Below are 68,839 nucleotides of genomic sequence, written 5' to 3' on the forward strand. Positions count from 1 at the left end.
GTTCCCTTTGAGTACAACATTGATACAAAAATAAAATACAAAAAATAAAATAACAGGAGATTTGTCTATTGTTTCTTTTGCTGTTGTTTATCTCTAGACGTTCGAATGTTTATGAACCACAATGGAAACAAGTCTCTGGCTCTTCTGTCATTATCTATTCGGCCTTTTAAGAACAGCATGCACAGTGGCTCACTGGGTACAGAGCCTGCCTGGGAATCAGAAGGCTGCAGGTTCAAGTCCTGCCTCTGACATAGTGTCCCAAAATCATGAAAATATGACAAACCATGGACTATAGTATGTTGTTTTTTCATGATTTTCATCTTTTTTTCAAATCCTCCAAAATCATGAAAAAAGACATGCTATAGTATGCCGTCCGAAACCATGGACTATAGTATGTCGTTTTTTCATGATTTTCATCTTTTTTTCAAATCCTCCAAAATCATGAAAAACGACATGCTATAGTATGCCGTCCGAAAGAAATTATAACTTTGGCATGCTACTAGTCCTACATACTTACACCTAGAATCCCCATTCAAACCTATTTAGGTTCATCTTACGGTGGACATGTTTGCCTGAAAAGGAATCTTTGAAATGTTTCATAGTTTTAGAAATATAGTGCTTTAAATGTGAGAAATGTATAATGGCAGATACTGGCACGTCAAAATCACTTTCACCTAGAAACTCCATTCACACGTTTTATAATTCAGCTTACTGTGGAGACACATGCTGGAACTTTTTACTTTGAAAAGTTTTGTAGTTTCTGAGTTATTTAAGTTAAACGCCCAATGCATTCCCAATAGCAATAGCCCAATTTTTGGCATGCTACTAGTCCTACATACTTACACCTAGAAACCCCATTCAAACCTATTTAGGTTCATCTTACGGTGGACATGTTTGCCTGAAAAGGAATCTTTGAAATGTTTCATCATTTTAGAAATATAGTGCTTTCAAATTTGAGACATTTACAATGGGGCTCAATGGCAGATATTGGCACGTCAAAAAAGCACTTTCACCTAGAAACTCCATTCACACTTTTTATAATTCAGCTTTCTGTGGAGACACATGCTGGAACTTTTTACTTTGAAATGTTTTGGAGTTTCTGAGTTATTTAAGTTAAACGCCCAATGCATTCCCAATGGCAATAGCACAAACGTTGGCATGCTACTAGTCCTACATACTTATACCTAGAAACCCCATTCAAACCTATTTAGGTTCATCTTACGGTGGACATGTTTGCCTGAAAAGGAATCTTTGAAATGTTTCATCGTTTTAGAAATATAGTGCTTTCAAATTTGAGACATTTACAATGGGGCTCAATGGCAGATATTGGCACGTCAAAAAAGCACTTTCACCTAGAAACTCCATTCACACTTTTTATAATTCAGCTTTCTGTGGAGACACATGCTGGAACTTTTTACTTTGAAATGTTTTGTAGTTTCTGAGTTATTTAAGTTAAACGCCCAATGCATTCCCAATGACAATAGCACAAACTTTGGCATGCTACTAGTCCTACATACTTACACCTAGAAACCCCATTCAAACTTATTTAGGTTCATCTTACGGTGGACATGTTTGCCTGAAAAGGAATCTTTGAAATGTTTCATCGTTTTAGAAATATAGTGCTTTCAAATTTGTGCTTTCAAATTTGAGACATTTACAATGGGGCTCAATGGCAGATATTGGCACGTCAAAAAAGCACTTTCACCTAGAAACTCCATTCACACTTTTTATAATTCAGCTTTCTGTGGAGACACATGCTGGAACATTTTACTTTGAAATGTTTTGTAGTTTCTGAGTTATTTAAGTTAAACGCCCAATGCATTCCCAATGGCAATAGCACAAACGTTGGCATGCTACTAGTCCTACATACTTACACCTAGAAACCCCATTCAAACCTATTTAGGTTCATCTTACGGTGGACATGTTTGCCTGAAAAGGAATCTTTGAAATGTTTCATCGTTTTAGAAATATAGTGCTTTAAATGTGAGAAATGTATAATGGCAGATACTGGCATGTCAAAATCACTTTCACCTAGAAACTCCATTCACACGTTTTATAATTCAGCTTACTGTGGAGACACATGCTGGAACTTTTTACTTTGAAAAGTTTTGTAGTTTCTGAGTTATTTAAGTTAAACGCCCAATGCATTCCCAATAGCAATAGCCCTATTTTTGGCATGCTACTAGTCCTACATACTTACACCTAGAAACCCCATTCAAACCTATTTAGGTTCATCTTACGGTGGACATGTTTGCCTGAAAATGAATCTTTGAAATGTTTCATCATTTTAGAAATATAGTGCTTTCAAATTTGAGACATTTACAATGGGGCTCAATGGCAGATATTGGCACGTCAAAAAAGCACTTTCACCTAGAAACTCCATTCACACTTTTTATAATTCAGCTTTCTGTGGAGACACATGCTGGAACTTTTTACTTTGAAATGTTTTGGAGTTTCTGAGTTATTTAAGTTAAACGCCCAATGCATTCCCAATGGCAATAGCACAAACGTTGGCATGCTACTAGTCCTACATACTTATACCTAGAAACCCCATTCAAACCTATTTAGGTTCATCTTACGGTGGACATGTTTGCCTGAAAAGGAATCTTTGAAATGTTTCATCGTTTTAGAAATATAGTGCTTTCAAATTTGAGACATTTACAATGGGGCTCAATGGCAGATATTGGCACGTCAAAAAAGCACTTTCACCTAGAAACTCCATTCACACTTTTTATAATTCAGCTTTCTGTGGAGACACATGCTGGAACTTTTTACTTTGAAATGTTTTGTAGTTTCTGAGTTATTTAAGTTAAACGCCCAATGCATTCCCAATGACAATAGCACAAACTTTGGCATGCTACTAGTCCTACATACTTACACCTAGAAACCCCATTCAAACCTATTTAGGTTCATCTTACGGTGGACATGTTTGCCTGAAAAGGAATCTTTGAAATGTTTCATCGTTTTAGAAATATAGTGCTTTCAAATTTGAGACATTTACAATGGGGCTCAATGGCAGATATTGGCACGTCAAAAAAGCACTTTCACCTAGAAACTCAATTCACACTTTTTATAATTCAGCTTTCTGTGGAGACACATGCTGGAACATTTTACTTTGAAATGTTTTGTAGTTTCTGAGTTATTTAAGTTAAACGCCCAATGCATTCCCAATGGCAATAGCACAAACTTTGGCATGCTACTAGTCCTACATACTTACGCCTAGAATCCCCATTCAAACCTATTTAGGTTCATCTTACGGTGGACATGTTTGCCTGAAAAGGAATCTTTGAAATGTTTCATCGTTTTAGAAATATAGTGCTTTCAAATTTGAGACATTTACAATGGGGCTCAATGGCAGATATTGGCACGTCAAAAAAGCACTTTCACCTAGAAACTCCATTCACACTTTTTATAATTCAGCTTTCTGTGGAGACACATGCTGGAACTTTTTACTTTGAAATGTTTTGTAGTTTCTGAGTTATTTAAGTTAAACGCCCAATGCATTCCCAATGGCAATAGCACAAACTTTGGCATGCTAATAGTCCTACATACTTACGCCTAGAAACCCCATTCAAACCTATTTAGGTTCATCTTACGGTGGACATGTTTGCCTGAAAAGGAATCTTTGAAATGTTTCATCGTTTTAAAAATATAGTGCTTTCAAATTTGAGAAATTCAGAATGGGGGTCAATGGCAGATTTTGGCAAGTAAAGATTTGAGTGGGGTTTGAACACACAATCTCCAGGTCATGCAGCCAGTGTGCTAAGTCACTGCTCTACTTGCTACCTGTCACAACACAGTCTGCTGTTCCCTTTGAGTACAACATTGATACAAAAATAAAATACAAAAAATAAAATAACAGGAGATTTGTCTATTGTTTCTTTTGCTGTTGTTTATCTCTAGACGTTCGAATGTTTATGAACCACAATGGAAACAAGTCTCTGGCTCTTCTGTCATTATCTATTCGGCCTTTTAAGAACAGCATGCACAGTGGCTCACTGGGTACAGAGCCTGCCTGGGAATCAGAAGGCTGCAGGTTCAAGTCCTGCCTCTGACATAGTGTCCCAAAATCATGAAAATATGACAAACCATGGACTATAGTATGTTGTTTTTTCATGATTTTCATCTTTTTTTCAAATCCTCCAAAATCATGAAAAAAGACATGCTATAGTATGCCGTCCGAAACCATGGACTATAGTATGTCGTTTTTTCATGATTTTCATCTTTTTTTCAAATCCTCCAAAATCATGAAAAACGACATGCTATAGTATGCCGTCCGAAAGAAATTATAACTTTGGCATGCTACTAGTCCTACATACTTACACCTAGAATCCCCATTCAAACCTATTTAGGTTCATCTTACGGTGGACATGTTTGCCTGAAAAGGAATCTTTGAAATGTTTCATAGTTTTAGAAATATAGTGCTTTAAATGTGAGAAATGTATAATGGCAGATACTGGCACGTCAAAATCACTTTCACCTAGAAACTCCATTCACACGTTTTATTATTCAGCTTACTGTGGAGACACATGCTGGAACTTTTTACTTTGTAAAGTTTTGTAGTTTCTGAGTTATTTAAGTTAAACGCCCAATGCATTCCCAATAGCAATAGCCCAATTTTTGGCATGCTACTAGTCCTACATACTTACACCTAGAAACCCCATTCAAACCTATTTAGGTTCATCTTACGGTGGACATGTTTGCCTGAAAAGGAATCTTTGAAATGTTTCATCATTTTAGAAATATAGTGCTTTCAAATTTGAGACATTTACAATGGGGCTCAATGGCAGATATTGGCACGTCAAAAAAGCACTTTCACCTAGAAACTCCATTCACACTTTTTATAATTCAGCTTTCTGTGGAGACACATGCTGGAACTTTTTACTTTGAAATGTTTTGGAGTTTCTGAGTTATTTAAGTTAAACGCCCAATGCATTCCCAATGGCAATAGCACAAACGTTGGCATGCTACTAGTCCTACATACTTATACCTAGAAACCCCATTCAAACCTATTTAGGTTCATCTTACGGTGGACATGTTTGCCTGAAAAGGAATCTTTGAAATGTTTCATCGTTTTAGAAATATAGTGCTTTCAAATTTGAGACATTTACAATGGGGCTCAATGGCAGATATTGGCACGTCAAAAAAGCACTTTCACCTAGAAACTCCATTCACACTTTTTATAATTCAGCTTTCTGTGGAGACACATGCTGGAACATTTTACTTTGAAATGTTTTGTAGTTTCTGAGTTATTTAAGTTAAACGCCCAATGCATTCCCAATGGCAATAGCACAAACTTTGGCATGCTACTAGTCCTACATACTTACGCCTAGAAACCCCATTCAAACCTATTTAGGTTCATCTTACGGTGGACATGTTTGCCTGAAAAGGAATCTTTGAAATGTTTCATCATTTTAGAAATATAGTGCTTTCAAATTTGAGACATTTACAATGGGGCTCAATGGCAGATATTGGCACGTCAAAAAAGCACTTTCACCTAGAAACTCCATTCACACTTTTTATAATTCAGCTTTCTGTGGAGACACATGCTGGAACTTTTTACTTTGAAATGTTTTGGAGTTTCTGAGTTATTTAAGTTAAACGCCCAATGCATTCCCAATGGCAATAGCACAAACGTTGGCATGCTACTAGTCCTACATACTTACACCTAGAAACCCCATTCAAACCTATTTAGGTTCATCTTACGGTGGACATGTTTGCCTGAAAAGGAATCTTTGAAATGTTTCATCGTTTTAGAAATATAGTGCTTTCAAATTTGAGACATTTACAATGGGGCTCAATGGCAGATATTGGCACGTCAAAAAAGCACTTTCACCTAGAAACTCCATTCACACTTTTTATAATTCAGCTTTCTGTGGAGACACATGCTGGAACTTTTTACTTTGAAATGTTTTGTAGTTTCTGAGTTATTTAAGTTAAACGCCCAATGCATTCCCAATGACAATAGCACAAACTTTGGCATGCTACTAGTCCTACATACTTACACCTAGAAACCCCATTCAAACCTATTTAGGTTCATCTTACGGTGGACATGTTTGCCTGAAAAGGAATCTTTGAAATGTTTCATCGTTTTAGAAATATAGTGCTTTCAAATTTGAGACATTTACAATGGGGATCAATGGCAGATATTGGCACGTCAAAAAAGCACTTTCACCTAGAAACTCCATTCACACTTTTTATAATTCAGCTTTCTGTGGAGACACATGCTGGAACATTTTACTTTGAAATGTTTTGTAGTTTCTGAGTTATTTAAGTTAAACGCCCAATGCATTCCCAATGGCAATAGCACAAACTTTGGCATGCTAATAGTCCTACATACTTACGCCTAGAAACCCCATTCAAACCTATTTAGGTTCATCTTACGGTGGACATGTTTGCCTGAAAAGGAATCTTTGAAATGTTTCATCGTTTTAGAAATATAGTGCTTTCAAATTTGAGAAATTCAGAATGGGGGTCAATGGCAGATTTTGCCAAGTAAAGATTTGAGTGGGGTTTGAACACACAATCTCCAGGTCATGCAGCCAGTGTGCTAAGTCACTGATCTACTTGCTACCTGTCACAACACAGTCTGCTGTTCCCTTTGAGTACAACATTGATACAAAAATAAAATACAAAAAATAAAATAACAGGAGATTTGTCTATTGTTTCTTTTGCTGTTGTTTATCTCTAGACGTTCGAATGTTTATGAACCACAATGGAAACAAGTCTTTGGCTCTTCTGTCATTATCTATTCGGCCTTTTAAGAACAGCATGCACAGTGGCTCACTGGGTACAGAGCCTGCCTGGGAATCAGGAGGCTGCAGGTTCAAGTCCTGCCTCTGACATAGTGTCCCAAAATCATGAAAATATGACAAACCATGGACTATAGTATGTCGTTTTTTCATGATTTTCATCTTTTTTTCAAATAGTCCAAAATCACGAAAAACGACATGCTATATAGTATGCCGTCCGAAAAAAAATTATAACTTTGGCATGCTACTAGTCCTACATACTTACACCTAGAATCCCCATTCAAACCTATTTAGGTTCATCTTACGGTGGACATGTTTGCCTGAAAAGGAATCTTTGAAATGTTTCATCGTTTTAGAAATATAGTGCTTTCAAATTTGAGACATTTACAATGGGGCTCAATGGCAGATATTGGCACGTCAAAAAAGCACTTTCACCTAGAAACTCCATTCACACTTTTTATAATTCAGCTTTCTGTGGAGACACATGCTGGAACTTTTTACTTTGAAATGTTTTGTAGTTTCTGAGTTATTTAAGTTAAACGCCCAATGCATTCCCAATGACAATAGCACAAACTTTGGCATGCTACTAGTCCTACATACTTACACCTAGAAACCCCATTCAAACCTATTTAGGTTCATCTTACGGTGGACATGTTTGCCTGAAAAGGAATCTTTGAAATGTTTCATCGTTTTAGAAATATAGTGCTTTCAAATTTGAGACATTTACAATGGGGCTCAATGGCAGATATTGGCACGTCAAAAAAGCACTTTCACCTAGAAACTCCATTCACACTTTTTATAATTCAGCTTTCTGTGGAGACACATGCTGGAACATTTTACTTTGAAATGTTTTGTAGTTTCTGAGTTATTTAAGTTAAACGCCCAATGCATTCCCAATGGCAATAGCACAAACTTTGGCATGCTAATAGTCCTACATACTTACGCCTAGAAACCCCATTCAAACCTATTTAGGTTCATCTTACGGTGGACATGTTTTCCTGAATAGGAATCTTTGAAATGTTTCATCGTTTTAAAAATATAGTGCTTTCAAATTTGAGAAATTCAGAATGGGGGTCAATGGCAGATTTTGGCAAGTAAAGATTTGAGTGGGGTTTGAACACACAATCTCCAGGTCATGCAGCCAGTGTGCTAAGTCACTGATCTACTTGCTACCTGTCACAACACAGTCTGCTGTTCCCTTTGAGTACAACATTGATACAAAAATAAAATACAAAAAATAAAATAACAGGAGATTTGTCTATTGTTTCTTTTGCTGTTGTTTATCTCTAGACGTTCGAATGTTTATGAACCACAATGGAAACAAGTCTCTGGCTCTTCTGTCATTATCTATTCGGCCTTTTAAGAACAGCATGCACAGTGGTTCACTGGGTACAGAGCCTGCCTGGGAATCAGGAGGCTGCAGGTTCAAGTCCTGCCTCTGACATAGTGTCCCAAAATCATGAAAATATGACAAACCATGGACTATAGTATGTCGTTTTTTCATGATTTTCATCTTTTTTTCAAATAGTCCAAAATCACGAAAAACGACATGCTATATAGTATGCCGTCCGAAAAAAATTATAACTTTGGCATGCTACTAGTCCTACATACTTACACCTAGAATCCCCATTCAAACCTATTTAGGTTCATCTTACGGTGGACATGTTTGCCTGAAAAGGAATCTTTGAAATGTTTAATCGTTTTAGAAATATAGTGCTTTCAAATTTGAGACATTTACAATGGGGCTCAATGGCAGATATTGGCACGTCAAAAAAGCACTTTCACCTAGAAACTCCATTCACACTTTTTATAATTCAGCTTTCTGTGGAGACACATGCTGGAACTTTTTACTTTGAAATGTTTTGTAGTTTCTGAGTTATTTAAGTTAAACGCCCAATGCATTCCCAATGACAATAGCACAAACTTTGGCATGCTACTAGTCCTACATACTTACACCTAGAAACCCCATTCAAACCTATTTAGGTTCATCTTACGGTGGACATGTTTGCCTGAAAAGGAATCTTTGAAATGTTTCATCGTTTTAGAAATATAGTGCTTTCAAATTTAAGACATTTACAATGGGGCTCAATGGCAGATATTGGCACGTCAAAAAAGCACTTTCACCTAGAAACTCCATTCACACTTTTTATAATTCAGCTTTCTGTGGAGACACATGCTGGAACATTTTACTTTGAAATGTTTTGTAGTTTCTGAGTTATTTAAGTTAAACGCCCAATGCATTCCCAATGGCAATAGCACAAACTTTGGCATGCTAATAGTCCTACATACTTACGCCTAGAAACCCCATTCAAACCTATTTAGGTTCATCTTACGGTGGACATGTTTGCCTGAAAAGGAATCTTTGAAATGTTTCATCGTTTTAGAAATATAGTGCTTTCAAATTTGAGAAATTCAGAATGGGGGTCAATGGCAGATTTTGGCAAGTAAAGATTTGAGTGGGGTTTGAACACACAATCTCCAGGTCATGCAGCCAGTGTGCTAAGTCACTGATCTACTTGCTACCTGCCACAACACAGTTTGCTGTTCCCTTTGAGTACAACATTGATACAAAAATAAAATACAAAAAATAAAATAACAGGAGATTTGTCTATTGTTTCTTTTGCTGTTGTTTATCTCTAGACGTTTGAATGTTTATGAACCACAATGGAAACAAGTCTCTGGCTCTTCTGTCATTATCTATTCGGCCTTTTAAGAACAGCATGCACAGTGGCTCACTGGGTACAGAGCCTGCCTGGGAATCAGGAGGCTGCAGGTTCAAGTCCTGCCTCTGACATAGTGTCCCAAAATCATGAAAATATGACAAACCATGGACTATAGTATGTCGTTTTTTCATGATTTTCATCTTTTTTTCAAATCCTCCAAAATCATGAAAAACGACATGCTATAGTATGCCGTCCGAAACCATGAACTATAGTATGTCGTTTTTTCATGATTTTCATCCTTTTTTTCAAATAGTCCAAAATCACAAAAAACGACATGCTATATAGTATGCCGTCCGAAAAAAAGTATAACTTTGGCATGCTACTAGTCCTACATACTTACACCTAGAATCCCCATTCAAACCTATTTAGGTTCATCTTACGGTGGACATGTTTGCCTGAAAAGGAATCTTTGAAATGTTTCATCGTTTTAGAAATATAGTGCTTTCAAATTTGAGACATTTACAATGGGGCTCAATGGCAGATATTGGCACGTCAAAAAAGCACTTTCACCTAGAAACTCCATTCACACTTTTTATAATTCAGCTTTCTGTGGAGACACATGCTGGAACTTTTTACTTTGAAATGTTTTGTAGTTTCTGAGTTATTTAAGTTAAACGCCCAATGCATTCCCAATGACAATAGCACAAACTTTGGCATGCTACTAGTCCTACATACTTACACCTAGAAACCCCATTCAAACCTATTTAGGTTCATCTTACGGTGGACATGTTTGCCTGAAAAGGAATCTTTGAAATGTTTCATCGTTTTAGAAATATAGTGCTTTCAAATTTGAGACATTTACAATGGGGCTCAATGGCAGATATTGGCACGTCAAAAAAGCACTTTCACCTAGAAACTCCATTCACACTTTTTATAATTCAGCTTTCTGTGGAGACACATGCTGGAACATTTTACTTTGAAATGTTTTGTAGTTTCTGAGTTATTTAAGTTAAACGCCCAATGCATTCCCAATGGCAATAGCACAAACTTTGGCATGCTAATAGTCCTACATACTTACGCCTAGAAACCCCATTCAAACCTATTTAGGTTCATCTTACGGTGGACATGTTTGCCTGAAAAGGAATCTTTGAAATGTTTCATCGTTTTAAAAATATAGTGCTTTCAAATTTGAGAAATTCAGAATGGGGGTCAATGGCAGATTTTGGCAAGTAAAGATTTGAGTGGGGTTTGAACACACAATCTCCAGGTCATGCAGCCAGTGTGCTAAGTCACTGATCTACTTGCTACCTGTCACAACACAGTCTGCTGTTCCCTTTGAGTACAACATTGATACAAAAATAAAATACAAAAAATAAAATAACAGGAGATTTGTCTATTGTTTCTTTTGCTGTTGTTTATCTCTAGACGTTTGAATGTTTATGAACCACAATGGAAACAAGTCTCTGGCTCTTCTGTCATTATCTATTCGGCCTTTTAAGAACAGCATGCACAGTGGCTCACTGGGTACAGAGCCTGCCTGGGAATCAGGAGGCTGCAGGTTCAAGTCCTGCCTCTGACATAGTGTCCCAAAATCATGAAAATATGACAAACTAGAAAAAGTGCCCTTCTGGGCACAGGTCTCCACCAGGAGGATAGGACTGTGTGAGATGTTTGGCAAAATGTTTAGGAGTAATATAAACATGTTTTTTTGTTTGTTAGTTTTTTGCAACAATTTTCTTCATTTTGTTGAGGAAATGCAGAGTGCCTGGTGGCACTATAATAGGCCAATGTGAAAAGGGTGCCATTTCTTCATACGCCTTTAATGGCAATTGGATGATTTGAGGCATTTTGTTCCAAAAATGTGTTTTGCAAAAATCTACCTGTTGGTGGCGCTATAACAGGCCAATGTGAAAAGGGTTCCTCAGCCTAGTAAGAAAATGTGTGAAAGATTTCACGTAAATTGCATGCTGCGTTCATGATTTGAGGCTTTTGTTCAAAACGGGGCAATCTTGCAAACTGTGAAAGCCAATTATAGCCAATTAGGATGGAATATGAAATATCGGACAGATCCGACTTGAGCACATGACCATAGAGATACTGTGTAACGATTTGTGAGATTTTTGGACAGAATCTGGAGGAGTAATATAAAAAAATGTGTTTTACAAAAGTCGGCCTCCTGGTGGCGCTATAAAAGGCAGATGCGGAAAATGCAGGTCAAAGATTTGTCATTGGCCTCTAGGGAGTGTGCATGCAACGTTTCACGCAGATCGGTGCAGTTTTAGGTAAAACATGTGAAAAGCTGCCTCATGGTGGCGCTATAACAGGCCAATCTGGAAAATGTGGGGCAGAGGTTCATCGTTGGCATCCAGGGAGTGTGTGTGCAAAGTTTGGCATCGACCGGGTTAACGGTGCCGGAGATTAGCTGGTAACAGACGGACGGACACACACACACAAGGACGGACACACGGACGGAGTGCAAAACATACTCTCTCCCCATGCCTTCGGCCTGGTGGAGACAACCATGGACTATAGTATGTCGTTTTTTCATGATTTTCATCTTTTTTTCAAATAGTCCAAAATCACGAAAAACGACATGCTATATAATATGCCGTCCGAAAAAAATTATAACTTTGGCATGCTACTAGTCCTACATACTTACACCTAGAATCCCCATTCAAACCTATTTAGGTTCATCTTACGGTGGACATGTTTGCCTGAAAAGGAATCTTTGAAATGTTTCATCGTTTTAGAAATATAGTGCTTTCAAATTTGAGACATTTACAATGGGGCTCAATGGCAGATATTGGCACGTCAAAAAAGCACTTTCACCTAGAAATTCCATTCACACTTTTTATAATTCAGCTTTCTGTGGAGACACATGCTGGAACTTTTTACTTTGAAATGTTTTGTAGTTTCTGAGTTATTTAAGTTAAACGCCCAATGCATTCCCAATGACAATAGCACAAACTTTGGCATGCTACTAGTCCTACATACTTACACCTAGAAACCCCATTCAAACCTATTTAGGTTCATCATACGGTGGACATGTTTGCCTGAAAAAAATCTTTGAAATGTTTCATCGTTTTAGAAATATAGTGCTTTCAAATTTAAGACATTTACAATGGGGCTCAATGGCAGATATTGGCACGTCAAAAAAGCACTTTCACCTAGAAACTCCATTCACACTTTTTATAATTCAGCTTTCTGTGGAGACACATGCTGGAACATTTTACTTTGAAATGTTTTGTAGTTTCTGAGTTATTTAAGTTAAACGCCCAATGCATTCCCAATGGCAATAGCACAAACTTTGGCATGCTAATAGTCCTACATACTTACGCCTAGAAACCCCATTCAAACCTATTTGGGTTCATCTTACGGTGGACATGTTTGCCTGAAAAGGAATCTTTGAAATGTTTCATCGTTTTAGAAATATAGTGCTTTCAAATTTGAGAAATTCAGAATGGGGGTCAATGGCAGATTTTGGCAAGTAAAGATTTGAGTGGGGTTTGAACACACAATCTCCAGGTCATGCAGCCAGTGTGCTAAGTCACTGATCTACTTGCTACCTGCCACAACACAGTCTGCTGTTCCCTTTGAGTACAACATTGATACAAAAATAAAATACAAAAAATAAAATAACAGGAGATTTGTCTATTGTTTCTTTTGCTGTTGTTTATCTCTAGACGTTTGAATGTTTATGAACCACAATGGAAACAAGTCTCTGGCTCTTCTGTCATTATCTATTCGGCCTTTTAAGAACAGCATGCACAGTGGCTCACTGGGTACAGAGCCTGCCTGGGAATCAGGAGGCTGCAGGTTCAAGTCCTGCCTCTGACATAGTGTCCCAAAATCATGAAAATATGACAAACCATGGACTATAGTATGTCTTTTTTTCAAATCCTCCAAAATCATGAAAAACGACATGCTATAGTATGCCGTCCGAAACCATGAACTATAGTATGTCGTTTTTTCATGATTTTCATCTTTTTTTCAAATAGTCCAAAATCACAAAAAACGACATGCTATATAGTATGCCGTCCGAAAAAAATTATAACTTTGGCATGCTACTAGTCCTACATACTTACACCTAGAATCCCCATTCAAACCTATTTAGGTTCATCTTACGGTGGACATGTTTGCCTGAAAAGGAATCTTTGAAATGTTTCATCGTTTTAGAAATATAGTGCTTTCAAATTTGAGACATTTACAATGGGGCTCAATGGCAGATATTGGCACGTCAAAAAAGCACTTTCACCTAGAAACTCCATTCACACTTTTTATAATTCAGCTTTCTGTGGAGACACATGCTGGAACTTTTTACTTTGAAATGTTTTGTAGTTTCTGAGTTATTTAAGTTAAACGCCCAATGCATTCCCAATGACAATAGCACAAACTTTGGCATGCTACTAGTCCTACATACTTACACCTAGAAACCCCATTCAAACCTATTTAGGTTCATCTTACGGTGGACATGTTTGCCTGAAAAGGAATCTTTGAAATGTTTCATCGTTTTAGAAATATAGTGCTTTCAAATTTAAGACATTTACAATGGGGCTCAATGGCAGATATTGGCACGTCAAAAAAGCACTTTCACCTAGAAACTCCATTCACACTTTTTATAATTCAGCTTTGTTTGTGACATGTTTGTGACATGTTTGCCTGAAAAGGAATCTTTGAAATGTTTCATAGTTTTAGAAATATAGTGCTTTTAAATTTGAGAAATTCAGAATGGGGGTCAATGGCAGATTTTGGCAAGTAAAGATTTGAGTGGGGTTTGAACACACAATCTCCAGGTCATGCAGCCAGTGTGCTAAGTCACTGATCTACTTGCTACCTGCCACAACACAGTCTGCTGTTCCCTTTGAGTACAACATTGATACAAAAATAAAATACAAAAAATAAAATAACAGGAGATTTGTCTATTGTTTCTTTTGCTGTTGTTTATCTCTAGACGTTCGAATGTTTATGAACCACAATGGAAACAAGTCTCTGGCTCTTCTGTCATTATCTATTCGGCCTTTTAAGAACAGCATGCACAGTGGCTCACTGGGTACAGAGCCTGCCTGGGAATCAGGAGGCTGAAGGTTCAAGTCCTGCCTCTGACATAGTGTCCCAAAATCATGAAAATATGACAAACCATGAACTATAGTATGTTGTTTTTTCATGATTTCATCTTTTTTTCAAATAGTCCAAAATCACGAAAAACGACATGCTATAGTATGCCATCCGAAAAAAAATTATAACTTTGGCATGCTACTAGTCCTACATACTTACACCTAGAATCCCCATTCAAACCTATTTAGGTTCATCTTACGGTGGACATGTTTGCCTGAAAAGGAATCTTTGAAATGTTTCATAGTTTTAGAATTATAGGCCCTCATTTATCAACCGTGCGTACGCCAAAATATGGGTGTACGCCGAAATTACCGCAATTTTCGGCATTTACCATTTGCGCCAACGTTTTGAACTTGAGCCAAGACAAAAACCACGTCTGGTCGGGAGCTGTCGTACGCTTTGTCCTCACCTGTTTTTCTGTCGTAGAACAGCGGAGCAGCATTGTTTGACCAGCTGAGAGGCTGTCACAGGCATCGAAACATATGTATTCACTCCTAAAATGTTTATATAAAACTATGTATATGGGCTAAATGTAAAAAATAAAAAAAAAGTAAAGGAATACATCAACGATGTGTCTTTGTGTCATATGAAATTAGTAGGAGATTTCCAACTTTACAAGCAAGCAATTAAAATCGCGCATTTAAAAACAATGTTGCAAGTTAGATGCGTAAGCCATTTAAACAGTGTTTTGCATGATGAGCGCATACATGCGAGGATTTGGGCTGTCTGTGCTGAAATATTTCCATGGAGAGTATAGTGCAGCGCTGAAGCTGCGGAGAGTCCCAACTTGGGTAGCCTACTGTAGCCGAATCTACAGCAGGCCGATGTCTTTCTGGAGTTACAGTATGTGCAATCTCCTCCTCGTTTAATAAACCTGACGCGTCGCTCGAATGCCAAATGTGCCGTGCCAGCGCAAGTGGGAACGCATCGGAGATAGTATAGCCTAAGCCAGCCTGCAGCCCACCACACCAACACCACTGTCCAGTGCCACATGAGGCTATACGGTTTTGGCTGCAATATTCATATAATTGACAGTTGACAGCGAGGCAATTTAAATAGACTGTCGGACGTGCATGGTCAATTGGTCACGGTGTCACGGACGGACCACAGTGATAGAGAGAGACAGACAGGACAGATGCACCTTGCAAAACAGCAGCGCGTGCGCGCCTATTTGTTATATAATTCATGGTTCACAGGTTCAGGTTTTCGTTCACTAATATATCTTGTTGTATATTAAATGAATAAAGACTTTAATAATGTAATATACAACTAACAACACAGTGACAGTTGCTTGCAAATTGCGATATGTGCGTGCGTGCGTGCGTGCGTGCGGGGGGTGAGGCGTGCAGCAAGGGAAGCGAAGCGAGAGGAGAAACAGACAGGGTAGTCCTACAGCTTTATTTAATTCATGCAGGTTTATTTATTTAAGATACAACAAGTTGCGTGTGCGTGCGTGCGTCTGTGTGTGTGTGTGTGTGTGTGTGTGTGTGTATGGGAGGGGGCAGCAGAAACTTTTTTTCCCCTGTAACCATGGTTTCCAGGTCGTATTGCAGTTGTTCATGTCGCAAAACCGAGGGCGCGGCTAGATTTTATAGGGCGTGCCAGATTGATTTCAGCCGTCACATTTATCACTGCTAGGAATGAAATTAGGAAGGAACAGCTGTCTGCGATCACTTTGTAAATGCCGACCCGACGTGGGTGTACTACGAATCCTACACTCGAATTTGGGGCAGAATTTCCACTCGATTGATAAATGAGGGCCATAGTGCTTTAAATGTGAGAAATTTATAATGGCAGATAGTGGCACGTCAAAATCACTTTCACCTAGAAACTCACATGTTTTATAATTCAGCTTACTGTGGAGACACATGCTGGAACTTTTTACTTTGAAATGTTTTGTAGTTTCTGAGTTATTTAAGTTAAGTACATTACTTAAGTAAAAGTACTTAGTTACTTTCCACCACTGCATACATCCATGTAGCTGACCTCCCCATTGGTGGATGTGATCCTGGCAGCCAGCCCAGGTGTGTTCTGGTCCTGTTGATTGAGCTGAGCAGGACAAGAAACCTGGCTCCTGCTCAGCTCAATCAACAGGACCAGAACACACACTCGTCCTTCCAGTTTATTATACTCGTCGTCACGCTACTAGTCCTACATACTTACACCTAGAAACCCCATTCAAACCTACTTAGGTTCATCTTACGGTGGACATGTTTGCCTGCAAAGAAATCTTTGAAATGTTTCATAGTTTTAGAAATAAAGACAACCTTGAACCTTGAACCTTGAAATAGTGCTTTCAAATTTGAGAAATTCATAATGGGGCTCAATGGCAGCTATTGGCACGTCAAAAAATCACTTTCACCTAGAAACTCCATTCACACTTTTTATAATTCAGCTTACTGTGGAGACACATGCTGGAACCTTTTACTTTGAAATGTTTTGTAGTTTCTGAGTGATTTTCGTATTTTTTTCAAATCCTCAAAATTTATGAAAAATGGCATGCTATAGTATTATGCCGTCCGAGGCCATGGGCTATAGCCCATGGTCTCGGAGTGATTTTCGTCTTTTTTTAAATCCTTTTCAAAAACGGCATGCTATAGTATGGCCTCAACTTGAACCCACGATCTGTGGCTCACATATAGACAGCAACTTATCACAGAGAGACACCATGCTCTCTAAGAAGCTCCTCAGCTTTCCATTGTTTTTCTGGGTGTTATTCTCCAAAATGTGGTCCACAGTGAAGAGTAGAAGGAACTCAGCTAGACTTGAACTGCCACCATGCTCTCTGAGAATCACCTCAGCTTTCCATCTCTTTCCAGTGTTCTTCTGGATGTTATTCTCCAAAACATTCTGCAGAGGGAAAGTAGGAGGAACTCACCTGGATTTGAACTCACAACCTCTGGCTCACATGGATGTCGTCTTAACAAGGGTTCCACTGCCTGGGCCCTCTGTGATTTTAAGTTTGAAGTTGTTCTTCTTGGTGTCACTTTTCAAATGGGGCCTTGGGATCATGTACAAAGCATTTTAATGGTGTTTGCTGTGCATCCAAGGTTTCTTTTAGTGCTTTTAAGTGTTATCATGGATTATAATCACATAATACAGAGGAGAAACCATGACAGAACACAGACAGCCTGGTAGCTCAATGTGTTAAGTGGCTGTCCACATTATCCAGATGTTGTGGGTTCAAATCCCACTCTGGTCTTTACTCCGAAACATTACTTTGAAGAAAGAAGAAGATAAAAGCGCATGGAGATCTCAGTCAGGCTAAGGTAGTGATGGTGCAGTTGGTATAAAGAAAAGGACATTGTAGTCAAAAAATCACTTTCTCCTAGAAACTCCATTCACATGTTTTATAATTCAGCTTACTGTGGAGACACATGCTGGAACTTTTTACTTTGAAATGTTTTGTAGTTTCTGAGTTATTTAACTTAAAGGGGCATTCCACTCATTTTCAACATTTTACTATGTCATTAATGTACCTTAGAGCTGTTGTGTGGAAATAATAAAAAAGTCCCCCCATTCTGCGTTTCCTAGAACTGGAGATCTGAAAAAAATCATTAACATGGTGAAACACATCTTGATGATGTCATCAAGATGCGTTTCACCATGTTAATGATTTTTTTCATACTTACAGTTCTAGGAAACAGAGAATGGGGGGACTCTTTTATTATTTCCACACAACAGCTCTAAGGTATATTAATGACATAGTAAAATGTTGAAAATGAGTGGAATGCCCCTTTAAACGCACAATGCATTCTCAATGGCATTGGCAATAGCACAAACTTTGGCATGCTACTAGTCCTACATACTTACACCTATGGAGGCAAATCTTTCCGGTGATAAAATGGCCACCAACGTAATAAAAAAAAGTCAGCCAAAGAACAAGATTCCTATACAGGATCTCCTCACTCAACAAATCAATAAAAAGTGTTTTACGCACGGCTGCAATTCGAAACTGAATCCTCCACCCACCCCTTTTTCCCCTAACTATATGTTCCCCTCACTATATGCAGGAGAATGGACTCAGGGCTGAGAAGAAGCGGAGTAAGAAATAAAGAAAGAAACGTCCCAGTGGGACGTCCCAGAAACGTCCCAGTGGGACGTGCCTCGAGGATCTCCCTAGGGAGACACCCGAGAGGCATCCTAACCAGATGCCCGAACCACCTAAGCTGGCTCCTTTCCAGGCGAAGAAGCAGCGACTATACTCCGAGTCTCTCTTGCGTGACTGAACTTCTTACCCTATCTCTAAGGGAGATGCCAGCTACCCGTCGAAGAAAACTTATTTTGTCCGTTTTGTGACCTTATTCTTTCGGTCATGATCCACACTGCATGACCATAGGTGAGAGAAGTAAAAAGAAGAATCCAAGATATTTACGTTCTAAGAAGCAGTGTCCCCATAGAAAGCATAAGCCAGCGGATTTTCCATTTCCGGTTTGTTCCGGTTGTTTTCACCGGACCGAAACAGGAGTCTTATGACCGTGTAAAGGACACAGCCGTGGTCAATGTGCCTGGCGTTTTGTTGTGATTGTGGGGGTTTTCTTGGATCGAGTACTTCAGTCTTATATGCTGGCGTCACATGATCGGTCGGGAGGAGGAGGAAGGAAATGGCGGCGATGCTGGGTGCTAGTGGCGATGTTCGGTTATTTGGCGATGTTATGCCTGGGCTCCGACCAGCCCTGAGAGCAAGCAGATTAAAGAGACTAATACGCACAGTTGTGAACTAAATGTTCCAATAATAGCTTATATTTGATGAACTCAAACGTGCATTTTATAGGGTTTTTATTAATTCATATTAATCAAACACATACAACAATCATACACACGTTCTGTTCACTCTCCCCCGTTACAATATGTAAGTAATACAACACTGCATGGCTTTGCACTTTGCTATTTGCTGTTTCCTACTTTGTTCGGCAGAGTTTAGCTATCATTTAACACTCTAAGCTGACCAGAATCGGCCCTGTCTCAGGACCACTCAGATCTTGGTACAACTTAGCTTCCTTGATGGTTTTCAGACTTAGTTCAGTGATATGTTTATCACTAAGTGTGTGTCACTAAGTGACACTATGTGTGTGCTTTTAAATCTACATTATCATTAATTAAATGGTAATTAATCAATCGATCGGGAGACAAGAAACACAGATAACACTTGGTTACAATCTAAACATCATATTACAATCAATTATGAATAATGCACAATTATATATAGCATTTATACGCACCGCTGCCATCTGCCTGCTTCATGTGTCACGTTGGATGGTATCGTGAATCTGGTCTAATACCAATCCATACGGAATACTTAATGCAAGCCCTCTGACTGAAGTCACACCTCCATGCTAACACTTACAGCCAATCAGACCCAGACCATGCTTCCTGCCTCTCTCTCTCTGAGGGAGAGGTTACCAGTGCAGCCATCTTCCTGTGCTGCACTGCTGACCTTAGGCTAGATTAAACTGTTAGATTATTTCAGGTATTATTATTTTAGGCTTCTTACCAACCCAATATATAATAGGTTAATAACCTATTATATATTGGGTTGGTAAGAAGCCTAAAATAATAACACATTTAAACAATTGAAGAGGAATTAAAGATTGGTTACTTCATCCTAACATTTGCATGTCCTAGCTGAGTTGAGTCTCTCCTCTGAGAAGGTGTCATAAATCCTCCCTTACAACAAGAAGAGGTCGTAAAACCCCCATCTCAAAGGTCTGTATGTAGAATGGAATGTGGGGACCTGTAGCTCTCCCTCTCTAGAGAGCTACATTTTGACCAATCAATCTGACCCAATGTATATATTTCTCCCATTATGAGTACAAATCTCGCACACCCATAAATAACACGACAGGCGATGTTAAAGTAATTAAATGGTTTCAAGCACGGTGAAGATGGTGAAAGGGAGTCTAATTTGGTGGCAGTGCGAAGTGGAGTGGTGTTGAGGCCCGGCGCGTCCCGGCGTGAGGAGATATGCCGTGCAACAACGCGTAGGGTAAGTCCGTGACGTCACTGACGTGTGAGGGGCTGAGTGCAGTGGGTAGAACTGTGGATTAGGCATGACGTATGTGCCCTCAAACTTTCTGATTGTATTAATAGGGATACACAAAAGTAAAACACAAAGTAAATGCAAAGAAACATAAGGGCTTATGTGGGGGGCAAATAAAGGCTTATGTGGGGGGCCAAAAAAGGCTTATGTGGGGGGGGGGGGGGCAACTAAGGGCTTATGTGGGGGGGCAAATAAGTGCTTATGTGGGGGGCCAAAAAAGGCTTATGTGTGGGGGCAACTATAAGGGCTTATGTGGGGGGCCAATAAGGGCTTGTGTGGGGGGCCAATAAGGGCTTGTGTGGGGGGCAAATAAGGGCTTGTGTGTGGGAAAATAGGGGCTTATGTGGGGGCCAATAAGGGCTATTGGCCCTTCAAGATGAACATTTGACAAGTAATGATAGTTCCACTATCGTAATGAATTATCTTTTAATGCTCTGGCTGCCATCAGTCAGTTTTAGTTTCAGACTAATGAGAACATATTGCTTATTTTACTGTCCAATGACATGAAACGGCACAAGGGACGGACTCCACAAAAAGACCACCCCCAAAAATCGGCGCGGCCCTGCTTATGACATCACTTTACCTCTGCCTCCCTCTAGTGGCTACACATGGGGGAAATATTGTGGAGGTTGGCTACTTCTTTGACCTACTGAGTGTGTGTATAACAACTTGGTACTGATCGGTCCAGCACTCTGTGAGTTTAGCTCCAGACACAGACCAGTCCTGTAGCGCCTTAATTACCATAATATAAAGATTATGAAAAGAAAACAATGAAAAGTATCTTGTTTATCGGATACCACAACTTTATTTATTTACAAAGGCTACAATATTACTCTGTCTAATCTGTATGGTAGAGTAGGTTAAACAATAAAACTGTATATGGAATATGTTGGTAAGGGCAGATTTACCTCCCCCAGCACCCACACATTTTTTAAGTGCTATAGCACCTGGCAACTATCCGTGTGGCCGATGCCAACAGTGTAACTTCACACGCAAAGCAAAGTCATTCAATCACCCACACACAGGGAAGAAATATCACATCAAAAGGTATCATCACATTCTCTACAGCCAATCTGATATATATGCTTAAGTGTCCGTGTGGCCTTGCCTATATCGGCAAGACATCAAGACCTTTAAAAACATGCATATCAGAACACCGGAGCACTATCCGCAACAACGTTATCACTAGCCCTGTAGCTGTACATTTCTGTAAAGCAGGCCATAATGTCTCCACACTCAGATATACAGGGATTGAATTGATCCAACCCCCACGTAGAGGGAGCGACATTAACAACATCCTGTTAAAACGTGAGCTGTTTTGGATACACACTTTGCACACTCTTGCTCCTAAAAGTCTTAATGAAGATTATGATATCAGACCATTTCTGTAGCGGTCATCCTGTGTCTGAGGGTATATTCATTCATCTATTTATATATTTATATATCTATATATTTATATATTTATATATCTATATATTTGCATTTGAGTCTGTGTTTTTACAAGCCCATGGATGAACATGGACGTGTTCTCATGTCCATGGACATCCAAGGTCATGTGATCTACACTATATCTTCTCTTCGATAGGTCTCATCCTGGTTGTTTTCTGGTACATATTTGTAATTGACTCTCCTGTTTTGAAATAAGGTATTGTGTTGTCCCTATTTTTACTTGCATTTAGAGTAGACAAGAGGCGCCTCTTAGGTAGCAGTATGATGGCCTGATCAGCCTGAGTTCTCTGTGTATGGTTACAATGTCTGTAAATGTTTTGGGACAATTATGAATATATTGTATATTGTATATGGATTTTGTATATCTTGTGCAATGAATATATTTTGAGACTTGTACATATCACATGTCAATGTCACCTGATCGGTGACGGTGATTGGGACTGTTGGTTGATGTGCCACAGGTGTGGTATGTCACACTACTATATATACATGTATTGTCTACTCATTCCTTGAAGGTCTGAGGAAGGGCTGCGGCCCGAAACGTTACCGGAAATAAAAGTAAAGAAACTTGGGAGCCGAAATTGGTGTGCCCATTTTTTCATTTATTATATAAACAATACAACTGGCCTGAGACATTTGGTTCCTGTGTCTGGTTAATTGGCACTGCCCGAAGGTCAAAATTATATTTCTCCCCTGAGCAATCAGGAGGACAAGCTCTCAGATAGACTAGACATGACCACTTCATCTTCATGAAGCAACATACAGTAAATGTAACACTTGACCCTGATATTTGCTCATCCTGACCCCATCTCTGTCTTTGTGTTCTCAGAGGTGTTTGAATTTGAGTTTTCAAAAAGGACTATTGTTGCGACCTCAATTAACTATGAAATTGTGCATTTCCCGCCATCATGTGATGTCATCAATATTAAGCCCATATGAAACCTGCTGTCATCAAAATTGGCCAGCAACTCTATATGTCACCTCAAACCCTTAGATCTCCATATATGGAGCTGACCTGTTCTGACATTCCATATGTTGATCCTTCCCCATCCATCCTTCCTCTTCGATGTCTCCCTTTTTACTGATAGGCCTACCTGTCCATTTAAACTCTAGTAGACGGGCCTGCCCCAAAGTTATTAGTGCAGCCGGCGAAAACTAGAGTTCTCAACAGGCCCGGAAATGAAGGCCCGGCCCTACCTGGGCCCTCATCAAACCCAAGACACTGCCCCCGCTGCCACCCTTAGATCTCCATATATGGAGCTGACCTGTTCTGACATTCCATATGTTGATCTGACCACATCAAACCCTGTACACTCAAAACACGCCAGTACAGAATTCATTCCATATGTTGATCTGACCCCCCATGCCAAAGCGCCAGCGCTTGCCCAGCAGTCTGCTGTCACCTAGGCGGATGCGTGTACGCGACCTCACCCTCAGGCGTCTTACTGGTTATTTTGATCGATGTTTGTAAAAAAAAAATCGTATCCAACGATGGGTCTGCGAGGCTAAATCTCATCAAATGGTGGTCCTCAAATGCCGAATAATAAGTAATGGGCCTTGATAATATGAAAAGGTTTGAAAACCAATAGCAGAGCAACTGACTGTCAGATGATGATCTATATAGGCAGCGTATGCTCAAGCTATAACATGCTGGGGACTGGGGAGGAAATTCTACTCATGTTCAATGATGTGATACAAGGTTTCTTCAACTTCGACCATGCAATGCACGTCGTTGTACCATGTCCACAGTCCTCCAGACATTCCAAAACAAACTAGTCAGGCTACTTAGCCTAACTCCCAGAACCCACCTCACCCCCGCACATTTTGATAGGTTGGATTGGCTTAGAGAACAGCAGACAGAGTACAGCATCTTGCAATGGGTCTGGTCTACAAGATTCTATACACCGCAGCGCTAAGATACCCATGTACCTGTCAAAATACTCCTTTAATGTCAAAGAAGTCCACGATCACAACACCAGAGGGAGTTCCACAAACCACGTTCAACCCAGATTCGGCTCAAACAAGCTAGGGGTCAAATTCATTTCGCTCCTATGCAACTACAATGTGGAACTAATTATGTGAATCCTTAGACTCCTTCAAAACCGCTCTCAAAGAGCACTTACGGGCAGCTGTAATTCGAAACTGGCCCCTGTAAAAAAAGGTTGCCTGTTTTTTGCATAGGAAGTGAATATTTGTAGCCTATATCTTTAAATCTTCTGATGAATTGAAAACAAGTCTTAGTGCAATTTCTGGTTTTATACTCTACTACGCAGATTTTGTATTGACCTGTACTTTCGTTGAAATGTACCCATTCTACAAACTGTAAATTAAAATTGAACGGTTTTTCAATTAGAAAAAAAATCTGTTGGATTCAAATAGAAACAACAAATTATACTAATCCCCAGACCCTCTGCCTCAAGTCTCTTAGCCTCATTTTGTGATTGAAATCGCAAGAGTTAAATTATGAATGAAATGAAAAAGAGTGAATGTATGCTTTGAGTTCTATAATAGGCTAATCATCATCATCATAATAATAAACCTGTCCTCTGAGGGGACAGATGTTTATTATTATTCATCTATGATCCATGATTAATATTATGATCCATAAATAAATAAATATAAAAAGGGCATGGAAACATTTGAAACCCCTTCTTTAAAGTCGCCGCTAGATGGCGTAGCGGTAGCGTTGGATTGAAAACTCCAACAGAATAGACCGCCACAGAATCTGAACCTATACACAGACACGTTTGTTTAGGTTAAAGCAATGCAATGTTCTATGATCCACCACAGCCAAACCTATCAGTGTGACTGTAACATTATTTTTGCTCTGTTGATTTGCTATAGGCCTAGGCTACTGTTTTTTTAAGAGAATAATTGCAAGTGTTAAAGCAGAAAGCAATTAATCTTATCGCCATGCAACACGGCCACTCAACACGCTCACTAAAAGTATGTATAGCTTTTGCTTATTATAATATAAACCAGTTGGACTGGTCACCATGGTCCAATATTATGCCATGATGACACACACACACACACACACACACACACACACACACACACACACACACACACACACACACACACACACACACACACACACACACACACACACACACACACACACACACACACACACACACACACACACACACACACACACACACACACACACACACACACACACACACACACACACACACACACACAAATTAAATAAAGCTACATTGTTCATTTGACCTTATATGACATTTGATTTGAATTTGACTGTAGAAGCAACATTGTCAAGTGGTGTAAACTGGATTAATTATCTCAATTGGTGTAAAACCAGGCAGATTAAGATAATACAGGAAAAATGTGTAATAATGAAATGTGTAATGAACAGTGTTGGGCAATATTACTAATGAGAAATAGTAATAATATTATATGACTTATTACTTGGAATCAAGACTAATATATTATATAATATTACATATTACTTTTGCGCCCCACCCGCAAAAAAGTGATACAACACAATCTGTTTAGTCAGCTTCTTTTAGAACTGAATCAAATTGTTTTGAATAATATTAAGAAGTCACCAATCAGCCAAAAAGGCTATAAAATAAAGCAGCAATCTCTCTTGACCTTTTAAATTAAATGTTTTCAAGCCAACAAAACAAGTAATATGTGCTATTTTTGAGGGCCTCCTATATACAGGTTTAATGTTTGTTTTTAGTTCAATGTTTGTTTTAAAAATCACACCCATGTGAAGTGAGGGGCGCTAATATATTAAGTCTAACTCATGTTGATTAGGTGCTGTAATGGTGATGTAAAACAAACGGTGCAAACACAAACATTTAGCCATTAACAATAAAGAGACAATATGACGTAAATGACATGACATAATTTTCCCTTCATTGTCAATGCGTTTGACAAAAAAAGATAAAGAAAAGATCTTTACAAAACAAACATTGAACTAAAGACAAACATTAAACCTGTGTATAGGAGGGGCTAGCGGCCCTCAAAAACGCCATTGACAATGAAGGGGAAATGTACGTCATATTGTCCCTCATTACGTCATATTGTCTCTTTATTGTTAATGGCATTTAATGTTTGTGTTGGCACCGTTTGTTTTACATCACCGTTACATCACCTAATCAACATGAGTTAGACTTTAATATATTAGCGTCCCTCACTTCACTTCACACGGGTGTGATTTTTACAAAGTAAATAGGTATAATATAAAAATACTGTTTTGGCAGAGTAATACTTTACACTACTCGTTAATGGGAAAAGTAATAATATTACAGTAATATATTACTAGTAACTAGTTATTGCCCAACACTGGTAATGAAACATAATGCTCTATTGCAGTGTGTTATACACAACGCAAAGGAATTTGGTGTCAGTATCTGGGTGTCAGAATATATCATTTCAGTATCATATCAGCATTATGGTCAGTATCTGAGTGTCAGAATACATAATTTCAGTATCATATCAGCATTATGGTCAGTATCTGGGTGTCAGAATACATCATGTCGGTATCATGGTCAGCATCATGGTCTATCATATCAGTGTCATGGTCAGTATCATCAGCATCATGTCAGTATCATATAGTATCATGTCAGCATCATGGTCAACATCATGGTCAGTATCATATCAGCATCATGTTCAGTATCATATCATATCAGTATGTCAGTATCATGTCAGCATCATGGTCAGTATCATATCAGCATCATGCATACTTGCCATAGTCACATTTGGCAGATCACACTTTCTGCCAGTCTTATAGACTGGGAGAATTTATGGAAGTCAATGTTTGGCTATTGCAGGAAATAATTGCAAAGCAAAAAAGAAAGGCTGTTGTTACGATGCAGCCCCAACCAGAATCCCACTATTACTGAATCTGAGGAACTCTCAAAAGGCCTCTTGCACGGTGTCACTCACACCCCACACAGACACACACACACACACACGTTCCAACCTGGTGATACAAGGGAGGTAATCAGTACATAATTATCCAGGGGGGGTGGGGAGCCTATGGCAGTGTGGCAGCATAACAACTTCACAAGGTAGAACACACCCACTACAGGAAAGGGTAGATGACGTCTCCCTCTCTCGCACACGCACAATAAAGTGTGAAAATAGTGGTCTACCAGAATTGTGGAAAATATGGCCCCCACCATTCTGAACAACCTGCACCAAAATGGGTGCCAATGGCTATTCCTGTGTTATACCCCATTTGCCTGATCTACCTACCGTATCTGACCCAGCAGGCTGCCCTATATCCCAAGACCTACTTAAAATGTTACACAACTTCTAAAACTAGGATCCACTACAAGCACTTTGCTATCACACTTGGCTATAGGCTATAGGCCTACCATAGGGTTGTTGGTTGCGTTGGAATTGTATATACTCTCTTGGGTTCCGCTTTATGCTAGAATTGGAACCACCACCACTAGCATACTTTGGACCTAGCCCCATTTGTGACCTCCACCCTTCAATGGACTGAGTCACATGGCATTGGGTGAGATTGTCAGTCAGGCAAAATTATGTTTTGACATCGTCTGCCGAATTTAACACTTATCTGCTCCTGTGTTAAATTCGTCACATGCTGTCAAAAATCCATCCAATCGTTTTCGCAGCAGAATATCATCTTACTATGTCGTCTTTACTACAGACATCTGTAGTATCTTTGGACAACTTTTATATTTTTATTACAACATTGAAATACAGTAAGTCAAAAATAAACTTTTTCACCAAGCATCCCCAATTCTGGGAGGCAATGCCTTGAGCTATAGCATCATAATGTGAAACAGATTCAATAACCTCTTTAAATACAAATACATTATATACTATATCCGAGGTAAGAGGCATAAATGAGGTGATCATAGGTCTCAAATTCTTACAAAACTAAACATTTGTGGCCATAAACCCACTGCAGGAGCCTCAACATATCTGCTGGTAAACTGTAAAATATCATATCTGGGGGAGAAACAAAACGACGGAGTATGTATAATTAATGGCATCCTTGTGGATCTGGGATGTCAACCGCCATTGAATCCAGAATAACATTAATGTAAAAAATAAATAAATATCTATATTGTATTTGGTGTGGTTTTGTGTTTAAGTTATAAACGAAAAGTGAACAAAAATTAAAATAAAACATTGGTTAGTAATTTCAACGGCCTAATAGCAGCATGCACAAGAAATTGGTTATCAGTACAGTTTGTGAAAGACAGAGACACAGGCAGACATACATTGAGACACACACACACACACACACACACACACACACAGTCACACACACACACACACACACACACACGGCTCGCCTCATAAGAGCCACACCATTAAAAATAAAAAAGCATAACTTAAACAAACAAGATATTAGAATATCTTGCCATCACAATCAAGCTGGATCTTCCCCCAGCTAGAACATGGGGAGAAGGCTCTTCCCCCAGCTAGAACATGGGGAGAAGGCTCTTCCCCCAGCTAGAACACATGGGGAGAAGGCTCTTCCCCCAGCTAGAACATGGGGAGAAGGCTGTGATAAAAAGTGCATTTTCAGACTTGGCCTACAGTGAATGTGTGTACTGGACTCTGTACAAACCAGCTTCAGACTAAGGCCTGGAAACAAAGCAATGGAGCATTGGCACCAGATATGAAAAAGATATTTATTTAATGACAATTAAAACAGAAAAATCACAAACATAAAAGAAAAACCCATAATAACGAAACAAAAGTGTAAAAATGTGTAAATTAGGGGCCATCTCACATCCACACCTACCCTTACAGTACAAGAGTCTGTTTGAACCATAAGAATAATGATAATTATAATATTTCTACCGACAACAACAGTCAACCAACTAATAAAGAGCCACTGACACCAAAACGTTAGCCTGGCTGTAGCTTGGTTTTGGACATGAGACCGTAGAGAAACTGGGGCAGGGGCCAATGTTATTTTTAAGGTTCCAAGTTCCGCTTACAGATGTAGTGCAGGCCACGTATCCATAGGTGGTGAATCCTGCGTTCAGGGCAGGCCTCAGGGATAACTGTGGGTAATGGGGGCATGTGCCATTCAAAATCCTACATGGGTTGTGCTTATAACCATGCCCCGCTTCTGTACTGCGGGCTTCACCTAAATATATAACTAGACTGCGACGGAGACCCGCCGTCCCAAACAAACTTGAGCCACGTTGAGACCCCACTGAGCGAGTTGCCGCGTTGCAAAGTTCACTTAGCCGACTCAGGGCCGTTCAGAGTTGCGGCTCGATAGGCAGAGACTGGAAGTGGCTACTGGCCAATCACTGCGCGTCCTAGCACAACCCGTGTAGGCTTTGGAGGGACACGTGCCATCCATATCTAACGTCCTGGGGGGCAGCTACCACTAACTGTAGATGCCAGTCCACATCATTGACAGCCATGGTTCAGGCTCAGGTAGCCTTAAAAGGGGTTTCATTTCATTCAAGGACTTTTGGGGTAATTTTAACGTCTACTACTCGTTCTACCCCCTTTTTTTTGCCATCGCCTACTGCCTCGAGCTCAACGGCCAACGGCGTCGGCTTACCTGGGAGGCCACGCTGCGCTCCATCCACGAGGGCATTTTTTTGTTAGAAAAAACTAAACAAAAAAAATAAACTTGAAGGGGGCCTCATGCATTATAAGGACAACCGTCACCGGAAGCAGCAATGTCCGTTACCGTTTTCAATGAGTCGAATGCCGTTAACAGTTTGTAGTTGAATTGGCTTGTTATAGGAGGAGGGCTGGGGGGGGGGGGTATCTGATCGGACGAATGAAAATATCTAAATATTGAATCCAGCAACTTAAAAACCGCCTGGCGTGCACACAAAAGCCAGAGTAGAAATTAAAATGACCCTAGCGTCATTTGTATTGTTGACCCATTTCTAAAATATCACAAAAATATCACAATATCTATCACATGGAACTATTTTTGGGCATAGTGATATGGACACATAACGCACTGTTCTGTGTGATAGAGGGGTCAAAAATGAACGAAAGTTGCACTATATGGTAGAAATAGGTCAACAATACAAATGACGCTAGTTTTGTGAATTAATTTACTTTTAATGCGTGGCCCCCAGTGCCCCCCCACAAAATGACCGGAACTACTTAATATTTCGCCAAAACCAGAGCAGAACTCTCACCACGGGACTCGGGCAATCAATTAATACAGTTTATTTATTATTTCATAGAGCTTAAGTTTAAAATTTCGGAACTATCCCTTTAAGTAGATCCCCCAGGACTGAAGTCCCATTTCTCTACGGTCTCAGATCCTATCCGAAGACACCCATTCTCCTAGGCCGGTCGGTCTTCAGCTCCAAAGTGTAAAGTGAAACATTCAGTCCAGGAGGACTGATTGGTAATGAGGTCTGTTGACACAAAGCAGAAGATGGGGCAAGAGTTGGGAAGGCAAGCTAGCTTACAGACTAGCTACGTAGCAATTCTAGTTCAACAAGGTTGAACGAGGTCCAACTGCTCACTGGAAACCGTGATCTCTTAGCAAAGACAGATAAGATGAGCTGTAGTGTCTGAATGTACCAGTATGTATGATGGAGGACACAGCAAGCAAGGGGGCGATGGAAAGAGACAGACACGAGAGAGAGAGAGAGAGAGAGAGAGAGAGAGAGAGAAGGTAAGTAAGAGTTGGAGTGTTAAGAGTTGAGAGACAGCTTGAAGAACAACAAAAAAAGTCTGAGTAAGTGAGAGAGATGGGAGACAGAGAGAATGTTTTATGCCAGCTATTTTGCAAGTTTGACTAAACATCTGTTAAGTTTATCTGCATTTTTCTGACCAAAAGAGAGGGAGAGACTGCATGTGTGCATGTCTCATGAACATGAGTCACCACCACTAACGTCCATGCGTGTCCGTCCAACCATCCATCCATCCTAATTTCCATCTATCCATCCCACCCAGGCACCCCCGTGGCTGCCCAAACAGACAGTCCTGCTACACCTCGAGTCAGTCTGTCTCGGGGGGGTGGTGGTGGTGGCGGTGGTGCGCGGGGGGCTGAGGGAGAGGAGGACGCGGGATGCACATCGACTATGACCCCTTAAAAAGATCCTCCTTAATTCGGCCATTGTGTTTTTTTGATTCCCCCTGCACCCCCTTCAAGTCTTTTAAGTCCTTAACACATGGAGATGGTCACATTGATGCCCAGGTTGCCGTTCTCAGCGAACAGCTGCGCGATGGACGTGTCGAACACCAGGCAGTCGCTGTTCATGATGGCCGTGGCGATGCCCTCGTGGATGGAGCGCGGCGTGGCCTCCCAGGTGAGCCGGCGCCGGTGGCCGTTGAGCTCGAGGCGGTAGGCGAAGTTCTCGGCCTGCTTGCGCGTGCCGATGAGCTGCACGATGGCGAAGAACTGCTGGTGGCCGTCGTACTTCTCCTGCTTCTCCAGCACCAGCATGAAGTGGAAGCCAAAGCACGACTGCATCATCACCCAGTCCACGGCGCCGGGCAGGTTGATGTCCGTGGCCAGGAACACGATGTCCTCGCCCTGAGACACACGGGACAGACGAGGAAAGGTGTGTGTGAGAGAGAGACAGAAAACACTTAAAGGGTACAGGCTTTAGTTCCGACATACTATTGGTTCGACTGTCCTTAGACCGACAACCTTCCTCAAACTCTAACCTAACCATAACCTTCATAACCTTCCTAACCTAACCATAACCTTCCTCAAACTCTAACCTAACCTAACCGCAAGCACGGGAGCAGCACATGTCTAACTCTAACCTACCTCAAACTCTAACCCAACCATAACCGCAAGCACGGGAGCAGCACATGTCTAACTCTAACCTACCTCAAACTCTAACCCAACCATAACCGCAAGCAGCACATGTCTAACTCTAACCTACCTCAAACTCTAACCTAACCATAACCGCAAGCATGGGAGCAGCGCATGTCCGACCGCTGTTTCCGCATGTCGGACATTTGGTGTGTCGGATCATTTAGACCTGAGGCCGTTGTTTAAATCCTAACAGTTTTCTGAAAAACCTGTTTCTATACAAGTGGTTCTCAAACTTGTTCATGTCAAGGACCCCCAGAATTATCTGCATTTGGCCATGTGAAAATAAAGATTTGCGCCACATTTTCACGATCTTTCAAAAATAGCAGATCTACAAGCTCGTAGCACGGCACTCTGTGCCGCGCTATGAGCTTGTAGATCTGCTATTTTTCAATAGCTAAAGTATAACAAGATCCTTAAAACACCAAAAGGGGTCCCCGTCCTGAATGGGTTAATTAAATCTAGACAAAAGATTAGTGTACTAATGTAACCCATTTTTCACCCATGTGTCAATTATCTATTGTAATCCTGGGCTCTACACACCCTCCGCCAACCTAGGGAGAGCAACAGACTTGAACTCATGCTTCCTTCATGCATTAGTGTCCAGGTTGCTCCTTTACACCTGACAGAGGGGAGTTTCCCTGGTTGGACGTAGCGCGTGGAAGGAACACATTATTCCAACCAGTTCCTTTCCCCTCCATCAGGCGCCCCGGCTGGCCAGGGGAGGCAGTTTAGTGACCAGGATTACTGCATGTAATGTCCTAGGGGACACGGGGAGAACATGCAAAGTCCACACAAAGGCCCTTTCGCCAACCCCGCCTCGGGTATGGGCACTGATGACGCGGAGGAGAGGACACGCCGTCAGCGGCCACAGCGTCCCAATCGGGAATCGAACCCAGGACCTTCTAGCTGTGAGGCGACAGCACTACCGACTGTGCCACCGTGGCCCCTCTCTTTTTTTCTTTTCGCCCCTCGTGACGAGACCTGCTGCGCCTCTAATGCAATAGCCTGAAAGTACCCAAGCTTTTCTTGGCAGACGCCGGCTCCCTATCGGTTCACCAACCCAATTCTTTCATTCCTTAGTTTAAATAATTCATGATAACCTTTTTGGGAATGTTTTTTGAATTTTCTTTGAAATAATTAAAAATCACACCCGTGTGGGCGCTCTTATCATCGTACATCATCATGACGTAAAATGACACAATGACGTAAAATTCTCCATTCATTGTCAATGGGAATTTAATGTTTGTGTAAGACGAAAATCTACACTAATAGCTGAATATATAGGAGGGGCTAGCTCCCCTCAAAAACAAAACGTAGGGTGACAAAAAATAGAAAGGGACCCATAACAATTCATCCATGACCCAACAAATGGTTCCCAGTGTTTAATGGGAACCACTGGTTTAGGACCGGCAGAGCCGAGTGGACCGCTAACCTGCAGCGTGGTGATGGACTTGTGCTGGTGCATCAAGTGGGGCATGACGGCGTCCAGGGAGCCCTGCCACTTGCAGGACGCCCCGGGGCAGGGGCAGGAGTACGGCCGGAACTCGCAGAGCTCCTCGTGCTCCGCCTTGTCGGTGTGCGGCAGGGTGACCTCGCAGCCCGAGTTTGCGTACTTGCAGGGGAAGAGGACAGAGTTGGCCACCTTCTCCATGGCCAGGTTCCTGATGGAGCCCAGCGGGCCTCTGCATGTCGGGCAGCAGGTGAGCTTGGGCCGACAGTTGGAGCAAACCTGGGTGGGGGGTTAGCAGATAATACAGGTTCAACATTTCCTCCTCTTTTTCTTTTGGTAGATAAAAAGCTTTATCGTCATGTGATACAATGTATGTTGCGACTATTCCAAGTTCAACAAAAAAATCCTTCACCATCAGATACATACATACATACATACATACACACCACATGGAAACATTCTCAGTTCTCAGTGATGAACGTTTTAACCGTTTTACCAAAAAACAGCCGGCAGGCATAGATGCAAAGTCAACATTTAGTTTCCCCATTTCCAGTTCATGGTGCTGCAGGGATTCAACTAGACTATACCAAGATTTGCCGACACCTGCCGTTGGAAATGAATCTGTATAGATTTCATTGTATTGATATTGATCCCTGGGGGGGGGGGGGGGGATATTCAATATGAGCTGGTCTTTGTACAGGTGGTGGCAGATCCTGTCGTGGGGGGGGGGGGTCACCAGACCTACTCTGCGCCAACACTGATGGAGGTCTCATCAAGTGACATATGACCACAGTGGCATTCACAGTGGACACACACACACACACACACACACACACACACACACACACACACACACACACACACACACACACACACACACACACACACACACACACACACACACACACACACACACACACACACACACACACACACACACACACACACACACACACACACACACACACACACACACACACACACACACACACACACACACACACACACACACACACACACTAAATTGGCAACATTACAGGGAACTGAACAAGCTTTTAGATTTCTATCAAGCGTTTCAATAACATCCAGCAACACCCCAAAGCAACTGAAAAAACTTTGCAGTTGGAACACAGAAACTACTCATATTGTCATATGACTATAATTTTAACAGTTAACAATGTTACGTACCAGGTGCCCAGACTGGCACTGCAGGATGGGAGGCAGGACATAGTCGAAGCAGACAGGGCACTCAAACAGGCTGGCCAAGTCACTGTTGGAGGCCGTGGTGCCCGACAACGTGGGCACACGCTGGGAGGGGGGGCACTTGGAGGTTCCAGTGGGCAGCGCGGTGGCGGTCTGGCGACTCATTTCTGATCGAGGTGGAGAGAGGAGGGCGGGGCAAAGGTCACGGTGAAGTTAGAGTTAGGCCTGAGGCCGATTCCACAAATACATTCTATAATCAGTAGTTCTCACACAAAATGTTCAAAGATAGCAGATGTACATTAAGCTCGCAGTGCGGCACCAAGTGAGCTTTCCAATTTTTTAATAGCCTACGTATAAAATCTAAAATGTCCGGTTATAATGGTTTAAGCCCTATTTTTATACTCAGTAGGTGCGATGTACGATGTACAAGATCGCGTGCCACATTCATGGCTTCACGTTTAAAAAATAAATTAATTCTTTGCAACTTTCCACTTATAATTATAAGCCCAAAATAGGGCTTGATTGCAAATCGATTTTGTGCTTAAATTATTAAGATTATAGAACATTCAGTCAGTGTACTTTGTCTGCTTTTGGGATTAAGTGAATGTCTGATGCCACTGCCAGACAGAGGGGTGTCCTGATGACATTAAATCAGTGAGCGTATCAATGGATTTATCATACACGGACTCGCAGAAAGCAGGCTGTAAATAGGTGAGCAGATGTGGTAAAGCCACTAGCCAGAAACAAAAAAAACTCATACAAAACAGAAAGTGTTAGTCTGGCTGGAGATTTCAAATCCACGGTAAACTGCAAACAAGTTTGAAGAGCAGTCCAGTTGTTACGGGAATGTGTTCTCTCAATAGCCGATAATGGCAGACACACAAGACTATTATTAAAGGACCTATAACATAAAATTAAACTTTTTCAAAAATGTTGCTTCCCCATGTACATTTTGAACAATCAGGCTTTATCATCATATAGGGGATTTTATGGAAATTGCTCTCAGAAACAGCTCAAATGATTTGGTCATATGCGTGATGTCATTTCTCGGCTTGATTACTGCAATGCACTTTTTTCTGGACTGCCTAAGAAAACAACTGACAGATTACAACTTCCAAAATGCAGCAGCCAGAGTTTTAACTAGAACTAAGATGAGAGAACATATTACTCCAGTTTTGGCTGCATTGCACTGGCTTCCAGTTGTTTTTAGGATTGATTTTAAAATTATTTTACTTGTTTATAAAGCTCTCAATGGTCTCGCACCTTCCTACCTACATGACTGCCTGCCTAAATATGTCCCAAACCGCCCCTAAGGTCTTCCACTGCTGGCCTGCTCGCTTTGCCTAAAAAAAATGGCAACTAAAAAATACGGGGAAGCAGCTTTTTGCTTCTACGGGCCGACGGCGTGGAACAAACTCCCACTGTACCTTCGACAGGCAGCCTCTGTAGACATTTTTAAAGCACAGCTCAAGACCTACTTCTACACCCTTGCTTTTAATTGATGTTTTTTTAATTTCTTTTGTTATTCATGTCCTCACTGTATTGCATTACTGCTCTTGTTTTTTAATGTTTATGCCTTGCTTTTCTTTTCTTTTTTTTCTCTCTTCATTGCTCTGTAAAGCACTTTGAGCTGCATTTCATGTCATGAAAGGTGCTATACAAATAAAGTTTTATTATTATTATTATCAGTACCACCCTACTTTGTATAATACCTCCCCCACTTCAGTCTTCAGTTGCAAATTTGCATTTCCACTTTGTTTACAATGTCCGCCATTGTTTATTTTCCACGCTGGCATGGAATGGAAACAAGCCTGGGTTTGTCTAGCACCAGTACTATGACTCAAATATTAAATAAGTTGCATATCAGCGCCCCCACCACCAAACATTAAGTTATAATTTAGCTATTGAAAAATAGCAGATCTTCAAGCTCATAGCGCGCCACCAAGTGGCGCGCTACAAGCTTGTAGGTCTGCTATTTTTGAAAAATCGTGAAAATATTTATTTCAGAAAACTGGAGGATTTAGAATATTTTTTTTAAATTTCGAGGTCAGGCCTAAATGGGTTAAAATCTATAATCTTTTTATGATTGATTAAATAAGACTAGTTCAACTGTTGCACCTCTACATGACAGTCAAAGAAGCATAATATTACACACACACCCCCAGAGTCGTTTTCCAAATCAACCTGTAAGGGTGAGTCATGTCATGCACACATAAATACTATGTATACAAAGTGTATACTTTATACAGGCTATGCTGTAATACAGTGGTGCGTGCGTGCACCCCTTCTGGTGCGTGAGCGCCTTCTAGGGGGTTCCTTCATGAGAAGGCTAATGGTGGTGCTATGGTTTTATTATAAATGTAATATTAAAGGACCTATAACATAAAATTCAACTTTTTCAATTTCTTTTGTGTTTTTGGGGCTCCCATATGTGTTTTCTATCCTCACAAATAACCAATTTTGAACAATCAGGCTTTCATATCATATATGTGCTTTAATGGAAATTGCTCTCAGGAGCTACTTTGTATAATTCTTCCTCTTCAGTCTTCAGTTCCAAATTTGCATTTCCACTTTGTTTACAATGTCCACCATTGTTGATTTTCCAAGCTGGCATGGAATGGAAACAAGCCTGGTTTTATCTAGCATCAGTATTATAATGACTCAAATAATCTGCATATCAGCACCCCCACCACCTCAGGACATTGTGGTACTGCAGCTAAAACTGCTTTCAAAGTCCAGAAAGAAATGACAAGGAACTGGTTATATGAGAGTGGTGAGGTGATTGAGGCTCAAACCATTAGAAATAACTTTGAGGGACATAGACAATATGATATTAAATAATGAAAGCAGTTTTAAAATGCATGTTATTTGCACTTTAACAAATTATGCCAATATATGGCAAGTATATGCAGAATATAGCCTATGCTGCATATATATATTGTGCAAAAATAAATCCATGTCTGTGGGGGGGGGGGGGGGGGGGGGGGGGTAGGTCAGGGGGTGCATGGCCAAGGTTTGTGAACCGCTGCTTATAGTACATTATGAAACAGCTGAAAAGTAAAGTGAACTCAGATGTGGTGTGATAAGTACAGACTGTTGCACTCCCGTTTCCTATCGTGCCGTGCAGTTGCCTAGGTAACATGTCTGTGGCTAGACCTGAGCGACAGCAGAGAAGAGGAGTGGAAGAGGGAAAGCAGGGAAAGCATGTGTAAAGGTGCGTTCACTTCAAACCTGAAGATATAATATATATATATATATATATTTGTTTCCAGTCGCTTGAATCACTTCACTTTGGTTCGATTTGATTTGGTCAGCGTTGTTGCTCACGTTGCGCTTTCATTGGCTGTAGACAGTAGACTGTAATTTAACTTTGGCCAAATGGACCTGTTCGTTCACACAAGACGGCTCGGTTCAATATATTTAACACAATTCCTGCTACTGTATCATTTATATGAGCAGCAAGATTAGTTTCGTCTTTGCAAAGGGTTTGTATAGTTTGTTTCCACCATTGCAGAGTCCCGGCAGTTCAGTTGAATGGATGAATAAAACCAAACAGCGAAAACATTTCCAGGGTTCCGGACAACATCAACGCCGATTAGCTGCCAGGACGCGATGCGTGGAGTTGTGGGGAAGTGGACGACGCTTCAGTTGGATTTTTCCAGCCGTGGCAAAGATACCAGGCGGCCGTTCGCTTCGTTCCCGTCGCCCTGTTTGTTCCGAGCCCGTTTGCGCAACTTCTCATCTTTGCATTGACTTTGTATGTAATCGCGCTGGGGTTCATGCGTTTGGTCCGACGGAGAATTGGTCCGAACGACAACCTACCTCAAACCCTCACCTCCCACGGGGCAGCACACCTAAACCTAACCCAAACCCTCTCCCGACCCCCAGCGCACCTCGGACAAATGCTCCTTCGAGGAAACATAGTATGCGCTGCTCTAACTATCCAGGTTTGAACACTTACACAGCTTAAGGGAATGGAGACAAGAGAAATGAGAGAGGAATGACTGAGTCTAAAAACGGCATGGCCTCCCTACGTTAAAGGCTTTCAGACAATTTGCTAAATTAATTAGCAGTTACCGTGCTAACTGGTTTCATTGCGCTACATATAATGGCCTACATTTTAAAATGAAAACATTGCTTCAGTCTTACTGTAGTGCCACTATGCTATGCTGAGCTTAGTGCAGTGTGCATTGATTAGCAGCACGAGCTGTGATTGGCATAGCAGCGTGAGCCTAGCTGTGAACAGTGATTGGTGTACTTTTGTGGTGACAGATATCAGATATTAGAAAAAGAAAATTGTCAGGAGAGAGAAGTGAAGAGTAGAAAAGGAGATGCGAGAGATGAAAATGAATAGTTGAGAAGGCAGCGAGAGAGAAGTGAAAAGCACATCACACCCATCCTCCGGCGCTCACTCCACTGGCTCCCTGTCTCCTTTCGGACTGAATAGAAGATATCCCTGCCAACCCATCAGTGCATCCACGGGTGCAGCTCTTTTTTCCGACCCGCCAATAGCCCCAATACACAACAGCGGCGGTGCTCGTTCATGACTCGCACGCACGGTGCTTGTTCATGTTTTGGGCCCAGCGCGTTCACGTATTGCCCAAATCCAACCCAGAATGCACTCTGTTGATGACATAGCCCACCACTTTTCCAACCCGGAAGGGATGAAAAAGCCTCATGCGCTGGCTGAGCAACTCAATGCAAGTGGATGGGAGTAGAAATCCGGTGACGTCTCTATTATTTATAACTCTATGGTCACAGTCAGTTAGCTGCAGGCTAATGTAACTAGCCTAGCTTAACAACGTTGCAAACCAAGTTTGCTTTCATGTCCATTATTTAAAAATGCTTGGTTTGAAAAAAATGCAATCTCTCTCTCAAACTGTCATGATTCAAATTAAAAAAACAATAGCTAAATAGCAGATCTACAAGCTCAAAACGTGACAGAAAGAGCAAAAGAGCAAAAGAAAACTGCACGAAAGTGAGAAAGAAACTGTGGACACACTCAACTACATTTGCCATGGGTAGTATTAGGGGAGAGAGATGATGAGAGGGGAAACAGAAAGGCAAAGACGGCGGTGTGGGGATCACACACAGCACGCTCTATGTCAAGTGTGATGTCAGACAGAGAGGATAGAGAGAATTGGCAGTGGGCACAAGCAAATGCAGACAGAGCGGATAAAGCCTTCCCTGTGTTTAGGAAGGAAGAGATGAACAGAGAAATAGAATAGAGAGATAATGAGAGACAGAGGAAAGAGGTGGCAGTGGTGTGTCTGTGCAATTGGTGCCATGTTAGTGGCAGTCTACACACACAACACACACACACACGCAAATGGTACAGGGCAGGCTTTAGATAGTTTGTCAGTGAACGACTGCACGTGTGTCTGAATGATTATGTGCAGGGTGTAGGCTAGGTAGAAACAGTAGTCACACACCAACAGTAGAGGGGAGGCTACATTCAGAACATGTTCTAATCCATGTCCATCACATATTGAGAAACACATACACGTATACAGTACATACCTTCGTCCATAAGATTCACAAATGATGCTTTCTTCTTCCTTTGAAATGTTGGGACCTCTGAAAATGAGAGAAAGAGAGAGAGAGGCACAAGGTAAACGAACAGGAGTTTCAAAAACTATTCTGAGCAGCAGCAGTCAGCCTGGGAACGCGTTACCATGGAAACATCCAGACACAGCAGAGGTACGGTCAAATGCCTTTGAATCACTGAAAACAAAACACTAAGTGAGGGCCATACGTTTCATGTTTTGTGGAACTACTCCGGCTCAAGGAACCATAGAATCGGGGCTCAAGACCATCGTTTTCCATGTTTTTGGGGGCACTTACAAAAATATAATAAGTTGCAAGGCACAGACTGGGTTACAATTTGCCAGGTCTGGCGGGCCAGGACCCGGGGAAGCATTTATACTGCATACGGTTCAACTTTTCACATTTGTGGAACACAGAAGGACGTTGTGTTCATGATTATGTAAGAAATATAGGCCACCAAGCCAATCGGAAACCCAGGAGTACAGTTATGCTCACGTTTGCTGCACATAGTCACATATATTTGTACCCAATATGGTGAGTTTCTGCAAACAAAGGCCACCTTTACACGAGAACGGTCGCCAGAGAAAACGGTAAAGTCCCGTTGTGCTCTCACACGCTGTAGTGTGCATGCCACGTAGCTAGGTGGCGGTGACAGACTGACAGATATACCAGTCGCCCATGTACACGTTCACTTCCTATCATACCATTTGTTTACATAATGGTTAACATTCACCATCGCTAGTCGCTACATATTTGGCAAATCAACATGCCGATCGATTTTTTTTCCTCTTTTTTTTTATTAAGTGGTGCAACCACTTCCTTAAGTGACTATGTGTGTGGCTGGCTGGGTGGGTGGGTGGGTGGCTGGGTGCGTTCGAGCACGAAAACAGCATGGTTGTTTTTCACCACCTGTGCGCAACCTAACACGCACACAAACGCACATATCAACTGTATATATGGTGATTTCGGGTGTGCCAGTACAGTACAGTACAGTGACAGTACAGCGTACAGTAGCGGGACCCCCACACGGTAACTGTCATTTCTCAACCGTTTCGGACGCACCCTGGGTGCGTTCCTGTGGGTCTGGAGACTCTGGAACTACCTAACTTACTTTACTGCCTGTGTGAGAGAAATAAGCATTCAGGTCTATGAAAACAAGCCAAAAAGAAGCGACTACTAGTCTATTTGAAAAAAGCCGATCTACAAGCTCACAACGCGTCGCGTAGATCTGCCATTTTCAAATCAATCATGGAATAATTATTATTATTTTTCTTTTACAAAATGTGCACATCTTGGAGGAGACAATACACATCTTGTATGGGGGTTCCTGGCACAAAATATGTCTAGATCTAGGGTCCTTAGTTGGAAAATACATTCATCTGGAGGTCCTCCACATGAAAATGTGTGGGAATCACTGGTTTAAAGTTTAAACATTAGGAAACAAGCCCAAATGAAATAAGCAACTACACTTTAGAAACAAGCACAAATAAGCAACTACACTTTAGAAACAAGCCCAAATAAGCAACTACACTTTAGAAACAAGCCCAAATAAGCAACTACACTTTAGAAACAAGCCCAAATAAGCAACTACACTTTAGAAAAAAGGCTAAGCCCAAATAAACAACTATACTTTTAAAAACAAGATCCAAAAAACACAACGTGCAACTACAATCTTTTACAAGCAACTTTACAGAAAAACAAGCCCAAAGACGCTTATAATAAAACGATATGGCAACACTGAGCTGTAAATCTGGGGTCTGGGCAGCTCAGAGCTGCAGCCATTGGCTCATGACACGAGTACACGACCAAAGGGACAGCACATTCAGTGTTGCCCCCCCACCCCATACCCTGGGACGATGGGGTCTATTCTATTCTCAAACCACAACATGACAACCATGCATGATGTGTCGAATGACACAGTTAGCACTAAGCAGTAGCAGCATTTGTAGGATGAGCGGGACGAGGGAGTGCTTGCTCATTTTAGGAACTCCATATCTCACCTACGCCGGCTCTGCATTAATGCAATAAACATATGCGTTGTGAACCCACATGAACCAACATGTCACACGTTTTGCGGATTCATCGTTTTGCATGTTTACATGGAGACGGGAGGAAACAGCGTTTTCAAAGATTTCCAGTCCACTCTGGAAGGTGTTTTTACTTTGTTGCGTTTTCACCTCCTGAAAACGCTGTTCTTGTCTAAAGGGACCCCAGCAAACGATACTTTATTTAGCCGTTTGCTATTAACACCGTTCTCATGTAAAGGGGGCCAAATACTGTATGTAACAGTTACTGTGTTACTACTGACCTTATAGTACACAGTGATGTAAGCAGCACAGCTGCAGCTAATCAAATTAATAATGGGTGTGTTAGATTGTAGGTGTGTCAATACTGTCTATCATGCTTGCATATTGGCACCTGTGGAAATCTAACAAAATTAATTTGTTTGGTGCAGCTGTGTTGCTTACTACTAGTCTGACATGTTTATAATCTGCTGTAGTTTTGAACTTGAAAACATACTACAAAATCAGCCTGGGGTTTCATTTCTATGGCCAACAGCCCAACGCGTAATGCGGCCTGATATAGCTCCACTATCAGACCGATTTAGAAAACTGGGGTGGAGTATCTTCCTTGGCCTAATGGCTGTGCGCACGAAAGGTTTGATCATCCTGATCAGTCCTGCGGTTTCCGAGATTAGCTGCAGTCAGACACACAGGCAAAAACATTATGCCCACCTCCCAGCTTCCCCGCTTGGTGTAGATAAATGACAAACGGTTAGTGAAAGGATTTGGACCTAGGGGTGTTCGATATGGTGATAAATATCGTCAGGTCGATACAATGTCTCCACGATACGGCTTTTTAGAGTTATCGTTACCATCACGATAAATTTGCTGCATCAGATGCAGTGAATGCACATTCTATGATGTGTAATTTATACTTCTGCAGTACGACAGTTTCGTTCACCAAATATAACAAATCTACAAGCTAACAACGCGTCGCTACTGCACCGCAATGCAAGGCATTTGTCTACACGCACGTCACACACTCACTGCGCTCTGCAGTGCACAGAATAATATGTAAAGAAAGACGAAATAAATGGAGGGTCAATTATACTCAGATGTCGAGCGAGTGGAGGGCTAGTTCCCAAAAATAACTTTAAGTCAGTGGTATGGAACTATTTCGGATTCTCGGTAAGAAGGGACAAGGAACATTATTTTCAAACTCTACAGTTTCGCCGATGGCGACTTCCTACTTGCAAAAACACACGCTGTGTGTGTGTGTGTGTGTGTGTGTGTGTGTGTGTGTGTGTGTGTGTGTGTGTGTACTGCGCTGTACACCGTCCGTCAGAGTTCTCCTCCCTTACTCTATGTAGCCTACCCTACATTAATCTGCTCCGCCAAAATTCAAGAAACTTTCATAATGACAATTTAAACTGAATCCTACTTGATGCAACGTGCGTCCATTGATGGTAGCATACTCCTTGTAAACTGAGTTTGAAACGTCGCCACGTTCAAAAATGTATCCAGCAAACCAACTCCTCAGCGAAAAGTTATAGTATCCCATGAAAGCAGATGGGATCAACACTTAAGTTGCAGGCATAACATTTTAAATCCATTTAGAGGGTAAAACCACAACATAAACCAGAGTTTCACTTCACTAAGTGACATGAGGTATTCTTTTTTGCCTTGAAGTGCAGTAAATGAAGGAGTGTTGACAAAGCTTTGCTTTTTTTGCCTTGAAAATCATAAAAGGCAGATTTTGTGAGCTTGTAGATCGGCTATTTTCTAATAGCCAATGTGTATGATTAAAGTGGTTAAATAGATATTTATGATATTCATAAATTTAGCTGGGGACCCCCTGGAACTGCTGGACCCAATTTTGACTGCCAATACCATAGTGTGTGGGTTAATCACTTTTTTAAAGTGGTTATATTATATATCATATTTTGCTTCTTTTTTTTTTGCAATTTTGCCGCATAAATTCACATAAAACCCTGCATATTCCATCGCATAATCAAGGATTTTTGCCCGCGTTTTTCTGGAGGGTCTACTAAATGGTATTTCTTTTAATTTTGTGTTACGTTGTACTGTTAAGTAACTTGAAAATAACCATAAAAATACAAAATAAATTGTGATAATACTTTCGTCCATATCGCCCAGCCCTATTTGGACCGTGGCACCAAACGGGGACAAGGGGTGCCACAGACAGGGCACCTGGAGAAGGAACTCCCATGTACATGCTCTGAGGAAGGCCTCTGTCCATCTGAAGGAACTCCCATGTACATGCTCTGAGGAAGGCCTCTGTCCATCTGAAGGAACTCCCATGTACATGCTCTGAGGAAGGCCTCTGTCCAGGCACCTTGAGAAGGAACTCCCATGTACATGCTCTGAGGAAGGCCTCTGTCCAGGCACCTTGAGAAGGAACTCCCATGTACATGCTCTGAGGAAGGCCTCTGTCCAGGCACCTTGAGAAGGAACTCCCATGTACATGCTCTGAGGAAGTCCTCTGTCCATCTAGAAGGAACTCCCATGTACATGCTCTGAGGAAGGCCTCTGTCCATCTAGAGTCATTCCACTGACAGAGGAATATGCATGATCATCATGATTGAACTCACTCAGAGCACTTTACGCCCCCATGGATTATTACACTGCTGATGCAAAATACATTAGACGACACTTACCAGAACACAAACACATCCCTGCCCCCCCCCCCCCCCACACACACACACACACACACACACACACACACACACACACACACACACACACTGTATTTGAATATTTCATAAAGCAGCAGAGACATGGCCATCCATGTTAAACTCAGCACCTCTGATAGACCTAAGCCACTGACATAAGGCCTGCTCCAGTCCAGACCCAGTATGCTTTGTGTACTGTACACTAACCAGTTTCTGTGGCTTGCCAATAGTTCTTGTTCCTTTACATGCAAACATGTATCAGGATATTAGAGGGGGACAAAATCGGAAATAGCATCCCCAGTGTGGAGACGTATAAAACAACTAAAAGTACAATAAAGCAAAAACTGCAAAATCAAAGTGCTGGCCTGGAGCTGTGCGAGTGCGACAGCGTCCTTGACCATCAAAACGTCTGGACCACAAATCTATGTTTATTTGAATATTTGACGGGAAATCAGGGATGATATTGTATCGCTGCGAACACGGCCAATTGTGCCGGTATAGAAAATCGGCCAAACCACATCACATGCAACACAGTGCATTCAAACCTCTAGCCTCCGCGACGGTGGGCACTGGGCAGATACTTTACACCTGCGCCCTCAAGATGGACATGACTGGAGAAGAAAAAAGCTGGAGAGAGAGGAAATAGGACATAATTTGGAGACAGTATGGGATGTCGAGATTAGAGTGGCACAGGGGTAGAGTGGACGGTAAAGCGGCCGGATGGGAACCAAAGGTTGCCAGTTCGATCCCAGGCTCCTAATTGCTACCGATGTGCAGGTTGGTGCCCTTGCATGGTTGGCTCCACCATCGGTATACGAATGTGTGTGAATGGTTGAATGTAATGCACAATGTAAAGCACTTTGGATAAAAGCGCTATATAAATGCGCCATTTAAGATTACATTGACGATTGGCCAAGTAGAAAGAGAGAGCAAATTAAAGGGGAGGAAAGGAAAGACAGAAAAGGGAGAGATGGGTAAAAGATGGACAAAAAAAAAAGCGCTAATGTTTGAATCCATCATGGAGCATGCAGCTTGCAAAGAGTCTATAAGAACACAATTGGCCGTGTTCAGGGGAAGGAAGCCGGTAGGAGGGTGACATTTGTCAGTCACTGCACCACATACTTCCACAGGCTGGGACGGCACCTGTTCGGCAAGGAGTGTTTGGGTCAGAGGAGTAGGACGGAGGCAATAGTCTAGTCTAATGGCACTATGTCCTCCCGATGGGGGCTCCTCACTGACAGGTAACACCAGGGCTCCACCGGGCGCGTCAGCGTCGCGTCTCCGTCACCGTCAGGGAATGTTCCCTTTTTGAGTGGTGTAAACCACTCCTACAACTGGCTTTGTTAGTGCAGAAAAAATGAGCATGGTTGCTATGTTCACCCTGTTCACCCGGGTGTGATTTCAGTAAACCCCTCCTACAACTGGCTTTGTTAGTCTGTGCAGAAAAAATGAGCATGGTTGCTATGTTCACCCTGTTCACCCGGGTGTGATTTCATTACGTCAGACATGATTTCATTACGTCAGACAGGCTATATTACACCACTCAGTTCACACGGGTGTGATTTTTAATCAATGAAGGGTGGCTCCACTGCCCGCGTTGCGTTGCGTTGACGGAGACGCGGCGCGTGCATTAAAATTGAACCGGTGCGTTTTTTGACACACGCGACGGAGACGCAACGCGTCCGGTGGAGCCCTGGCGTAAGCCAGTAGGGTACAACAGCAGTGACGACAGTAGTCTGTGGGGAGTAAAAACTGGCTAACGACTAAATTTGGTGAGAAAAGGGTCAGTAGCGCTGTGGCCTCACAGCTAGAAGGTCCTGGGTTCGATTCCCACTGGGGACGCTCTGGGCGTCTTCTCTCCTCTAGGTGGGGTTGGCGAAAGGGCCTTTCTGTGTGGAGTTTGCATGTTCTCCCCATGCCCCCTAGGGTAGGTACCCTCACAAAAAACATGCAGTAATACTGGTCTCTAAACTGCCTCCCCCTGGCCAGCCGGTGTGATGAGGGTTCCTTCCATGCGTACGTCCCACCGGTGAAACTCCCCCGTCAGGTGAAAAGCAGCAGCTTGGACGTAGAAGGAAGCATGAGGTCAGTCCGCTGCCCCCCCCAGGTTGGCAGAGGGAGTGTAGCACCCAGGATTACATTAGATAATTAACACTGGGTGAAAAAAATGGGTTATAAAAATCGTGGAATAAAATGTAAAAAGAATACAGGGTGAAAATAACTGGCTACTCAAAATGAAAGAAGACGACGGAAAATTAGGTGGTGAACATTTTGAGAAACATTGAGGTAAGAAGGTTGAAAGAGTGTGGGAAAGGAGAGAATGCACAAAAGAGATAACTAAACAAAAAAAGAGTGATTGGCATAAATCAGAAGCCAGGCTTCAAAAAGAACAACGTTCCATTCTTTGTTCTCATCTCCACACCACTTCAACTGAATCTGCCAACAACTCCAGGATATTTATACTGAACGTATTTATTTATAACCAACGTCAACGTCATAGACCTGCTAATGCCCGGTGCCTGCCCAAAGATACTCTCATACTTTCCAAAACAGAAATATAAAATACACGTGTAAAAACGGCACCGTCATGTGCACTTGCACCGCGATTCATCATGCCTGCAGCATACAGTGCCAAAGGAGGCATAGAGATAGGAATTTATAAGACTTTACAACATCTTGGCTACAGTTGCAGTGATGTAAATAGGTTTTCAATGTAACGAGTCCCGGGATGCAGGGATGGTCTTTTAGAGGAGTCCCAGGGACATTTTATGAGTCCCACTTCAACGACGTTAGGAGTCATATTTTGCCATTTTTACAAATTGCAGCATTTAACTCCCATTTCATTTTATATGGTTATAATGTGGTTATATTCATGTAGAAAACGGAGAAGAAATTATTATTATAACTAAAGCTAGCAAAATAAATTAGAATAAAAAATGCTCTACATATTTCATATTATTTTGGCTATATGAAATCTATAATAATTCTGCCAGTTTTAACTGTTAATAAATCTTTGTTGTTTTCATTACACAATACATAAAAAATAAAAACGAATGCTACAAAACTAACCTGGAGATTAAGTAGAAGCAGTCATGGAGGAGGTAGACTGTGCACACTGCACACATCATCATCATTAAATGGGTTTAGGTTTAGAAAATACTAATAGGGTTGCTAATATTTTCTGTTGTCCTGCAGTTGGCCTTTTGGGGGTGCATTTTAATGTGTGTGGTGGCACCGGTCCCACATACAACAGTGTCAGCGTTTGTTACACGTTGTGCATTTCCCATTCAAATCGGGTCTACTCTGCTTGTCTTGCTCAAAAATGTTCCCCGTCTTTCTGTCGGTGTTCCCCGTCTTTCTGTCGGAGGCAGCACCGTTTAGATGAGAGAGTTGCGACAACTTCGTTTACTGTTTATTTGTGGACCTGCATGAGTCACTGAACGGTACGTTGTCGTCACTCTCTCTCTCTAAACGGTTCTGGTCTCCAGGCTGGGCTACGCTCACCGCTCGTCTCTGAGCAAGATGGCGGCACCCGTCAGTGTTGTTATTATTTATAAACTAGTGGTTCTACAACGATTTTATTGTTTATAACGTAGGATGAGGTCGGATGCAGCCATGAAAAATGATCGTGTCCATGGATTATTGTTTTACCACATCCCCCCCCCCCCCCCCCCCCCCCCCCCCCAATATATTTTTTCACGTGGATTATTATTACTGTACATGCTGAGTACAGTAGTGCATCCCATGGACGCAGAGGTTGTTGGTGTATTGCGGCCCATAACTATAAACTGCGCTTTGGGACGCAAAACGCAGGCAATTTTAATCTCTGCAGTTGCAAGAACGAGCCTGTGTGTGACTGTGCGTGTGTGCCACTGTGCGTGCATTAGAGACTGACATTTTGTCAGGACTGCCGCGGGACACGGGATTCCCGCGGGATTCCCGCATGGGATTAATATTTTTATTAATCCCGTGATCGGGACGGGACGGGAATGAAAGTCAACGGGAGCGTGCAGGAGCATGAATGACGTTGGTCGCGCTGCCAAGTTCCAACCAAAAGAACAGAAGCACCCATTTTTGTTGTAGTCATCTTTCTGTGAGCCAACACTCTTTTGACTTGCTGATGCAAGTCAAAAGAACTACATAGTTACCCATAATCCAGCAGTGCTAGTGCTTCCACAACACAAAAACCTCCTCCATGCAATCCAGTTGGGCTGGACGTTTTATACAGTTTTATATGAAGACATCGCAATGCGGCCGTGTATGATTCTGCATCGCGCCGGTGCCGTGATTTAATCGATTATTTATAGCCAGATCATCCTGATGCATTTGTTTCCCCTGGCAGTGGCAACGTTGCAACTTTCAATTGTGATGCTACGTTAGCTACATGCTAACGCTGTTACTGTTAGCTAGCTGTCTGAACAGCTGTCTGAGCAAATGTTCTACAATACATCGTCTCCCTTCTTTCTCCCAACTGAGTCCCATACACCAGTGGTTCCCAAACATTTTCATGTCAAGGACCCCTAAATGGACATTTATTAGCCCGCAGACCCCCATTTGAAAAGATGCCAGGGGCAGGGACCCCCATAAGAGAAGATTTTTATTACGGTTCTAGCTGTGATTCTCAACCATTTTAATTAATAGTCTACGGACCCCCATTTAATGGCATTTTTATCGATGGGACCCCCAAATTATATTGTAAAATCAATGTTAATTTAACTCTGAGTGTACAAATGGAACAACATTTGGTTCCATTTGTACACTCCCATAACATAATTTGTTACCCCATAAGGGTCCATTTGGTTCCAAACTATTATTTAGCTGGGGACCCCCTGGAACTCTCTCAAGGACCCCTGGGAACCACTGCCATACACAGACTTGTACACTGAATAAATATTCATATAGAGTTAAATTAACACTGAGGTTTTTTTATCTTAATTGACAAAGCACTTGTTAACTGTTTAAGTTCTGTTCAGGGAAAAACCGTGTCATATGACTTAAATTAAGTGTCAGAACTGTATTTGGTAGTCAAAGTTAAATCCAACACTTTATTTATTTTAATTTTATTGGTAGGCTGTCTTGAGAAGCCAGAAGTGATAGATAGATAGGCCTATAGATAGATGAATCGATCGATCAATTGCCTTTCCTAATGACCAACTAAAAACAAAACAAAACGGAGCGGGATGGGAGCGGGAGTAATTTCGAGTGGGAGCGGGATGGGATCAGGAGTCATTCTACAGGAGTGGGACAGGATGGGATTTTTTTTTTTACTCTGGCCCAGGATTGAGACAGGACAGGATTTTTTCTGTGGGAGTGGGACAGGACAGGAGTGAAAATCCACTCCCGTGTCAGTCTCTAGCATGCATGACATGAACAACTAGAAAAAGTGCCCTTCTGGCACAGGTCTCCACCAGGAGGATAGGAGTGTGTATGATGTTTGGCAAAATGTTTAGGAGTAATATAAACGTGTGTTTTTTTGTTTTTGTTTTTTGCAACAATTTTCTTCATTGTGTTGAGGAAATGCAGTGTCAGATCACGCATAGCATCTCTGAGGATAGAATTCTGGATGAGCAGGACATGTGCAGCATTTTGTACAAAACGGGCCACTCCTGAAAACTTTGGAAGGCAATCTTAGCCAATCAGTGTAGAATCTGAGAAATCCAACAGACTCGTCTTGATCACATGACTACAGAGATCATGTGTACCGATTTGCGTGAGATTTGGATGAAATCTGTGCGACTAACAAACTGTAGTGCAACATAGTATAAATTGGAGAGAGTGACCCCCAATGTGAGCATATGCATCCGAGTGAGGGTCAATTGTAAGGTCCACTCATCTTTAGACCTCAGTGACACAGTAAAAGGGTTTGAATAAAAGGCCAGTGAAAGGTGCTACCCCTTGGCCTGGGCCGTGGCTCAGGGGTCCAGGCACCTTGGCTGGTAATCTAGTCTGGTAGTGTGCCGCGGGTTCGACTCCCGATCCCGACAGCCTTTACTGCATGTCACACACACACCACCCCCCCCCCCCCCCCCCCCCCAAGCGCTTCATTCATTCATACATACATTGGGGGGTGAAGTGGCGAACAGTCGACGCCAGCGTCCTCACTTCCCACATTCACACACCAATGGTGGCCAGCTCACACCGACCAACTCATTGGAGGCAATGTAGGGTTCAGTGTATTGCCCAAGGACACTTCGACATGTGGACAGGAGGAGCCGGGATTCGAACCGCCGACCCAGGGATCATTGGACGACCTGCTCTACCTCCTGAGTCACAGCTGCCCACAAGATGATTGCTTTCCCTTGGACCACAGACCGGGGTAGAAAAAACACACAAGCTGTCACTGAGTATATTCCTGTAGCCCTTTCCATGGCAACCAAATATTGTTTCTGCTATTACCCATAAGAACACGTAAACAGGGGGGATTGGCTTTCGTTTTCTCCCCCAAAAGTAGCCCCCTTTGAGTAGACACTAAGGATCACAGGGGGCCAGCTTGTGATGTGCGATATGACGCCGGCAATACAAAATAAACATGAATGATTCTATTCTATTGTCTCCACGTTATCTGTTTTTAGATCGTCTATGAGTTGCAGTTCTATACATAAATGGTAAAAATGGTGCATTTATATAGCGCCTTTATCCAAGGCGCTTTACAGAGATTGTGCATTACATTCACCCATTCACACACCGATGGCAGCGGAAACCATGCAAGGCACCAACTAGCACATCGGGAGCAATTAGGGGTTCAGTGTCTTGCTCAAGGACACTTCGACAGTAACCCGGGCTTACGACAGTAAGCCCGGGTTTGAACTGGCAACCTTGCGGTTACCATCCAGGCACTCTACCCCTGAACCACCGCCGCCCCGGCGTATAACTTTATACTTCTGTAGTACGACTGTTGTTCGCCAAAACAACAGATCTACAAGCTAGCAACATGTTGCAACGCATTGCTTGCTTGCAGAGCTGTTCTTTTTGCACATGCATGCATCCAAAGGTCCCTCCTCCTTTTAGCTGCCTGCTCTTTGCAGCGTGCAGTAGCAATAATGGACAGATACACATGTAGGAGTTGGTCCCTAAATAATTCAACATTGGTCTTATGGAACCTGTTTGGATATTCCACAATCGGCACGGTTTTAAAAAAAAGGTTATTTCCAAGTATGCAACGACGGTGTTGTAGGCAGCATCACTCAATGTTATCGTTTAACCAAACACGAGTCAAACAGCGAGGGGGTTTAGACTCTAAACAAAGTTAATTTGCAATTACTGTATGACAAGACAAGTAAGCACTGGATATAATGTAGATGTGTTTATATTCTGTGCAGTCAAGTATGATACCCAAGTATGTTTCATAAAACAGCTAGTAGTTGATTAGCCACAGACTCAGAGTCACCCATTCAACACCCAACACTTTAAACCCATTCAGGCCTGACCTCGAAATTTAAAAAAGATCTTCTAAATCCTCCAGTTTTCTGAAATAATTATTGTCACGATTTTTCAAAAGTAGCAGACCTACAAGCTCGTAGCACGCTATGAGCTTGTAGATCTGCTATTTTTCAATAGATAAATTATAACATAATGTTTAACACCAAAAGGGGTTCCCGCCCAAAATGGGTTAACATGGCTATTCCACAGAGGTACATCGAAAGTCACAACATGATGCAACAGCACGTTCAAACTTTATTTTGCTACGTGATTTAATTATCATGCCATTTACCGTACCTTATCTAGGTACGTGATCCATCCTTCTATCCCATTTCTCCAGCTCTCTCTCTCTGAACATAATGCAAATGATTCATAACCCATTCAGGACGGGAACCCATTTGTGTTTTAAGCATTATGTTATACTATTTTTGAAAAATCGTGAAAATGTGGCGGAGATCTTTGAATATATATTATTTTAACACTTTTAACTCTAAATCTTTACTTCTGGAGGGGGTCCCTGGAACAACATATTTTCAGATGGGGGTCCACGGCCAAATACAGATAATTCTGGGGGTCCTTGACATGAAAAAGGTTGAGCACCACTGACATAGAAACATAGGTTTTTCAGAAAACTTTAGATTTAGAAGACTATTCTTTTAAATCAGCCTCAGTCCTAAATGGGATAATGCATTTTGTTCCATTTGGACACTCTGACTGTAAGGGTCCATTTGGACACTCTGACTGTAAGGGTCCATTTGGACACTCTGACTGTAAGGGTCCATTTGGACACTCTGACTGTAAGGGTCCATTTGGTTCTACACTCCGACTGTAAGGGTCCATTTGGACACTCTGACTGTAAGGGTCCATTTGGACACCCCTCAAGGAACACAGACGGTCCCTGGACACCACTTTGAGAATAAAAGGTACCATCATCAGCATCGCCATCTCGGAAGCAGGGCTCGAGACCAACGGGGTCCCTATGTCTCGGCTATAACATTTCTATTTGGGAGAAATCCTGACACAAATTCTATTAAGGTAAAATAATCCAGACTATTGTTAATATGGTCCGCCGCAAGACAGGACTGATGACTTGACTGACATGACTTGAGGTCATGTCATATATATGATCATATATTATTATTATTACCTCAGCTACGCAGCTGAGGTAATACTAATATAAGATCATATATATATTTATATATAATCACAATATTTTTTTGGCCATCGTATTTCCTGTATATCATAATCAAATAATCATCTGAAAATCCAACATGAAAACGAATTGTGGTAAGATCGTGGATCGTGATTCTGCCTGGACAAAGTGGACATTTATATATATTTATTAATACCGGTATACGTGTACAAAACAAGGGCAAATGCAGAACCTATAACAGCCAAAATATCATAGTTATACAGGAATGCTGTGCATGGAAATCCTCCTAGCACCCCTAGCCTCAGTAGCAGTGAGGAAACTAATCTTCTTGTGAAAACAAATGGTGAGATGACCAGTCATCCAGGTAGCCAGTCAGAAATCCAGACAAGGTGACAGTAAACAAGCGATAGGTTGCTTGGTCAGCAGTTAAAGACTAAGAGTAGCCAATGCTACTGTAAAAACCTTGCCAGGCTGGTCAAGTAGTCTAAAAGGAGTTGGCCAAAGCTGCCACTCCCTGACTGCCAGGGAATTTGACTCAATTTCACCTAGCAGAGGACACTTAAGTCCTACTTTAAATGTTCTGGTCAGTTTGAGCTCCCAGTACAAGGCTTGCAGAGCCCAGTTTGAGCTCCATCCCAGTATAAGGCTTGCAGAGAAAGGCAAAAGCATCTTCAATGGCAGATTAATAAAAAAAGATTCTTCTGTACTGCTGGCACTGGTCTTTCATGATACATTCATGTTTAACACAACTCGCGTTACGCAGGACTCAAAAAGAAAGAAAAACTGACTGCTCCTCTCTCCGATTCTCCCTGGTAGAAGGGAGGAGAAGGGAACAGAGAGAGGAGGAGAGAGTGGTTTAGGAAATGTCTGTAGCTTTCGGGTGGGGAAGGGAAGGGGAAATCCCGGACTGACAGAGTCTGGGACTTGGACGTAATTGTATTTTTGCTCCATTCCATCCTGCCGTTTTCTCCATTTATCTCTCAGGCAGTTTGGTGGAAGTCGTTGCCACTGTGCATGTGTGTGTGTGAGAGAACTGAGCATGCTCCTAACAGAGCATGCTTGCTCAGAGCCCGGAGCCTGCCCCCACCCAGCCCGTCTGACACGGTTTCTTTCTCTGTCCCCGTCACACTTCCACTGCACCTCCCAAACACTTTTTCTCCCTCTCACACAATCCGTTTCATGTCACTCCAACACAGCCTTTGGCTTGGTCTAACCTGCTACGTTGCTGTGCCAGCCTCTTTCATTTGCAGTGTTCCCCATCATACAGTCTTTCTTGTGCGTCGTTTCCCTCTGCCCTGGGGCCTGCGCGTTCTCTCCCGTCTCAGCTATTCTCAGGTTTCAACTTTCAGCCTCGTCTGGCTGCAGGCTGAACCACTAGCTGCCCTCGCTGACACACAAACTGCCCTCCTTCACTCTGGTGATATTTTCTTTTCCTCTCCTCTTTTTGCCGTCATATCCCTCTCTCTGGGACAAGTCTACCACTTCTCTCTTTCCTCCCGACTCCTCCCCCTCCTTTCACTGCTTTCCTGCATACCTCCCCACTTTCCAGTCCTCTCCCTCCCTGCCATGTTTTGTTCCTGCACAAAGGCTTGTGCTGGTATGTCCTAAGTTTGATATCAAATATCAACATTAGGCAAAACATGTTTTATGACATGACTTGAATATTCAAAATTTCAAACCAGTGATGTAACGCCCAGGGATTCCGTACGCATTAAACCAACCACCACAGCGTTCACGGACGCAAACAACTTTATCCTGCTACGTCATGATCAAATGCACTACTTGTATAATGCGGGACATTCCCACAACATCAACGTCAATGTGCTTGCGGGGGTTCTCAACCTTTTTCTGGGACCCATTATATTGAAAACCAAGTTACATCACTGTAACAGCTGTATGCAACTTTGACGTTATTGGTTGGACTATCATGGCACATGCCTGAGTAGTGTCTGGTGCATATAGGAGCCCATGGCCCTCTGACAGGACCCCTGGCGTGACTATTCTCATGTAAGACCCAGCAACGGTGCACCTATGGCCGCCTGACAGGACCCCTGGCGTGACTATTCTCATGTAAGACCCAGCAACGGTGCACCTATGGCCGCCTGACAGGACCCCTGGTGTGACTATTCTCATGTAAGACCCAGCAACGGTGCACCTATGGCCGCCTGACAGGACCCCTGGCGTGACTATTCTCATGGCAGACCCAGCAACGACACACCTCGCAAGTCTGGATGTTAGGTTTGTGACGTCTGCCGTCACCCACTGTTGACCCACCCTCTACCTCTAGTCAATTGTAATATTCTAAATACAATAAAAAAGATGAATGTGCAGTAGAAAATGTAGATAGATATTAAGATACATCGTAGAATCACACACACACACACACACACACACACACACACACACACACACACACACACACACACACACACACACACACACACACACACACACACACACACACACACACACACACACACACACACACACACACACACACACACACACACACACACACACACACACACACACACACACACACACACACACACACACACAGTCTGTGCTAATGAGCAATCAAAGCAGGGATTCCGCCAGACCAGACCAAGACTAAAGATCTGTCAAAATGCATGTTAAAATAAAATACAACCAGGTCTTTGAAGTATCAGACAGTAACGTTTTTTTTTTAAATTCTTAGTTTTTACTGTTAGACTTAAAACATAAAATAAGTGCGTTCCACCATAGCCAAATTATATCGGTATAGAGGCTATGCGCGTGCATAAAGTGAGTGGCGAGGTAAGCAAACAACATTATTCCTCCCGCACGGAAAGGAAGGGGGGGCTTTCAGAGTAAAAGCTGCCATATCTATCTGCGCAGCACCCCGAGCTGCTATTTTGAAAGAACTACCGGCGCTGATTGTGTTAAAGACAAAAGTGTGTAAACAAACATTGAAGACAAAAGTGAGGATGCAAAGAGAGAGAGACAGAGAGAAGGCACACACAGGCCATCTATTTCAGGAGCAGGCTTGATGCTCTGCTGTATGATGTCTTCTGCACACTGCATCTTTTCACATTATGGGTGGACACTGGATAGTGGACAGTACAATCACACACACACACAGACAAAATACGGGGAGTGGGCAAGATCACCACCAAGGATCGAACAAATATAAGCAATGGGAAAGCAAAGCAGATAGAACAACTCTAAAGATACACACACAGAGAAAGACAGCTATAAAACAGCACTGGTGACTCTGGGTAATGTCCCATGTGTATTATTAAAGGGGCAGGGCAGTAGCAGGGAGCAACAATGAGCCATCTGGAGTCAGCGGCAGTTCATCAGCAAACTAATGGAGAGAACACACTTCATCACAGCAATGGGTGTGCAAAGGAGAGACGGGGTGATAGGGGGGCATGCTGGAAAGGGTTGAGAGAGAAACCCTAACCCAAAATGGTGGTCCCGAACTGTAAATGGGCCGATGGAATAATACATTCAAAGGTTCCGACATGTTTTGGACGGAATTGCAGTTGGGACTAAGGTAAGTACACATGCTATTTTTTCCCCCATATCTTTGATTTGCGAGACTTTGTTCTGTTCTGGACGCGTTGGACAGACGGTCCAGACTGTCCCACGAAATGCAGGATGGGTGGTCAGCCCACCCGACACAATAGTGGTGGTCCCCACCCAGGTTGGTCAGGATGGTCGCCGACTCCCTGGGTCAAAATAATTTGAAAACCCTTATAATAGATGTGCGTGACATCATACACGGACGTAATGCGGGAACGCCTACTGAGTGGCAAGAAACTACTTTCTGGCCTTGACAGACCATACATCCACACAGAGAAGTCCCATCTGATTGCATTAAACATTAAACTCACTTTACCACTCACAAGAGACTGAGTGGCTTGTGTTTTCACCTCAATCAAGGAATTCATGATGCATGGCGGTGGCTCAGGGGTAGAGTGACCGGATGGTAACCGCAAGGTTGCCAGTTCGAACCCGGGCTCCCGCAGAGTTAGTGTCGAAGTGTCCTTGAGCAAGATACTGAACCCCTAATTGCTCCTGAATCTGATGTGCTGGTTGGTGCCTTGCAAGTTGCATGGTTTCTGGCACCATCGGTGTATGAATGTGTGTGTGAATGGGTGAATGTAATGCACAATCTATGTAAAGCGCCTTGGATAAAGGCGCTACAAATGCACCATTTACCGTTTATGCGCTCTCTCTCAAGTCTCTCAGCTGGCAACCTGGCAAGCATGCAAAGCTAAACTTTTCTTCTGCTGCAGACAGTAATGTGATCCTCAGCCTAAATCTTCACACAAGTTACACAGCACTTCATGCATTTCTCTCCAGATCAGCAGCACTGAATATGGTCTTGTATCCACTCGGGTAATTACACCCAAGCCTCGACCAGAGGAAATAGAATTTTAACAAAACTAATTGACTATAATAAAACAATGGATCTGACTGAACCTGTACATGTCTCCGTCATTGCCGGGTATATTCGTTTTGGGTAGACCCATGAAGACCGAAAACACACATACACACTTAGATGTGTGCCATGTAGGGACATGGCACACATCCAAGTGCGTGTGTGTGTGTGTGTGTGTGTGTTAGGCATCGTTTGGGACCTTTCGGTACCCAACCCTAATGCCACCATGTGCTTACAACACACTAGTCTATGCACGCTTAGACATGTGCTTATACCACACACACAGCTGACAAGTATCATGTTTTAAATTGTCTAGCTGGGACACAGTTGCTACAGGGAGAGAGGTATAGAGGTCCACACACACACACACACACACACACACACACACACACACACACACACACACAGACACACAGCCACATAGGGCAGGGACTCCCTTCAACACATCTAGAATTACTTCACTGTGTTTCACAGCCAATGAGTCACTCTCTGTCAGTCACACACTTGTACACTTGGGGATGTACAAACACACCTATACAATCACATACAAACCTATAAACCCTTAGATAGAAAGTGCCCGTGCAGGCTGGAAGGCACAGCTGATGGGCTCTATTCCCTGGAGAGATGCAGCCAATACTTAGCCAGGGCAGTGACAAAAGAGCAGTCTGTTGACTTGTCTGTGTCACTTTTAAATGCATGCATTCACTGCACACATGCTTGTTCACCTGTACAAAACAATCAATTGAGAGAAGACTCTCTAAAACCCCAGTCTGTCACACATCTTTGTCAGGGGTTAACTGCCAGGATAAGATGCTTTGATACCACGTTAATACAAATTGCATACACTCACACAGCCCTAGTCTCTGGTATGGGCCAACTCTACAGGGGCAGAAATCATATACAGTGTGTTTCACTAACAAACACCAGGCCAGATATTGTTACAGCCAATCAGCCATAGTCAATGGGAAGACCATTATAACAGCTACCAGTACCAACACATACAAATCACTATCTAATCTATGTGTGGACATTTAATTGAAAATGGCATGTCGATATTATATGCTCCCTTTGGAGTTGCCAAGCCATTTTGCCTTCTTCTGTCAAGCCCAGTTCAAAATGTGAGTGAGTGAGTGTATATGGCAAATCTCAAACCCCTGAGACAGCCTCTCTGTCTGCAAACATTTGTCTGTTTCTGCACGTTGTCTGAAAGCTTACGGCCTTACGTATGCAAAGGTGGACGTATCCGTGAGGTTCAATATAAACCTCTGAGAATGTGGAAACATTTTCAACTATGACATGCCCAAAATAGAGATGCTATTACTGCTAGGTTGAAAGTAGTTAACATACAAACACAGTACACACCCACATTCAACCACATGGCACTGTTATCTTTAACACAGCATTGACAATGTAACCTACCACAAACTGAAGCAGGAACATTAAAACTGCTTATCATGCAACAAATATCAAAACAAACACTACCCCAACTTGCCTCCATCTAAAATATAACTGCTGCTGCCACTACTGGTGGTAAACTGCCATAGTTTGGTACGAGGCCCACCTCTAGTCTAGATATCTTAAACATGTTACTTACTCCTATGTGCCAAGCAGTTTGGTCTATTCCAGTGGGTGAATGGTCACTTACATCTCCCATAGCCATAAACCATTCAGATACTTGCCTTGACCAACATGCCAAGCTAATATACAGCTCTTGTGATGTAAATCTAAATGTATACAACATGTAACACTGACAATTGTCTGGGTGATGTTCTGGGAAGTGTTAAGTGATAGTACAACCTTGACATGAAATGACATCGCATCATAAGATATAAGAATACGAATACAAAAAAAACAAGCTATAAGTTACAAGTGTGGATAAGTGTTATTACAGAAAGGAGGTGGTTGATGCTCCAAACTACTTTATGATATAACGCCCCTTCAGGCAATGGGTGTTTGTTTACAAATAAAGAAAACCAAATTATTTGGGGCATAGGACCCACATCTAAAAGCTGACATTGAGTCGTTCGTTCCTTTTGATACAGGTCACATACATAGTACACAGTCAGTCAGTCTCACACACACACTGCAGCACAGCTATCGTCAGCAACCACTAACGTTAGTGTAACCACTAACCAAACATAATCTGTCATCATCACCAAGTTGGCCTCATATAGCCCACCTTGCAATGCAACCAATCTCTCTGTACCTCTGGTTTGTGTTGACCTGAACTAACCCGCTTCGAAAGCAAAATGGCCTGGTCTGGCAGGACAGACAACGGGCTAAGCTTACCTAACGTTACACACAGACCAGGCACTGGCAGGCAGCGAGGCCTTGCCCTGGCTGCCGTACAACACCAAACACACAGGACGGACAGCTAGCCTGCTAGCATAGCAAGCCTAATAACAAGCACAGCTACGAGGGTAATCCTTTTGCTGCACAATTCCTACGCCAGCTAACACAGAGAGTAGCTAACTTAAGACTCTGGTTATCCATGTTGCACCACACATGAGCTTAAAACTCGATTGACTTAAAATAGAGGATGCCAAACTAGCAGAACTGGCTAAAGCCAATATTAGCACCGCGCTAATGAAGCTAGCCAACATTAGCTACCATGGCTAACACTTGCTAAAGCTGTTCTCTGTTGTTTTCCCAGAACACGCACACACTGTACCCAAAAACCTCTGCGTTCACTCTCCGAGTCGAAGCGTATTACCTTACCTTGGATTAAATATCCGTCAATCTGTCACAGCGGTTTGTGTTGTGCAGAGTTATCCTGGAATGGGTGTTCTTTGTCGTCTTTCATGCATTAGCTCGATGTTATCCACATTAGCGAGATGCACTTGGAAACGAGACGAGACGCTGCCTGGCGTTAAAGAACCACCAGCCGGCCGGGGGCGCGCACAGTTGTTGAAGTTGGTCACGGGAGCGCGCTTCGCAAGATCGCACACTCTGGTTATTCCTCGAGAGAGGTCTCTCTTATTTTGCTGAGTTTGCTGAGTCAAACATCTTTTGAAAATAGCAGATCTAAAATAGTACTGCTACAAGTAGAGATCTGCTATTTTAAATGTCCAAAATGTATATAGGGTTGAAGTTGTTAATGTATGTTTTGTATTAATAATAATCCAAATCTACAAAATAACTAGTAGTTACAAGCATTACACTTGTTTACAATAGTGTCCACCATGTTCAATTCATCATAGCATTTAGAGACGTACAAATATACACTACTATATAGCCAAAAACAGGAAATCATCATAGAGTAGGTAAAAAGGGAAAAAATACAGTGAGGGGGAAAAGGGTGGGGGATTGAAATTTTACAGGGACCAGTTTCGAATTGCAGCCGTCCGTAGGTGCCCTTTGAGAGCGGTTTTGAAGGAGTCAAGGGAATCGCATGTCTTAATGACTGTTGGTAGGGTGTTCCACATTTGGATGGGATAGGAGCTAAATTAATGTAGTCCCTTGTTTGTGCCGAACTCCCTCTGGTGTTGTGGGTGTGGAATTCAACATTAAGGAAATATTTAGACAGGTACATGGGTATCTTGATGGTGTATCGAATCTTGTGGACCAGACCCATTGCAAGATGCTGTACTCAGTCGTCAACCCTAAGCCATTCCAGCCTGTCAAAGTAGGCAGGGGTGAGGTGGGTTCGGGGAGTGAGGCCAAGTAGTAGCCTGACCAGTTTGAAGTCTGGAGCCTTGTTTTAAGGGCCTTTGAGGTGCTGTGGTCCAAGAGGTGCACGCATAGTCTAAGAAACCTTGTACAAGGGCTCCTGTTAGGGTCTTCAAGGTGTTTTTGTTGACCAGTGAGGAGATCCTGTATAGGAATCTTGTTCTTTGGTTGACTTTTTTGATTATGTTGGTGGCCATTTTATCAGCGGAATTTGCCCCCAGGATGGAACCTAGGTAGGTAATTTCATCTTTTCGTGTGATAATATTGTCACCCACTCTAACCAAGAAGCCGCCTTGCTGAGATTACTATTTGATCCAAATATAATGGATTCAGTTTTTCCCTTAATGCAAAATGAAATAACTAGAATTAAGCTACTGAATTGGAAGAGTTATCATACCAAAATATAAACTAGAGACATACAGGAAGACATAGTAGGAATACAAAAATGCAAAAAATGTACGGTCACCTTAGGAGGTACCAAAATCTGGCTCGGCCGCTGGACTAATCTATCTGTCAACGCTGAAAATAGGCAGTGAAGAGGGTTGACCGAACAGCTGCAAAAAAACGACGGCAGTGTAATGCCGTCGCCCATGATGTTGACCATGCATGTAACCGGCTGAGATTAAGAGGTCACGTCGCTTCTTCCATAGTAATCCGGATATAAGGGTGTTTCCACCCTCAGGAATAGAGCTTAGTTGATGAGAGGTGGTTTGTATGGAGGGAGACAAATAGACAGAGGTAGAAATAAAGAGTGAGAAGATCGAGAAATAGTGGTTATGATGAGGGAGACAGATGGGAGAGAGATGGGAGTCTTGGGAGAGCAAGGACTGAGAAGAGCTAGACAAAGCTAGACCAAAATTGAGAGAGAGAGAGAGATAGAGACAGACAGACAGACAGACAGACAGACAGACAGACAGACAGACAGACAGACAGACAGACAGACAGACAGACAGACAGACAGACAGACAGACAGACAGACAGACAGACAGACAGACAGACAGACAGACAGACAGACAGACAGACAGACAGACAGACAGACAGACATAGAGTGGGTGGGACTAACACAGTGAGGGATTACTGCTAGAGAGGGATTGGTTATGTAAGTACCTTGAGCCAGTAGCAGCGACATGGAGAGCAAAAAGCGGCCTGACTGACAGACTGACTTTTGTATGCTTTATGCTATTGTGGCAAAGGTGTATTCTCACCATTTTCTCCCATAGTTTTCAACTTATGCATGATTAATAGAATATTTAATAAAATAAAGCATTCTGTACATATGCTTTGTTTTGCTTCTGCTTTATCAATGCAGTTGCACGGTAGCTTCTCTTTGCCTACTATCACAGGTTTGATTTTGATTTTGTTACAATTTCCAACAGGCATATTCAGTTGAAAGGCAAACAAGCATTGTTCATTCCCAGTTACTTTTATTGTCAATAAAGACGTCTACAAATTATTATTTGTAGACGGAATTATGATTATGCAAGACCATGAGAAATAATAAGATTCCTAGGCTAAATGAGGCATAGTATGGGAGGAGAGTCTAGAAGAGGAAATACAAGAGAAGATATTGGAGATATTGCTCCACAGGGTTGACATTAGTGAGGTCACGGCATCTCTTCATCTCCAGCCACCACAACTTCTAAAGCCTAATTTATTCTCTGTTGTAGGCCAAAAATAACTTTGGCAAGCCACTAGCCAAACTGTACGATAAAAGGACAAAGACAAGTACTGCATGATAGAAGCACTATGATTTCAACGAGCAAGACAAACAGAGAGGACGAAGAAAACAGCACAGTGGGAGGAGAGTTTGGTGGAGAGAGAATGTGGGGACTGGGGAGATCCAAACCCTGAGAATGTTGAGCTGTGCTGGAATGTTGAAGGAATTTGGACATTCCTGCTTGGACATAACATGGCCCCCCTCCTAACCAAGAAGAGAAGAGAATGGGCTTAAGGCAAAGAATAACATAGTGGAAATGTGTTCCAAAGACAAGAGGCATAGGAAGAGTTAAAAACATGTTTAAACGGTTATGGGAGAGGGTTAACACCGAGACAGGGCTAATACAGATAAGGGACAGGGCGGGGCAGAGGGGGTAGAGAGACAGTGTGGAAGAAGAAGGGAGTAGGAACATATTAAAATAGGAGAGTACAGGACAGTGAAGAGGACAGAAGATGGGGGGTACAGTTTTCAAGTTTGCAAAGTCCTTGGGGCTTGCCGAATAAAAGCATTTTAAGAAAAGTCAAAAACGTAACCCGGCAAGGATGTTTAATGTTGTCTATTTGCAGTCACCAGCCCTGTGCAGAATATATTTACGATCGCTGAATAACTTTTAAGTTTACCGTTGTGATTATGAAATGGGAAACGATCAAAGCACGACTGTGCCACACAGATGTGTTCACAATCTTGACAATGAGTCATCATGAGTGATACTGTACTGATCAAGCAAAGGGCAACAGAAAAAGCTGAGACAGGGACAAAAGGCCACAAAAAGACAAAATGGCATACACTGGATTTCATAACAGGATGGCATCATTATTGGCAAGGTAGCCCAGCAATAGGCACAATAGTTACAATAGTGCCCCCATTTATTTGTCGAACAGTTAGTAAGAGGCTCCAATCTCATGTGCAACGGCCTAGGGCGGCAGTCCTGGTAGTTCAACAGAGCGCCTGCCAGGTTTAATGACTTTAAGTAATCTACTTCTACTAAAAATGAATATAGGCCTAATCAAATTTCATGAAATAGAATACAGTAAAAATTATATTTTACTGTATACTATATATACTATATATAGTATATACTATATATACTATAAATACTATATATATATAGTATTTGCATAGTGTCAGGTTTCAAGGGCCACATTCCTTATTTAAAGGTATATTCAGTGATTTGACTTAATTCAAATATCACTTATTTTTTCTTTTTTTCTGGATAATCCTCCCTACTATAGAGTGTGCTGAGAGTTCCTCCCTGTCCCCAGTGAGCCCCTGGGGTCAAAAAAGCCTAGTTTCAGTTTTGGTGGTGGGTGGCAAAGCCTTCATCCAATCAGGATGAGAGGGGCCTTCCTCCAATCATGATCGAGTGGGGGCGGGCCTTGGTGCACATGCTGTTGGCCTGTTGCACTTCCCCCCACTGTAGAGCGTGCATGTGCACATTTTGTTACTGGGGCGGACTGGGTGGTTTTCCAAATCACCCAAATCACTGAATGCTCCTTTAATGTAACTAAAACAAGAAATAACAATAAAATCCACACACCAGAATGCTGCTCCTAGGCCCGGACGGCTGGTGTAGTCGTCTGGGCACCTATTGCCGCCTGAAAAGCGTGTTGTGGGTTCGATTCCCGATCCCGGCGACCTTTGCAGCTGCGTGTACATAACTCTCCATCTCTCTCCATTTCCTGTCAGTCTACTATCTATCAATAAAGGCAGAATAATCCTGCCCCGCCGATAGGATGGTACAGTGGGGACCTCATGTTATGTATTGTCTTGGTGATATGATAGGATGGTTCTGTGTACAGTACGTGGGGACCTCATGTTTATGTATTGTCTTGGTTATATGTTTTTTCTGTGCTATGTATTGTTCTGTTGTGGCTGTTTTGAACAGGCGTGTGAAGATGAATATCCCTTCGGGGACAATAAAGTTTATTATTGTTATTCAATTCTTAAAAAAATAATGCTGCTCATCATGGGTTCTTTCTTTTTTGAAAAATAAAAATAAAATTATAATAAAAGACACGCACGCAGGCATGCACACACACAGTCTCACACACACACACACACACACACACACACACACACACACACACACACACACACACACACACACACACACACACACACACACACACACACACACACACACACACATGGGAGCAGCATTGTGGTGTGCAGATTTTATTGTTATATCGTGTTGAATTTTTGATCCCAGCCCAGCATGACAGGATGTGCGTGCCCGTTTGCCACTTTGTAATACTCTTTTCATTGAACTTTGACAGGCTGTGCAGACACAACCTCTAGCCAAGGGCTTCTTATGCTTTAAGGTGTCATTAAATGGGGCATTCCACTCATTTTCAACATTTTACTATGTCATTAATATACCTTAGAACAATAATAAAAAGGTCCCCCCATTCTGTGTTTCCTAGAACTGGAGGTCTGAAAAAAATCATTAACATGGTGAATCACATCTTGATGATGTCATCAAGATGTGATTCACCATGTTAATGTTTCTTATTTTTCTGTGTTCTAAGAAACACAGAATGGTATATTACCAGCTCTAAGGTATATTAATGACATAGTAAAATGTTGAAAATTAGTGGAATTCCCCTTTAAGGAGAAGCCTGTTGACACATTGCTAACCCTGGCTAATAAAAACATAAAATGGGAAGTCACCAGGTCATTGAAAGTTGCTCAAAATCCTCTCTCTCTCTCTCTTTGGTGTTGAGTTTGCTGTCACCATGTTCTTGACCTCCACACCGTTTTGGACTTTACTGTTCTGCTTTGTTTGGTAAATGTTGAACTTGCTAGAAGACTGTTAAAATTAAGAGTTTCAGGGCAGCCTTTGGTTGACTGATCGTCCGATTACTGTTAAGCAGTTTGACTTTCTGTGATTTGTTTGTAGAGCTACTGGTGTCAGCTTTTTGTAACAGTCACTTTTGATATAGGTTAAATTAGAGTAGTTTATATTAGACTAAAATTGTCATTTTATTTTATTTTAGGCAAGTTGGTGTTTATTTAAAGTTATGGTTAAGAGTATTTTTGATTGTTTATTGATTTGCGCCAGGGCTTATTTTCTGTTTAGGTTTAAGGTCATGTCCATATATTGTATATTGTAGTAAATCATGGTTGTCTAAAGAGTACTGACTTTTAAATGTAAATTACATGTGAACTCTTTAAAAAGAACCTTATCAAAGGCAACAAATAAACAGTTCACTTTTCATGTCGCAATCCCTTATTACCCCTAAGGGATTGTAACTCTCTCACTCTCCACTATGGGGAGGTGTGTGTGTGTGTGTGTGTGTGTGTGTGTGTGTGTGTGTGTGTGTGTGTGTGTGTGTGTGTGTGTGTGTGTGTGTGTGTGTGCCCCCCATAAATAGGCATATATTGAGATCCGGTTGACCATATCATACGCAAAATATAGGACAGAGTGACTTCAAACTTTGCGCACGCAATGGCAAGGAACCGAGGGAGTGCGTTGCCTGCTGTTGATACCACTGTACCACAGCAGCTTGTGGAGAAGCTGAGGGTGTTGAAGGTGGACACTGGTACCTGTAATTGGATCCTGACACAGAGGAGGCAAACGGTCAAAGTAGGCAACAAAACATCTAAAGCCCTAGGCCTAGAGTCCCCTATTGTTCACTCTACTTACACATTACTGCAAGGCCAGGTTCAAAAGCAACCACATAATAAAGTTTGCTGATGACACCACCGTGGTCGGCCTCATAACCAAGGGGGATGAAGCTGCCTACAGAAAGGCAGCTGGCAGCTTGGTGTAAGGCGCACAATCTTTCCCTCAACACCAAAAAAATAAGGAAATGATTGTCTACTTCAGGACGAGAACCAGGCCACAACACCGTCCTATGACCATCGACGCCTCAGCCATAGAGAGTGTAACAAGACAACCTGGTCCCGAGCAGCCACACCACTGCCATCATTAAGGCCCAGCAGGGTTTCTACCCCCTCCACCAGCTGAAGAGAGCCGACCTGCCTGTCCCAGCCCTGACCATGTTCTATTGTTCTATAGAGGTACCATTGAGAGCATTCTCACCTACTGCTTCACATCCTGGTACGGCAACAGCACAGTTGAGGAGAGAACAGCTGGACAGGACGGTGAGAACAGCTAACAAGATCATCGGTAGCTCGCTGCCCTCCCTGGCAGACATACAGTATACCAGTAGCGATGCACAAGGAGAGTAACTGGCATCATTAAGGACACCACCCACCCCTCTCACAGCCTGAACTCCCTTATGCCGTCTGGGAAACGGTACAGGAGCATCAGTGCCAGGACGGAAAGGATGCGAAACAGTTTCTTTCCTCAGGCAATCAGACTCCAGCCTCCCCAGTAGATATAGGACATTAACTCTGGGAGCTATGCATTGCTATGCAAAAGGAAAGAAGACATGAACTCTATATTTAGTTTTTACTATACGTAAAAGAAATACTTAAAAAAAAATCTGACGGACTTTTTAAATTTCAGAGTTTGTTTTTGCACTTGATATTTTATTCTTGTATGGGTCTGTGCTGTCTTTTTAACTAGGTGGAACTTAATTTTGTTTTTTTTCCTATGGCTGCTTGGTTGGAAAACGACTCAAGATTCAAATCTTGAGTCATTCGGATAGGCGGTTGTCAGAACCACCGATCTGACCGATGTGCAGCGGCGTCAACTTTGGGAGTGCCTGAGGGCTTGGGCGCCCACTGAAAAAATAATAAGCCAAATAGCACCCACTGAGATTAAGTTGAAGATCCCCTCCCCCTGGTCATTTTGTCACGTAGGCACACACCTTTACGGTGTTCACAGAACAGGTATTCAAATGCTAATACGGTGGCTTTGTTCCAGTGACCGCACGGTTCATTCACACTCCGTCTCCTGCAGCAACACAACACTAACACAGTCAGCGGAGAGGCTGCTGTCTGTGTACCGTCGGCCCGTCTGTAAAGAGCCATGACTTGAGACTTGACAAACAGAGCCATCTCAGCCAAAATATCCCAAAACAATGTCCGGGAAACAGAACTGTTCCTTTTCCTCAGACTACTTTTACTTTAAAAGGTAAGATGCAGTGGCTGTAATTGGGTCAAGGATCTTGCTTTCGTGAGCAATGGTGTACGAGATTGGTAATAAATTGGTCAAATCATGACATTGTTAGACCATCTGGGGGAAATAAATAAATAAATCTGCGTCGTCGTCGTCCCACCTAGCTAAAGGTAAAATCCACCCGCCGCTTATGGCTGAAACAATTTAATTATTTACTGTTGATCATGCTGAAATGTTGAAACAAGATGCTGAAACAATTTAATGTGTTCGTTAATTGTTGTGAACTGAAAGCGCGCACCACTGTATTTATTAGCAAACTGTAAATTATAAAGTACCAAAACATTTTTTCCCCCCGCTGCGGCCGGGGGGGGGGGGGGGGGGGCAGGGAGGCGGGGCGGGGCGGGGGGCACCCACTGCCGTTATAGGAACCTGCCGCCCCTGCCGATGTGTGTCCACAGGCATATTTGGATATCTAGAAGTCCAGAACTGCAGATCCAGCCGACGCCCATATATTGGCATGACAATAATATCTATAGATGTGAGGGCCGCGTAGCAGCCCAAACCTCTAGTAGGCCTACTGTATATATAACGTTGAAGTAGTTGTAGGTGCAGAATGATGGATGACGTGGCACTTTGTGCGGCCACCCGTTATCAGTCCAAATATGGACATAACCGACATCGGAGCAAATTGGCACGTCACATGCCCCTTATGGAGATATAC

General features: G+C 42.2%; 1 protein-coding gene across 1 annotated transcript; it reads right to left on the minus strand.

Annotated features, from left to right (window-relative positions):
* Positions 1 to 28,658: 28,658 nt before the first annotated feature.
* Positions 28,659 to 60,640, minus strand: siah1 (siah E3 ubiquitin protein ligase 1). Its single transcript, XM_079501554.1, has 6 exons — positions 60,422 to 60,640; positions 39,980 to 40,036; positions 34,445 to 34,626; positions 33,239 to 33,535; positions 29,625 to 31,515; positions 28,659 to 29,469 (listed from the first exon to the last, which is right to left on the minus strand). The coding sequence occupies exons 2-5, from the start codon at positions 39,987 to 39,989 to the stop codon at positions 31,144 to 31,146; spliced, it is 861 nt and encodes a 286-aa protein (XP_079357680.1). The 5' UTR covers positions 39,990 to 40,036; positions 60,422 to 60,640; the 3' UTR covers positions 28,659 to 29,469; positions 29,625 to 31,143.
* Positions 60,641 to 68,839: the final 8,199 nt, after the last annotated feature.

This window comes from Electrona antarctica, assembly GCF_951216825.1.
Source record: "Electrona antarctica genome assembly, chromosome: 5".
Lineage (NCBI taxonomy): Eukaryota > Metazoa > Chordata > Actinopteri > Myctophiformes > Myctophidae > Electrona > Electrona antarctica.

Bases quoted from the DNA above. Each gene is read 5' to 3' on its own strand.
- siah1 (XM_079501554.1), bottom strand. The intron at 33,536-34,444 runs GTACGTAACATT...CCCCCCACCCAG, and splicing joins AGTGCCAGTCTGGGCACCTG to GTTTGCTCCAACTGTCGGCC. The intron at 31,516-33,238 runs GTTAGCGGTCCA...CGTGTGTCTCAG, and splicing joins AGTCCATCACCACGCTGCAG to GGCGAGGACATCGTGTTCCT.